This window comes from Talpa europaea (genome assembly GCF_964194135.1).
Source record: "Talpa europaea genome assembly, chromosome: 11".
Lineage (NCBI taxonomy): Eukaryota > Metazoa > Chordata > Mammalia > Eulipotyphla > Talpidae > Talpa > Talpa europaea.
In genome coordinates, this window is record NC_140078.1 from 329,546 (window position 1) to 396,880 (window position 67,335).

The 67,335-nt window shown below is 70.9% G+C and overlaps 2 protein-coding genes across 2 annotated transcripts in view; both read right to left on the minus strand.

The window, feature by feature from the left end:
* The window catches only part of NTSR1 (neurotensin receptor 1), a gene marked incomplete at both ends in the record, with an annotated part of 17,055 nt that extends 8,490 nt beyond the window's left edge, over positions 1–8,565 (minus strand). Inside the window, one exon of the mRNA XM_084246588.1 lies at positions 7,876–8,565. Within this exon, the coding sequence (XP_084102714.1) occupies positions 7,876–8,565 (690 nt within the window). The remainder of the gene's footprint in view (positions 1–7,875) is intronic.
* Positions 8,566–16,048: 7,483 nt separating this feature from the next.
* SLCO4A1 (solute carrier organic anion transporter family member 4A1) lies at positions 16,049–27,910 on the minus strand (the record flags this gene model as incomplete). The annotated part of the gene is made up of 13 exons (XM_084246589.1): positions 16,049–16,348; positions 17,707–17,855; positions 17,978–18,042; positions 18,161–18,333; positions 18,427–18,592; positions 19,155–19,350; positions 20,578–20,732; positions 21,007–21,100; positions 21,379–21,500; positions 21,777–21,867; positions 22,760–23,578; positions 26,450–26,524; positions 27,856–27,910. 13 exons carry the CDS (start codon positions 27,908–27,910, stop codon positions 16,205–16,207), a joined length of 2,304 nt encoding a protein of 767 aa, XP_084102715.1. The 3' UTR covers positions 16,049–16,204.
* Between the last annotated feature and the right edge of the window lie 39,425 nt (positions 27,911–67,335).

The window sequence follows — 67,335 nt, forward strand, 5'->3', positions numbered from 1 at the left end:
TCAAGGCCAGGACGGCCTGCGATGTGGGGCAAGCGCGTGGGAAGCCGGGCAGGTGGCTGGTGTTGGTCACGGTGCCTGGGGCCCAGACGCGGCTGCTCTGTCCTTGGCCGTCCTCGTCTGGATCAGCAGCGGGTCCCTAGAAAGGGCTGAAATCCGCCCTAAAAGCTTTCAGTTCCCCACCTGGGTGAGGTGGCCGCCAGCCGGGCCTGGGCGGCCGTCTGGACGCGTCTGGGGTGTGGCGGACCCCAGGCCGCAGGACAGGAGGGCAGGCCAGGCCCACGGTGCCAGAGACTCTCCTTGGCAGATGTGGTGGCCGGGAAGGCAGACAACTTCTCGGCCTGTCGGGAGACGCTGGCCCAGGCGTCCCTTCTGTGCCCCACGGCCCGCCCTGGGCAAGGCGGCTGACAGAGAGCTGAGCGCAGCATCTCTGCTGGGCAGAGAGGTGGAGGGGGCCGGGCGAGGGGTGAAGTCACTGCCACCCTGATGCCAAGGGCACCGGAGCCTGGGGGGCAGCCGGTCTGCCGTCCCTGGCCGTGGCAGCGCTGCCGGGGATAAAGGGCCCTCGGATATGAAGGGCAAATCGCAGAGCCGCCCTGGGTGAGGGGGCGATGCCCCTGCTCCCCGGGGCTGAGAGGCGCTGTTCCCCCGGGCTCCGCCATGCAAGTGCTGGAGGTCCTGGCCGGGAGCCGGGAAACCGGCTGCTTTGGGAAGAGGGTCCCTGCAGAGGTAACCAAGGCTCAAGATGGGCCCCTGGCGAGGCTGGCCTTGGGGAGCAGGCAGAGGGGGCCCCGTGCAGATGGCGGCAGAGATGGGGCTGTGCCCCGGGAGCTGGGAGCCAGGAGAGGCGGCAGGACCCTGTCCTCGCCAGACCCCGTCAGACCCCGCCTCGGGCTGGGGAGGGAAGTTCTGTGGCCTTTGCCACGGTGGCCCCAGGGCTCAGCGCAGTTCTGGGAGGAGCAGCCCGGCGAAGGGTGCTGGGGTCCCCCCTCGACACCCCCGTCGGCGCTGACGGGAAGCTCGCGGGCGTCTCGAGCTGAGCCCCTGATCTGACACAAGTGGGGGTATCGTAACACACGCGATGGCGTCTTTTAAACAAGCTGTCAGGAGAATGAATCACCGGGCGTGAGCCTGTCTGCGTGCCCTGCAATTACCCGCCCCTCGTCTACAGCGAGCGCCTCGCTGCTCTGGAGAAGCTTCGGCTGGGGCGCCCAAGCCCGTCGGGCTCCCGCGTCTTGCTCCTGCGCAGGCTCCAGCCTGGTGACCCCTGGAGGTGCCCGGAGGCGAGGCCCGTCCACGCTGGGCTCCGGGGCCGTGGTGCAGGCTCCCGCCTGAGGTCGGTCTGGGGGTCTCCAAGCTGCGGGTCCAGGAGGGTCCCAGCTGGAGGGCCCCTACCCCTGCATGGGGCTCGCACCCACTGAATCCCCGGAAGAGGCTGGTGAGCCTGGGCCTGGAGTCTGGGCTGGGGCAGGAGAGGGCAGGGGCTGGGAGCGGGGAGTGGGGCAGGGGCTCGCCCAGATGCGGTCTCTTCTCCCTCCCGGCGATAAATAGTGGCCCCATCCGCTTCCGCCCGGCACATCCTGCTGGGCGCAGGGCCGAACCGGGGCGCAGCCAGCAGCAGCCTCTGGTCTGGGCCCGGCAGCTCGTCCCGGACGCAGGACGCGGCCCGAGGCGTCCTCACCGCCTGGGCTGGGGCAGGGGTCCCCGCTGGAAGGACAGCCCGGCCCGCGGGCAGCCTGCACTGGCCACGCTGAGCAGGGCGCTCCCGTAGGCCGCCTGGCGCCCGGAGTCCAGGCCGCGCCGGCCTCACCAGCAAACGTGGACAAGGGCCCTGCGTGCCCTGCGGGATGCGCTGAGCCTCTAGCAACATCCGGGTAGAGTGACTGAAATTCACAATTAACTCATCTTTTAACGGACGACGAGCTAGAAATGTTCAGGCCAATGGCGTTGCTCTTGCCCAGGCTCCTGAAGCCTCCTCCGAGCAGGGACCTGCCCCTTGGTGTCTGCAATGACTGCTTCTTTGTTCTGTGACCTTGTGCAGCATTGTCTTAATGACTCCTTTGAACCAAAGTCTTTTATCATCAGCTGCCTCAGATGTTTGCTGGTTTGGAGGAGGCGGCTGGGCCTGGAGCGGCTGGGCTGGGAGCTCGGATCTCCACGGGGCCCTGTACTGTGTGTGGACGTGGGGCAAGTGCCAGCCTGTCACCCACGCTCAGCCAGCAGGAGTGGGGCCTGGGTGGAGCCGAGGAGGTGGACATCAGCACTGGGGCGGCGGGGCCTGGGGGCCCTCAGACCACTGCCCCGTGCCTCTGGGCTGCTGGGCCGGGAGAGCAGATGGAGGCCTGGGGGGGAGGCCACACCGACATTCGGGCATCAGGCAGGAGCCCGGCCAGGGAGTGAGGCCGAAGCCTGGGGCGAGGTGCTTGGATCCCCAGAGCCACAATCACACCAACAAGGTCTGCAAGCAGCCGAGTCCAGGTGCTGACCCCGAGGAGAAGCTCAGGCTTCCCACCAGCTCCCACCCAGTGGGCTCGCCTCCCCCACGGCCAGCCTGCAGCAGACTCTTCAGAGGAAGAGAACAGAACCTAGTGTCTCATCACAAGGTCCCGGGCAAAGCGTTGGTGGCTGTGCCAAGACGTGGCACACGTGACCCACTGATGAGAAAGACCCTGTGGACAGCGAGGTGGTGGGCGCTGCCCGGGAGCGAGAGCCTGGCCCTGCAAGAGAGATCAAAACCTGCCAATGAAGGAAGCCAGTGGCAGGCCGAGCGCGAGGGACCCGGGGTGGGTCCCTGGAGAGGGAGAGGCAGGCGGGGATGCGGTGAGGCGGGTGGGAAGGGGCTGAAGCCAAAGACTGTTACAGGTGGTGGCTCCTGGAGGGGGTGCAGGTTAGGATGGAGCCCCAGGGAAAATGGGAAGAGAGTATGGTGGGGGGAGATTGATAAGAAATATAAGGGACGGCAAAAGCACCCCCAGGATTCAGTGTTCGGGACTCAGCATTAGAGATTTCGGCATTTTCGGATCTTCAGCGACTCAGGGGTCAGGGACTTCTGCCCCCACGGCGCTGATCTCCCGCAAGGCTGGTGCGGCCTCTGAGGACATGGGAGGCCTCCAGCGCTCGCCTCAGAGAGGGAAAGTTCGGAGGCTTTGCAGGTGGCTGAGCGACTGAAACTGCTCCCGGTTCTGCTGCTGTCACAGCCTGGCCTGGCGGGGAAGGAGCAGGCCCGGGCCGGGGCCTCCCTGAGCTGCGAGTGGGGCCGCGGGTCGGGTCGCTCGGCCGCTGCAGCTGCTGTTTGGAGAGTCGCGTGTCTGGCGCTGCGCTGGGGCGTCTCGGCGGCTCCGGGAGTGTCTCCTGCTGCGTCTCCTGCTGTCTCATGAGGTGGATCTGGCCTGTGGTCCGGCTGCCGTGTGCTCCAGGTCAGCAGTGGTGGGAAGACCCCATCTTGGGAGCATTTGTATTCAGAACTTTAAAACACTGGACACGGCCTCAGGCGAGGTAAATGGCCTTTTTGGCCTCAGTAACTCTTTTTTCCCCTGGTTTGTTAAATAAATCCATTATTGTTGCTCTCTGAGCCTGAGTGGTCTTGCAATTCTGTGCAGGGGTGAAGAACTCAGAGGGTGACCGGTACACTATTAGGGCATGTCCTTGGCCAGTGTTAGTGCCCCTTGCTGAGGGCATGCTGTATGAACTGGCCTCGGGTTGCTCTTGAGCGCACGTGTGTGTGGATACACTTATGAACGACAGCCAAGGGCTGACAGCTGAGCGAGGCCCAGGACACACCCCAACGGTGCACATGCGGGCCTGTGGCTGGCACCCACGGCCGGCTCAGGGAGTCCTGCTGGAGAAACACAACGTTTTCCAGATGCTCGCTGTTCAGGTCGCTCAGGAAATAACCCAGAGGCACCAACAAGGGCCAGGAGGCCACGCCCGAATCTCCAGCAGCCGTGGTGTGTGTGGCCATGAGGAGACGCAGACGGCGAGTTGACCAGGGTGGTGAGAGCAGGTGCACAGGGCGGGGCTGCCCTTGCGAGATGCTGGGCGGGACACATTCTTGAAGGAAAAAGGAAGAAGCGACATGTGGCCACACAATGGGGTTTCAGAACGGAGCAGCACCCACCGTCCAGGGCTGCCCGGCTCGGCCCTCCCTCCGGCTCCACGGCCCCAGACCAGCCTCTGGGCCTCGGCCGGCTGATGCTGGGCTCGGCTCCCTTACACGTGATCTCTGAACACAGCAGACCAGATTAGAAACAGAACAAAATGTTATCTGGAAAAGCCCCAAATGCTTGGAAGGAATACAGCAGACACCCAGCTGCCATAAGGTAAAGCCTCCGGGGGAGAAGGAAATATTTTGAATTTCGAAACACGTTTCAGTTGCGGGAGGTGACCGCAGAGGGGTCAGTTTGCAGCATTAAACGTTAAACATTTGTATTAGGTCTGGAATCAGTAACTTAAGCTTTTATTTTAGGAAATCTAGGACAATAAGAACATATTAACCCCAAAGAAATGAGAATAAGAGGGGCCTTGGGCCTCCCTGGTGGCGCAGCGGGCTGAGTACAGCACTGTGAAGCTGTCCGCAGCCTCTGCAGCTCCAGTTCGATGCCCGGCCAGCCAGGGAGAATCCCACATGGCGCGCAGACCTCTTCTGCCGCGCCCGCTGCTCCCCTCAGCAGTGTGCTTTCTCAGTCTGCCTGTTCTGTTCCCCGCTCTGGCTCTGGTGGATCCTCTCACCCTCCTGCGCTTCTCACTGTACCCAGTGCTTGTATAAATAAATAAATAAATCTTTAAAAAATCAATAAATAAAAATAAATCTTAAAAAAAAAAAAACAAAACAGTGGGGCCTCCCTGGTGGCGCAAGGGGTTAAGACACCACACAATGAGGCAATCCACAGCCTCTGCAGCGCAAGTTCAATCCCCAGCCAGGGAGCTGCCCACAGACCTCTGTGGGCACAGACCACAGACCACAGCTGCAGCAGACCTCTCCTGGCTCCCCACTGCTCCCCTCGGCAGTGGTTTCCAGTGGATCCACCTGTTCTGCTCCCCACTCTGTCTCTGGTGACTCCTCTCACCCCCCACCTCTAGCCTGTACCCCAGTTCTTGTATGTATAAATAAATGAATTTTTTTAAAAAAAAGAAATGAGAATGAGAGCAGAAAAATGTGAAATTGGCAGAAGAAAGACAATAGAGAAAACCAAAGAGAGCAAAAGAGCCTCTTCAAAAACAATACGACCGTAGAGATAACGTCCAGGCACCTCAGCAGGGGCGGGAGGACACGCCCCTCCCCACTGGTCAGGAGGCCAGCATGGGGGTGCCTCACAGCCCTTGGTGGGGTGCAGAGGAAACGCCGCAGCCCCAGACCACGTTCGGCGACTGAGATAAAACAGATGAAAACAAAAAACTTACTCAGAAGGAAAGTGCAGCGCGGCCTCCACCTCCCCCCAGAGGAACAGTCTGAAGTGTTAATACAACAACCGTCACGTGCACCGGCCCGGCAGGAGCTGCTGGGGGGCCCGCACCCGAGCGAGGAAGCCACGGTCACGCCGGGGACACAGGGGTGCTTGGCCGGACCGCGCCACGGTCACGGTAAGGGAGCTCAGCACCTCTCCAGAGCCCAGAGGCTGCCCCGGGCGGCCGCGGCCCCGGCCAGTCCTCGCCTCAGTCTCATGAACGGTACGAGTCCTCGGTGCTCTCTGATATGGAAAATGGGTGCAATTCAAGTAACAAATATTAGGGGTTTGAGGTTTCCAGTCACTAAAAATGGTTTTATTAATTTGGATTTGAGGGTCCAGCGTGGCTGACCTGGTCCACGCCCGTCTGCTCCACTGCCCCAAGCTCCACCCACGTCACACCCTCCAGCCTCAGCATCGCCAGGCTGGCTTGGCTTGGGGCCCAGCTTGGGGTGCGTGGGGGCCCCGAGTGAGCCTATGGACTGGTGAAGGAGCGGCGGGGTGTCTCCGGTGCCCGCCAGGAACCCCGGCTGGCAGGACACACCAGGAAAAGGACTCCGGCCTCCTCTGACTGGGCCGGCCCCCTCCCTGGGCGCAGCAGGCCAGGCCCTCTCTGAGGATGCCCCGCAGGGGCGTCCTGCTGTGGCCTGGGCTCAGGGGGGCCTGAAGTCCCTTGCTGCACCCCCCAGGCCCCTCAGCCCTCCCAAGCCGCCCACCCCAGGGCAGCCTTTCCATCTGCAGTGAAGATGAAAGAGGCTTCGAGAGGACAAAGAGGCGAGCGGGTGTGCGGGTCTCCGGGCTGCGGGCGCACGGCGCTGGCAGGCACGGAGCCTCCCCACGGGGCGCAGCCGGGCTGGCTGGGGGTGCCGGAAGGGCCGTGGTCAGGGCAGGCCTGCGGCTGCCGGGCACCATGCCCACCTGGCCCCCGCAGGCTGGACACACTTTCCCAGCACCAGTGGCCGTGGACTTACTGCAAAATTAGCAGAACGAGGTCCGGGAGCAGAGCCCCAGTGCCCAAGGCCGCTGGCCAGGGCCCCACTGGGCACTCACGGGAGGCCCCTGGCAGGCATCTGTCAGCACCAGTGTCCGGCCACGCCCGGCTGCTGGGCTCTACTCTGACTCCCGCGCAGAGGGACGGCGCTCTGGGGACAAAGTGGTGGCACGTGGTGGCACCTCCACGGGGTCAGCAGGGGGGCGCTGGTGCGGGGAGAGGGGGCAGGGCACCTCTGCTCTGTATTCGTGTCGATGACCCCCAGACTGTGCCTGGCAGAGCCCATGGGTGGGGTGGGGTGCGGGCTGGGTCTGGGGTGCAGGGAGCGCGCCAACCCCACTGACCGTGCGCGTCATGCCTTGCACAGACCCCCAGCTGAGTTGCTCAAAGGCAGGCGCTTCTGAGCAGGGAGACTGCCCTGAGTGGGAGGTGATTTCTCTGTTTACAGCGCCCGCCGCCCGTGCCTCTGCCTCCGGCAGGAAGGCTCCCGAGAGCAGCGCTGACTCATGTCCCTGCTCCTTGCTGGGGGGGGGGTGGTTCCCCACGCGGGGGACACCTGCAGCCACAGGCTCTAAGCACGGCGTGGGGATGAGAGGTGCCCCACGGCCCCTGGGTGGGGACTCGCAGAGGGTCAGCTGCAGCTGGACGGACGTGCTGACAGCAGCTGGTCCTGGGCACTGCCCCCCTGCCCGCCTCGGCGGGGGTTCTGCTGGGAGCCGCGGGGAAGGGCTGCCGGGCAGGGTGGGCCGCTCCGGCCCCTCTCCCAGCTGTGTGCGTGGAGACGTGCCCCGCCCCGCCCCTGGCCCTCTGTCCTGGGGCCACTGTGCCACGCCAGGTGGCATCTCCAAGCCTCTTCCCGCGCCAGGTGGCCCTGCCCGCTCAGGACCCTGGCCTGGTGGTCCTGCCAGGCTGCGCGTTCCAGTCCATTCCCAGGGAGGGTGCCGCTCCGGGACCCCGGGGCCTTGCTCTGGCCCTGAGAAGCCGTTCACTGCGCACGCGTCCGCGCCCCCACACCCAGGCCCGGCAGAGGGGACATGGCACCCGGGCACCACCAGCCTCTGAGCACCGCCCGGACGGCGCCGTCTCCCCAGGCTGTGAGGCACAGCGGGACACCCCAGGGTGGCAGGCGCCACCACACAGCACCCCCCACCTAGGGAGCAGCGGACCACACCCCTGGGTGGCCGGGGTCCCAGTCCCTTGGGTGGAAGGGGGACGAGAGGGGCTGACGCGGGCAGCCCTGCGGTGAGGGGAAGGAGGCCCCTTTCCAGTTCTCCAGGAGCCAAGCCCCTCCTCCTCCCTGCACCCAGGGGTGCCCAGACTACTTTTGGGGCAAGGGATAGACAAGTGCTAAGGCTGCCTTGAGGGGGCACCAGTTGTGACCCCAGCCAGGTGACCTCTGACCCTGTCTCTTGCCGCCCCGCCCTCCCCGCCCTAGCTGCTCACCTGGAGGACGACCTTGATGGTGTGGGTGCCCACGACGGGGGTGCACACCAGGCCGCCGGGGTGCCGGCCGTCGGCGCTGCGGTTCTGCTGGCCCATGGCGAACAGCATGGGCAGGGCCAGCAGCCCAGAGGTCAGCCAGATGGCGCCGATGAACTTCTTGGTGCGGCTGCGGGACATGAGGGTCTTGGCCTTGAAGGGGTGGCAGATGGCCAGGTAGCGCTCCACGCTCAGGCTGGCCACGTTGAGGGCCGTGGCGAAGGTGCAGGCGTCCCGCAGGAAGTAGTAGCCGCGGCAGCCGGCGTCGCCGAAGGCCCAGGGGTGGTGCACCCAGATGAAGTTGTACAGCTCCACGGGCATGGCCAGCAGCAGGATGAGCAGGTCGGACGCGGCCAGGCTGCCCAGGTGGTAGTGGACGGTGCTCTGCAGGTGCTGCAGCAACTTCTTGCGGGCCAGCGTGAAGGCCGTCACCGCGTTGCCGGCTGTGCCCACCACGAAGAGCGCCAGGTACACGGCGGTCACCAGCGCCTTGGAGTAGATGTCCGTGTTCACGTCCAGGTTGCTGCTGGGCGCCTCGGCCCCGAGCTGCGAGGCGTTCCCCGAGCCGTTGCCCCGGCCCGGGGCCAGCAGCGCGGCCTCCAGCCCCGACAGCGGCCAGGCGGTGGCACGGGGCGCGGAGCTGTTGGGGCGCATGGTGGGGCGCGGGCGGGCGGCGCCCGGGGGCTCCGCCGCTGGCCCGGTGGTCGCGCCTTCAGCGCCGGCAGCCGCGAGGGTGGCGCGTCCCCGGCGGGACCGAGGGCGGCGGGAGGCGGGAGGCGGGAGGCGCGCGGGCCAGCGGGGAAGCGCCGGCCGGACCCGCCGCCCGAGCGCGCGGACGCTGGAGCTCCCGGCTCCGCGAGGGCCCCGCCTCCCCCCGCCCGCGGACCCGCGGCTGCCCGGCCCTCGGCGGGTCCCTGCGGGCTCGGGGCTCCGGCCCGGTGCCCGCGGGGCGCGCGGAGCGGGGCGCACGCACGGCTGCCCAGCGCGCTCTCCCGCCGGCCCGCCGCTCCCCGCGCTCGCGGCCACCCCCGCGCCGCGCCCCGCCGGCCGAGCCCTCCCCGCGCCGCGCCCCGACCGCGCTGCCGGCTCCGCGGAGAGGGGCGGTCGGGGAGGGCGGTCCCGGCGCTGTCCCCGCCCCCAGCCCGGCCCGAGGGTCTCCGCGCTGGGGCCCTGCGGATGCGGGGAGCGCCCCGGCCGGCGCTTGAGGAGTCTCGGACCCCCCCCCGTCACCCCAAATTCTTTAGCCTTTCGGGAAGGGGGCCCACACCCAGCATGCTGGGTGGAGAGGGGGTGCTGGGGAAGGCGGGGCTCGGCGCCTGCCTCCTGGATGCCCTCTGGGGCCCAAAGCTGGGTGCCAAAGAGTGGGTGCTAATGCTGGGGCTCTAGCCCCACAAAGTGGGGGTGAATGAAGGGACCAGAAAGGCGGGAAAAAGGAGCACCCCTCTCCGTTCAGGCTGGCTGGGTTCCTGCCCCCGCACCCTGGGGAGCCTGGCGCCGGTGGGCATGCATTGGCGCACTCCAGCCCCTATCACCACCTGGATTTGGTCATCAGAAGGCTTCCTCGGCCCCAGGCCCATCCCCGTGTGAACTGGGGTGCCCCAGCAGGCCCTGGAGTAGGCTGCGGGGTGTGGGCTATGAGGGACGGGGTGAGGCCAAGGAAGCCACCGCCACCTCCGCTGGCCCATCTCAGGGAGCAGGTGCTGCACTGGCACCCGCCTCCTGTGTCCAGTCCGAGTCTGCTGTGCAGGAGTCTTTGTAACCAGAAATGGCCCCTCAAAGGCGATCAGCGTCCCTCTGCCAGAGGCCAGCGCAAGGGGCTCAGGCCGAAGCGACCGGCCTCAGTATGTGTCCAGCATCTTCTAGGCCGCGGCGCGGCTCTCCGAGGGGCAGGCTGGGGCCCCGGGAGCAGGCTGCTCCTGGCCTCGGTGCAGCTGGCCGTCCCGTTCACGTTCGGGGGACAGGGCGGGGCACGGACGGGGCAGGTGCTGGGACAGTCCCCGGGGCGGGCACACGGGCTTGCGCCCGCCAGAGATGATCCGTGGGAGACTGGCCGTGGCCGCTGAGCTGCAGGCGCAGGACGGCCCGAGGGTTCTTGCCACGCAGGGAGGGCGCCGGACGCCTGCTCCTCGCCCCGAGGCTGCCGCTGCCCAGGGCGACGCCACCCCAGGGCCCTTCCCGCTGCTTAAGCTGCTGTTTGGTTTTCAAGCCCCTGACCTTTCGGCTAAGCTGGGCTTCTTTTCTCTCTGAGCCAGCCCAGGAGCTTAAAAAATCATAAAAGGCAACTTATGACAAATATTATCTCAAGATGTTTGCTCAACCGTGCAGACAAAAGGCCACGGGGAGGGTCTTCCGGCGCCAGGGGGCAGCTCGCCCGTCCCGGAGGAGCCGCCGCAGCCGGAGCTGCTGTCCCGCCGCCTGCCCTGCTGCTCTGGCCCGAGGCAGGAGCCTTCCAGCCAGCTGAGGCCCCTCCGAGGGCTGGCAAGGCCAAGCCCCTCTGGCTGTCTGTGGGTGACCAGACGGTGGCCTTGTCCAGCTTGGGGGCAGCAGAGCTCGGGCGGCACGTGTCACACACACCATGTGCCATCCTGAGGGGTCTTGAAACAGAGCCCCACGTCCAAGTGCAGTGCTGGGGTGCTGGGGTGCTGGGGTGCCGTGCTCACAGGCTGCCGGCTGGCCCTAGGGTCGGTGCTGGGCAGTGGAACCCCAACCCAGCCAGCCCCGCCCACGTCCAGCCCGCCCCCTGCCCCCCGGGGCTCCCGGCCCTGACCAGGGCTCCTGACCCCCGTGGCCTGGGCTGCTGGAGCCGTGAGGGCCGTGGCCGCCTGAGAGCTGTGCTCCCGCGGGCTGCAGGGTGCCGGGCTGGGGAGGAGACGGGCCAGCCCTGGGCCCACCCCGCCCTGCCCAGGTGCTGGGGCCAGGTCCCTAGCGGGGGAGCATCCGTGCCTGGGCTGAGGGTGCCGGGCGGGACTCGGGCCCAGGGCGCCCTTCGGGGCGGGGCTCCGCGGTGGAGCGTGGGCAGGAGGGATGGTGGTCAGGGTCAGCTCAGACACTTGGACCCCGCCCTGCCCCGGGTGGGGGCGATGGGGTTAGTAGGGAGACCCCTGGCTGTCCCCGGGGCCCCACTCCTGAGCTGGGCCTGTGCCTGCAGTGCTGCTTCTCATGTCCCCCCAGGTTCTCCCGGCCCCCAGTTCCGGCAGGCAGGGGCCCTGCGCCTCCGGCAACTGACGCGGCAGGAGCTGGCCAGAGCCTCCGACCCCGCTCGTGAGGCCAGCGCCGTGCCCAGGCCGGGCGCGTCCTGCAGCTCTGACGCGGCCATGGCTGACCCCCGGGCCCCGCGCATCCATCACCCACCAGCGCCCTCTCCCCGGCCAGGCCCGGCCTCTCTCCACCAGCCGGGAAGCAACTGCCCCGGGCGCCGCGAGCCCCCCACTTCTTAAGCTTCCCGGAGTCGTCAGCTCAGTCCCCCGGGAGGCAGACGCCTGGCGTGTGGTCCTGAGATGGGGCCGGGAGCCGGTGGGCAGTCAGGGTGACGGGAAGAGGCAGGAGGGAGAGGTGGGGCTGGCGGGGGCTGGGGCCGGCGGCGCTTGCCAGGACGCTGGCTGCCGGGGGCACCTCCCCACAGGCCTGGTCCCACCGGGCCTCTTGCCCTCCAAAGTCGGCCCCCCTGCGCAGGGGGATGGCTGCAGGACACGGTCTCGCCGAGGTCACGCCTGCCGCTCCTTCCCGGCCCAGCTTCTCTCGGCCGGTCCTCTGCACACCCTTCTAGCCCGGCCGGGCAGACCCGCCGCAGAGAGGGCGGGAGGGGCTTCCCCCACCCCTCCCCGCGCAGGGCATGCCCGCCACCTCGCGGGAAAGGCCAGGGCAGGCCCAGGCCCCCGCACCTCGGCCACCGAGCCTTGGCCACCGTGCCCGGAGGGACAAGCCGGCGGAGCCTCGGGGCCTGCCCGCCCGTGAGCTGCCCTGGCCCTGGCACTGGTGCTGTGGGGCTGAGCGGGGACGCGCCTGCTTTGTTCTGGGCCCTCCACGCGCGCCTCCACCGCTGCGCCCCTCCCCTGTGTGCCCACGAGCCGCAGCCGGAGCAGGGCCTTGCCCGCGGGTGGGCGCCGCGGTGGAGCCGGCCTGCAGATTCCGTCCTCCTTTTAGGAAGGGCCGAGGCTGCTGCGTGCAGCCAAATGAAAAATCTTGCTGTCGACATCCTCACCGGCCCGGATCCCGGCGTCTGGCGGCGGCAATCTTTTTCAAATGCCACTTTTGTTTAACCGGCGCGTCTCTGGAGGCCGTCTGCCGCCTCGCTCCTCGTTGCAGGCCAAACAGCGCACTCGGCCCTCGGCAGCTGGCACCTGCCCAGGCGGGGACATCTGTCCACTCTGCTTATCCAGACCCAAGGCACCCACTGCCCCAGCGGCTGCTGGCTCAGAGGTCCTGTGCCTGGGGAGGACTGGCCTTCTCCTCCCCAACCCCAGGGCTCCACGGCCCCTGCCCTGTAGCCTGGCACTGCCTGGCCTGCTTGCTGGGAGGGGCAGCCCCGCTGGCTGGTTGCTCAGCTGGGTCCAGGGCGAGCTGGGGATGGACAGAAGTAGGGGCCCTGGTGATGCCGCTGTCCCCTGGATCCTGCTGTGCCTGAAGCCTGATCTGCCCTTGTACCGGCTTTTCCTCCAGCCGGTTTGACTTGAGCGTCCACCCGCCTTCAAGCCTGGGGATGGTGGGCACGTGTGTGCCGGGGAAACGCTGCCCGAGGTGGGTGCTGGGTCCTTCGAGTCCTTTCTGCACAGAGGCAGAGGGACCCTGCGGGTTCGCTCTCCTGTAACTGGCTGGGAGTGAGGACAACCCCACGCACGAGAAGTCCTCATTGTCTGGGGACCCCGGGCCAGGGCGTGAGGAAGCGCCCCGACACTTGGCTGGGGGGGCAGTGGCTGGCACTCTCGTGGCAGCGGTGACGAGCCCCTGCCGGCCGGTCTTGGCCTGACGTGCCCACAGCCAGCGATTCGGAAACGGCTTCTTGAGAAAACGCAATCTTCGGGGCCTCGGGCTGCTGCTGTGGGAAGGCGCCGGCCCGCAGGAAGATGGCCATGAGGCCTGTGTCCCGGGTGGACCACGTTGCCTCCCCCTTTGGAGCAGCCTGGGACGGCGGGCCAGGGAGTGGTCGCCCCTGCCCCAGCCGTGAGGGTCAGGCCGCAGGTGGCCGGTGGGTGGCCCTCCCCGTCCTGTGCCCGCCACACCCCCTGTGCGCTCAGGCTGTCGTGGCGCGCTGCTGCCCAGAGCTGACCGCAGGGCCCCTGGGAGCCCCAGGCCAGAGGCATTATGGGAGGCGCAGCTGTGCTCAGGACGCCGCAGCCCGGCCCATCCAGCCGCGGCCGAGCTGGCCCTTGAAAAGCCCTCACGCGGGGCGCCGCCCCCACTACCCCAGCGCCCACAGCTCTCTCCCAGGGCCCGTCACATGGCTGGCTTGGGCGCCCCGGGAGCCTGGGGGGTCACGGCCCCACTCCCGAGCCAGACCCGTCCTTCCTCTGGGGAGGCCCCGCCCTCGCTGGCTCTGATGGCACTCGCGCCTCCTGGGGCGGCCCCGCGGCCCCTCTCTGGGTCAGGGTGGCCCTTGGCTCCCAGGGCCGGCTGGCAGGTCCTTCTGGGATGGCCGGGGGTCAGTGGGCAGGCGACTTTCTTTGTCTGGAAGGTCTTTCCTTCTGCAGAGGGAGGGCGCCTGTGCCCGGGCTTCGCAGCCTGGCAGCAGCGGGAATGGACAGAGTCAGCGCCGGGCGAGGTGTGGGCAGTGCTGCTCCTGCCCTGGCCTCGGCCTCCGGGCCCTCCCATCACCCGACGCGGGGCGCTGGCCCGTTCTGGGCACCTCCACCTGCAGACACGCCCCCCCTCCCGCAACTGGGCAACTGGCTGGGGTTGTCCGAGGAGCCTTGGAAAAAGGGGGGGCGGGGTGGGGGCGCGGGTGGGGGTCAGGGCCATGGTGGGCGGGGCCTCGGAGGGGGCAGGGGGCAGGCACTGGGCAGGGCGGCCCTCAGCTGGGGACTGGGGCCAGCGGCCGCAGCAGCCGGACACCCGCCTCCAGCCGCAGCGCTGGGCGACCCGGGCCTCACTCCAGTCTCGGGAGGGCTCCGGGGCGGGTGGGGGGCCGGGGCAGGGACAAGTGGGGACTCACTGCCGTGAGTCTACCTGGCCGCAACCGGAAGGAAAAGGGCAGACCGTCCCACGGCTTATTTTGTGGGGTCGGATGAACCAGGCACCAGACGACACAGGCCTCAAGCCCTCGGCGTCGGCAAGTGAGCCCAGCCCTGCACAGCGCCGGCCGGTGGGCTTGTCCTGGGCCCGCACCCCACAGCCCCGACGTGTCCCCTGGCGGCGCAGCCGGCTGTGGGCCCCTGCGCAGAGGCGTCCGCCAGTCCTGCGGGTCCATCGGGCCGGGTGCGGCTCGGGGCTTGGGGGACGGGCACAGGCTGACCCGGCACGCGGCGGGGAAGGACGCGCCGAACGGGGGACACAGGCCGGAGCGGCGGGAGTCCTCCTGGGCCGGTCTGTGCTGCCTCCTGGTGCCCACTGGCCGCAACTGCAGCTCCTTAGGCCGGCTCCCGCCAGGGCCCAGAGCGGCTGCTGGGCTGCGGCTCTCACTGCGAGGCCCGGGGCGCCCTCCAGGTCTGGACGCAGTTTCAGAAAACCAGCAGCACTTTCACTGAAGCGACCCAGATGTCCATTTGGGGGTACGTGTGGTCTGCTAGAGGGGCTGGGGTGGGCCCTGCAGGGGGGTGCTCAGGCCCCAGGTGAGAGGCAGAGGTGCCGAGGGGGCCCTGCCTGAGGCAGGAGGCCGCCACCCAGCACCCGTGGGGGGCAGCTTCACGGAGACCCCGGTCAGATGCCGCTGAGCCCGAAACCCGCGTTCCTGCAGCCGCCACCCCCCGCTTCCTCCCGACCTGCTCCACGCATTGCTGCCTCCAGGAAACCCGCTGGGCAAGGCCGAGGCTCACCCTCCCAGAGACCAGGTCGACCGACCGGCTTCTCCCTCTCAAGGAGCCCAGTAGCCAGAGGGGCCGCGGACAGCCCGGCCTGGGCTCTGGGGAGGGAGCACCCCAAAGGCGGACTCTGGGCGGGTTCCACAGGCTTCGGAGACAGAGGGCTGGAGGCTGCGGGGGGGCAGTGAGGTGGCCAGTGGGGGACCGCGGGAGGTCCCCAGGCCCTGAGGGGGCTGAGCCCAGAAGGGAGGAACGATTTGAGGGGAGTCTTGGGTGGAGCTGATGGGAGCAAGTCCGAGCGCTGCGCTGCGTCAGCCTGGGGACCGCTGGCCCGACGCTGCCCGGCCTCCCGGGCCTGGCCACGGGGGCCCTGAGCTCCGTGGAAGCAGGTGGTTGCACCAAACATTTTTGCGCAACAAAACAGGTGAAAGTTTAAAGCGGAGGGTGAGGCCGGGGGTTGCTGCAGAGAAGCAGCGACGACCAGCAAACGCGGTTCCTGACCCTGCGGGCTCCGTGCAGAGGGGCCGGGTGCCGTCGGGGCCCCACCCTGCGCGTGGGCCCCGGAGCCTGTGCACGCCGCCCGCAGCACCGGCACTCGCCTGCTCAGGCTGACAGAGGGGAGGCACGGGGGTCCGGTGAGCAGCTGGGGCCCCCGGGAGCAGGGGCTGCGCCCTCCTGCATCCTTCGCCTCCCCCCGTGCCTCAGTGGCCGTGGCCCCCAGCGTGGTCACGTGAAGCCACCATGTGCCCCCCGCGGTCAGGCATGTTCCTGGGGGGACTCCTCACTGTAGTTTGGTGGTGGGGTGGGTGTGGTGAGGCAGTGCACACCACCAGGGGCCCCCGCCCAGCCTGGCTGCCACTGCTCACCCCAGGGCTGCCCATAGCTTTGGGGCGGGAGCTCGCAAAGGCCCCGCCAGCCCGACGTCACGAGCCACAGAAACAAAGCAGACCAGGCGGAGACGAGGGCTTTAGAAACTAAAATATATTCACATGGCTCATTCCAGCTGAGGACACCTACAAGCAGACGCCCCAAGGCTGAGGCCCCCTGCGGGCCGCGGCCCTCGCCCTCCCACGCAGGCGGGCACCAGGGACGCGCTGTGCAGAGCCAGCCCCACCGCGCGGCAGCTCTGTCCCTTTGCAGTGGGCCGAGGCCCGCAGCAATGCAGGCTGACTGCAGGGAGCCGGCCCAGGGGGCGCTGAAGCCGGGTCAGGGCCGGGTGGGTGCAGGGCTCGCAGGCCCGGTCAACACGTGCACCTGCCGGCCCCCCGAGAGTCAACCCATCCAGGGAGAAGCTGAGTGCGCCCTGGGGGTGTGGGTGCTGGCTTGCAGCGTGGCACAGCTCAGACGTTGCTCTGGAGCTGGAGACCCGCGGGGCTGTTGGGGGCGGCGGCCCGGCAGGGCAGGGAGGCCTCCGGGCCATCTGGACAGCCGGGCGGCGACCTGTACAGGAAGCAGGCGGCGGCGAAGAAGAGGAGGCCCAGGACCTGCGGAGAGAGGGGCCTGCTGGGCTTTCTCGGGGGTCCCCAGGCCCCTGTCGGTGAGGAGACCACACACCTGCACCCCAGCCCTGGCGCCGACCCTGCTCTTGCTAGCGAGGGGGAGAAAAAGGACTTGACTGAAAGCAGAGGCAGCGATGAGGTGGGGCCATCCGGACTGCACGGGGCCCCCAAAGACAGGCCCAAGCCTGAAAGCTGCGAGGGGCCTTTATCTGCAGAAGTCACCAGGGGCCTTGAGTCCTTCTGGGTCAGGGTGGGCCCAAGTCCAATGACCGGGGCCCTCCAAGGAGGGAAGTCTGGCTCTGGAAACAGGGTGGGCGCCGAGGAGGCCGCGGGGTGCGGCTCTCGGCCGGGAGCCTGAGAAGGTGCAGGCTCTGTGAAGCCGCCGCGTGGCGGCCTCGTCCCGGCCTGTGCCGGGGCCTGGCTCAGGGTGGCGCCCCCGCCGGCCTCAGGGCCGGCCCAGGACACACGAGGGCCCGAGGAGGAGTGGATGCCGGCCCTGCGCACACATCCCGCCCGCCAGCGCCGGCTGCAGCGCAAATGCCGTCCTGGGACGCAGGGCAGTGAGGCCCGAGGCTGTGTCCACATGGCCCGGAGCTCACGCCCAAGGGGACGCAGCGGAGGGCGAGCTGTCGGGCCCCGCACACCGCACGCGCGAAGCAGGCTCAGCACTGGCGGTCGTGGGGTGGGGACCGGCCTGGCGGCGGCCCCGGGCTCAGGCGGTCTGGCAGACAGCCCGGGAGCCCCTGCAGGCCCTGCCCACCGCGGTTCCCACCGCTCTGCGGGATAAGCCCAGGGCCCAGCCTGCTCCCGGGGGCCCCTCCTCCTGCAAGGTTCCGGGGTGCACAGGGTTCAGGCTCCAAGAAATCAGGAAGCTCCAGATCATCCTGGAGCTTGTTTGGAAGGCTTTGCGCCGTCTCCTCCCATGGGGGGGTGTGACTGGAAACGCTGCTCCCCGTGGAGGGCAGCTGAGCACAGCCGGGAGCTCCTCCCAGCAGCCTGAGCAGGAGGACGGTCCAGGGCGGGGGACCCTCCTACCATGGCCTGGCCCGGAAGGCACAGGGCAGCTGGGAGGGGAGCGGTGGGGCGAGGGGAAGGCCCTGCAGGCAGGAGGAGGGGCCAGGACAGACCCAGGACCCCACCACCCCGGCAGCCTCCCAGCCCCCTGCAGGCGGAGGGGCAGGGAGGAGCTGGCTGCAGGGAGCTGCCGATGCCAGGGCGTGGGTGCAGCTGTGCAGGTCCTGGGGCTGCCTTGGCCTCCAGCGAATAGAGAAAATTCTTATCTTTCGGGGATAGCCTTGGGGCTCCCTTCTTCCTGTGCACCCCAAGATGCGATCCCCACTCACCTTGTATGCCAGCCCAGCCACCAGCATGGCCCGGCTCATGGCCGCGTTCTGGAAGGCCAGGCAGGAGCCCTGCCGGTCGCACTGGTGCTGCCAGAGCAGGCAGGCCCGGTCGATCACCCAGCCGAAGGCGACGGGTCCCGGGATGCTTCCTGGGGAGGGAGGGACACACTCAGACCCACAGGCCGCGGGCAGCCGGAGCCCGTGTCTCAGGCAGCCGGGCCCTCAGACTTCAGCAGGCGGGGAGGGAGCCCCAGTAGACGCCCCACAGCACCTAGTGCTCGGACCACGATCCACTGCACTCCCAGGGCCAGGGACCGCTGCGGGCCGCAGACGCACCTGCAGGGAGAGGGCGGTGTCGGTGGGGCTGGGCGGGGCTCCTGGGCCAGACCCCAGGTCCTCTGCGCCCACCGCGGCCACAGGGAAGGCTCTGGGCCGGAGCCCAGCCCCGGCCTACCGCAGGGTGGCGGTCAGCGCTGGGACGCTGCCAAGGAACGTGAAGAGGATCAGCAGGACCATGAAGGCCAGGAGGAGGGGCTTTCCCGGGCAGGCGGAGGCGCACTTCCCCGCGGTGGCATTGCCAAGGCCGGAGGAGAGGTTCTGGGGGACACAGCGGCAGCCCAGGTACACCTGCGGGCGATGACAGTCCGTCTGCGGCTGCACCCGGGCCGGGCCAGGCTGGGCCGCGGGCGCGGGGCGGCGGGGCTGTGGGGCCACACTCACCTTCTGGCCTCCGGGGCTGCTGGCGGTCGCCCCCGGGCAGCCCGCATGGCAGGGCGAGTAGTAGGTGAGGCCGTCGGAGCCGCACACGGGGCTGTAGAGCTCAGGCGGGCAGCGGCAGGCGGCGTTGCAGGCGGCCGTCAGCTCCGGGTGTCCACTGGGCAGGGGCCTGCGGGAGGGCGGCGGGTGGGCGGGCGGAGGCCGGTGCCAAGTCCCGTGGTGGAGGTGACCACCCAGGCCACTCACGGCCCCGCCATGCCCGCTCGCCACGCCCACCCCGTGGGCTCATGCTTTCCCGGGCGCAAATGCCAACACACGGGGAGCAGCGGGCACGCACCTGCACCCACGAGGCTTGACTCACAGTCCCCCCGGGGTTGCCGCCGGTGGTATCACTCGGCTCCCCACTCCCCCCCGCCCCCCGGGCCCTGTCCCGCTCCACAGGGAGCCCAGGCTGTTGGTCCTGCCAGGGCGGGGCCCCCAGCCACCACTGGGCCTCCCACTGGCCCCTCTCCCTTGAGGCTGCGGCCTGCCGGGGACGGCTGCACGAGGACCCTGGAGGGACATCAGCAGTGGCTGGGGGCAGATGGCTGCTGGAGCCTTGGGTCACAGCGATGCTGTGAGCCGGGCAGTGCCGAGCAGGGGGTCCAGGTCTCCTGCTGTTTACTCGAGGGAATGCGGGGCCCTCCCAGCCCCTTCAAACAGTGCCCACCCCAAGGGCCAGCCGGCCTCACCTGCCGCCGTAGCTGGCCGTCACGCCCGCCACGGGCACGTTGGGGCAGTGTGTGAAGAAGACCAGGGTGGCCAGCAGACTGGCCAGGGTGCCCAGCAGGCAGAGCTTGACCGTGCCCGAGCCACGAAGCTTGAGCTTGTTCACCAGGATGCCGCCCAGGAGGGTGCCGCCGCCGCCCGCGGGCACCACCATATACCCTGCAGGAGCCTCAGGGAGGTGCGGGCTCAGGGAGGGCGTAGGACTGGGACATCCTCTGCACTTGGGGGGCTCCATTTGGCAGAGGGGCAAGCTCAGGTGCAGGAAGTAGGCCCGTCTGACAGGCAGGGCGGGCTCTGCTGGGGTGAGCCGGCCTGTTGGGTGCAGCCCCCTGGGAGTGCGGGCAGGGCGCTGGGGAGCCAGGCGGGGTGGGGGACAGACACAGGGGTGGGTGGACTGAGAGGACGGGGCCGCCTTCCATGCGCGGCCAGGATGGGCTGGCCTGAGACTCCTGGGCTGTCCCAGGGATGGGGTGCAGATGGGCTGGGGGTCCCCAGGGGCAGCCCCAGTGCCTCTGGGGCTCAGCGTCTCCCAGCCACGCCCGAAGCCAGCCCGCGGGGCGGCAGGTCCCAGGCGTTGGGGGGCGGCGCTGCGGGTGGGGGTCCGGTCTGTGGAATCACCGGGGAGGGGAGGCTGGGCCAGGGGGCGGGGTGCGCGGGGCGGCCCACCGCGCTCTCCCCCCATGCCCAGCGCCCGTGCCGGAAGCGGCCCGTCCCTGCCCGACCCGCGTGACCCCGCCCGGCGGAGCCCTGCCCTGCGCCCCTGCAACGCGCCCTGCCCGGGACGCCCCGTGGGCACCGGCAGGTCCGAGTGCGAAGAGGACCTCGTCCGCTCCGGGGGTCCAGCTGCCCTGGCCCCACCTCCGGAGCCCTGGGCCCTGCGGGACCGCCGGGGGCTTCCCACCAGGAGGGCACGGCCCCGGGGTCCTGGGTACAACCAGTCAGCAGGCAGCTGGCTGTGCCAGGCCCTGGGCGCCGCACAGCAGCCCCGCCCCCCACAGACAGCCCCGCCCCTGCCCAGACAGCCCCGCCCCGCCCACAGACAGCCCCGCCCCGCCCCCGCCCCAGACAGCCCCGCCCCCAGACAGCCCCGCCCCGCCCCAGACAGCCCCGCCCCGCCCCGCCCCAGATAGCCCCGCCCCCGAAGCCCCGCTCCGCCCCCGAAGCCCCGCCCCGCCCCCGAAGCCCGCCCCGCCCCCAGACGGCCCCGCCCCGCCCCCAGACGGCCCCGCCCCGCCCACAGACAGCCCCGCCCCGCCCCGCCCACAGACGGCCCCGCCCCCGCCGCCCCCCCACGCCCAGCCCGCGCTGAGGGCGGCGGGCGCGAGCCGGGTCTGGGGGTCCCGCCGTCCGAGAGCGACGCAGCCCCTGGCCCGGCCCTTTCCTCACCGAACAAGGAGGCGGCCTGCGGGGCGCTCAGGCCGAGCTGCGACTCCAGGAACTTGGGCCCGAACGTGGACATGCCGGCGACCAGCGTGGCCTCGGCGGCCGCGGCCAGGCAGAGCAGCACGAACGCGGGGTTCCGCAGCAGGAGCCAGGCGGCGCTGCGCGGGGGGCCGGTCAGGGCCGCGGGGCGCCGGGGCGGGGGGCCGGGGCCGCCCGCCCCCCCCCCCGCCACGCCGCAGCCCCCCCGCCACGCTCCGCGCTCCCGGGGGGCGCCGCAGAGGGGGCAGCCCCCGCCTCCGGCCTGCGGGGCCCTCTTCCGGGCCTCTCGGGAGCGGGAGAGCCCGTGTGGGGGCCCCCGGGGATCCCCCACCCCCCACCTCCCCTCCAGGGGTCAGGGCCCAGGGCCTGGGGGGGGGCCGTGCTGCCACTTACACTGGCAGCTCCCGCACGGCGCTCCTGAAGCCGGGGCTGCCGGCCGGCCCGCGGCCGCTGGCCTGTAGCTGACGAGCCTCGTGGCGCTGGGAGCCTGGGAGCGCCAGGAAGGGGGGCGTCAGGAGCCGGTGGGCCCGCCGCAGGGACAGCAACAGGCTGGACAGAGCCCTCGGCGCAGCTGGGGCCGAGGCCAGGCTGCCGGGGGGTGGAGACGGCCTCGCCTCCGGCCCGAGGAGGGCGCTGCACAGCTGCTGGGCCCCCGCAGGATGCAGGGCCCAGCAGGGAAGGTGGGGTGGCAGGGCCAGTGCTGGAGCCGGCCCAGCAGACGCTGGCCCCGGGCGGAGGGGCAGGGAGAGGGTCGGCGGGGCCCACCTGGCAGCTGCCGCGGGGAGCCCAGGAGGGGGATGGCCACAAGGAAGGCGGCAGCCCCAGCGCCCAGGAAGCCGACCCACCAGGCACCGACCCAGAGCGGGCTTTCAGAGGTCAGCTCCGTCCTGCGGGGAGAGGCCTTTGGGTCAGTGCTCACCCTGGTGCCCACCCAGGGGCCCCTCTGCTGGCGGGTCCAGGGGCTCAAGCTGAGGGGCTGCTGGCGAGGCCCCTGGTCGGGCCTGAGTGCGGGAGTCCCGGAAGAGCAGGAGGCCCAGCCTGGGCAGCGGGGAGGTTGGCCCTGACCCCAGCTCCCCCTCCAGGCTAGCCCTGGACATCCCCCGGCTGGGCCCGCATGCCCGGGCCGCATCCCCAGCCCAGCGTGGGGGGCCGTGGGCACTCACCGGCGGCCCAGGTCTGTGTACACGTCCAGCAGGGCGCCTCCGATCAGGTAGCCGGCGGCAGGGCCCAGGATGGCCGCAGTGTAGAAGGTGGCTGCAGGGCGAGCAGAGAGCTGGGCCAGCACCCTGGGGTCACCAGGCTGACCGAACCCCACCCAGCCCACACTTCTGCACTCACCCCACCCACCCAGGCCCTCTGCAGTCGAGTGGCCTCCACGGTGCCTGCTGAGGGTCAGTGTGCTGCTGAGCCTGTCCAGACGCCCCCCAAGCCATTGCAGGTGCCCTAGGACGCTGCCCCTTGAAAGAGCTAGCCCTGAGGCCCCCCTCAAGGGGGGCACCCCACGACACGCCAGGAGGAGGCGGGGCCGCAGGCGCAGGGAGGCCAGGGGAATGCCAAGGCCCCAGTCCCAGGCCCTGGCAACCGCCCGGTGACTTGGATGTGGGAGTCTGGGTGGGGGTTAGGGGTCAGCCGTAAGCTGTGACCTGGCCACTGGAGAGCCAGGCAGCTTGATGGCACCTGAGCGCCGTCCAGGAGGGGGATGCGCAGGAAGGTCAGGGAGTGAAACCTCAGAATGCCAGGCGAGCCCTGACATTTCGAGGGAGAGGCCCCTGCTGTGGGCAGGGCCCCACGGTGGACGCGTCCCTGGCTCAATAGATAGGAGGGGGGTGCCCAGGGCCTCGGGTCTGTCGGGACTGGGCCTGGCCCTCTCCACCTCCCTCCCTTCCCCACCCCGGGGCCACCAGCTTGAGCAGGTCAGGTGCCAGGGTGGCCTTGGGATTATCCCTGTGCCTGTCACTCGTGGCCCCAAGTGATAGGGGCTCGTGGCAGGGCAGGCCGGCCGCACCCTGGCCACTTGCTGTGGTCTGCGCCTTGCCAGGTGGGCGCTGCCAGCCCGCCAGGGGCTGCAGGCAGACGGAGACCCTCGGGATCACCTGCCTCCTGGCCGGGAGCACCCCCTGCCGCCCCCACCTGCGCCGCCGCTCACCGATGTAGACGGGAGAGAGGCTGGGCTGGACGTTCTCATCCAGGTAGGTGACGCCCAGCGTGTAGAGGGGCGTGGCGCCGGCGCCCTGCAGGAGCTGGCCCAGCACGAAGACCAGCTGGTACCCCGGCAGGCCCGGGGCGCCGGCCCCACAGGCCCAGCTGCGGTTGGCCCAGCAGGTCCCGGCCGCCTGGCCACCCGGCACCTCATAGGGGCCCGCGGCAAAGTGGGGCAGCGCAAACAGCAGGGCGCCGGCGCCCATGAGCAGCACCCCCCCCCCCAGCCAGCGGGGCTTGTGGCCGCGCCCCCCGAGGTGGCTGACCACCGGCAGGCACAGGCAGGCGGCCGCGTCGTAGGCGCTGGCGATGAGGCCGCTCTGGGTGCTGGGCAGGTCAAAGCGCCGCTCGAGCGAGGTGACCACGGTGCTGACCAGGCCGTTGACCGTCATGCCTTGCAGGAAGGACGCCCCACAGAGGATGCCCAGGATGCCCCCCGGGGTGTTGAGCGCCCGCAGGCAGGCGGGGGCGGGGGCGCACCGGCCGCTCGGGGAGCTCCCGGGCCTCACCGCCACCCACCGGGCCTCCCGGGCCCCCCGCCAGCCACGCCGCACAGGCCGCGGCTCACACAACTGGCCGCGGGCACCCAGGGGGCCGCCGGGGGCGGGGGGCGGGCCGCCGGGGCTCGGGGGCGGGTGGAGGGACGGTCCCCGGCCGGGGCGGGCTGGCGCAGCCGGGGCGGCGGGGGGCCGGGCCCCTACGGGGTGCTGGGGCATCTCAGCGGAGGCAACGGCGATGGTCGTGCCAGCGGTGCCGCGGGTCAGCTCTGTGAGGAGAAGCTCCGGTGAGTGGCCGCACCGTCGCCCACGCATACACCGTGCTGCCCGCTGCCCCCCGCCCAGGGCCCGGACCCCCACTCGGCACCCGGCACGCCTCGGGCTGGCACTGGGGCTGGCGGCCAGAAGAGCCGCCGAGGGAGGCCAGGCGCGCAGGGCAGGGCTGGGCGGCGCGGTCCCGGGGCCACACGCCCGCCCGCCCCGGCTGACCTGGCCGGGCCTCCCGCTGCGGCCTCCGCCTGCACAGTGCCCCAGCCGCGTGCTCCGGCGTGGAGGCCTCTGGCTGTGCTGGCCCCCGGGGTCTGGGGCAGCTGCATGCGCCGCGGGTCGGTTTCTCCAGGTGCTCACGCGAGCCTCACTCTGCAGTGTGGACAACAGGAGAGGCGCCTGCTGCCCGCTGCCCTGCCGCCTGGCCCCCCGCACCCCACACTCGAGAGGGGCACTCACAGCCCCTCAGATGCCGGAGCCCAGGCCTTGCCCACTCTGCCCCTAAAGAGAGGGGGGCGCTGCCTCTCCGCCAGAAGTGAGCCCGCAGCTTGGCCAGGTGCCCGCACGCCACAGTGTGCCCTGCGGCTCCGGCCAGGCCCCTGGCCCCCAGGAGGACGTTGGCTCCCCAACCTCTGGGTGTCCGGAGACCTGCCCACGCGAGGAGGGCCCCTGGCCGCCGGGCGTGTCCTGTAGGAGGGAGAAGGCTAGACGGGCACCCCCATGGGGCCCAAGCCAGCCCTGGAAGGCCCCCGAGAACTACGCCCGGCCGTGTAGGAGCAGAGGGTTGTGGGGTTCAGGGGGGCCCTGGGTAGCCTCACCAGGGCCCCCTTCCCACGGGGCCACACAGGAGTTTCCCCCGCGGCGGAGACGCTCAGGTATCGGGAGGCGGGTGTCAGGAGGGGGCGCGGGCTGCGCAGACAGGCCAAGGGCGCCCCCTCTGCAGGCGGCGGGCGTGGGGCGTGGGCAGGCCTGGCTCTGCGGCCTCTGCATGTCCCGCGGGCCCGTGGGTGCTTCCCACACAGGGTGGGCGGCGCTGCTAATCCATCGCCCCCACCTCCAGGCCCGGTCTCTGGGGCCTCCTTCCCGAATGTTCTCCTTGTCAGCTCCTCCCGGGACGCGGGCGGGAAGCCAAAGGCAGCCTGACAGGGGCTCTTGGCGGGAAAACGGGGCCACGCAGGGGAGCACCCCACAGCGCACACAGGCCCAGGGGCCCACCCCTGTCAGGTGGAGGCCGCAGGAGCCCCAGCGCCCCGGCTCAGCGCAGGGACGCACCGTGTGCGGTCAAGGAGGCCAGTCCCCCCTCCGCAGCTGGCCTGGCCGGTCAGCTGGGCCTGAGCAGGGAGGTCAGGCGGTCAGGTCCGCCCACCCTTCCTCCCCCACCCCCACTCCCTTTGCCCCCGGGCTGTCCGAGGGGGCTGGGGCAGCACCTGCTCAGCCACACAGGTGGGGAAGACCCGATGCTGGAGGGCTGGCCTGGCTGGCTCCGGCCCAGTCTGTGGGCTCCCTCCCTACAGGGCAGTCTGGCCCAGACAGTGCCCCCTCAAGGAAGGCTTGAGTGAGGGGTGCAGTCTGGTCCCTGCCTAGGTAGGGGGGCAATAGGGCTGCCCAGGGCCCATTCCTGACACCCCCAAACAGGGAACTGGGAAGAACGTGGGTCTCCCTTCTCCCTGCTCTCTGCTTCACCCAAGTCCTGGCCACACTTGGCCGCTCGCCCACACCCAGCCAGCACCTGGCCTCCTGCACTCTGGCCACTTGGCGCGCTGCCCCTCGAGCCCCCCGAGGCTACTCTCCCCCCCGAGGGTGAGCACAGGCCTTGCGCTTCTTGGAAATGAAGTTCAAGCTGTTTATGGAGCGGGCTGTGGGCGCGGCAGGACCGGGCAGCCAGCACACCTGAGTTTGCATACCTGGTGGGCGCAGGTGAGCCACAGGAGCTGGCTGCTTTGCATCAGGACAAGGAAGGACTGTCAGGGACACGCCTCTGGGGGTGCCGTGCCCCACCCTGTCTCCAGGCCCGAGGCAGAGGAGCGGGCGGGAGGGCACAGCCTCCTGCTCTCACGCACAGCCCGTGCACTGGGCACCCCCACCCGGGTCTCCCTGGGCTGCGGCTTCCACTGTAATGGGGTGTGATGTCACGCGAGGAGGCAGAGGACCCTGAGGTGAAGGAGCAGCCCCCTCCTTGGAGTGGCCTCCTGGGAGGAACGTGCCGGGGGAGGGGCGGTTCTGGCCTGTGGTGCTGGCGAGGGGACAGGCAGGCCCAAAAAGCCGGGCGGGACCAGGGTGCACCTGGAGCCCAGCTGACCCAAACCTCCTCTGTGGCTGGGGTCCCGCAGTGCCCCCAAGACTGGTGAGACAAGAAAGCCATGGAGAAGAGGCGGCCGTGGGGTGAAGGGGCTGGTTCAGAGCCGGCCTGTGAGGAAGGGCTGGGGGGAGGCTCTGGCAGGGCCTGGGACTCAGGGTGCCATCGGGCAGGCTGTGGCCAGCAAGCACCGCCCTGTGCCTGGTCCTCGGCGGCCCCGGGCCTCCCCTGGCCACAGCGCAGTGCGTGATGCTGGCTCGAGGCCGCAGTCTGTGAGGACTCTGTGGGTCTGGAAGTGCGGCCCGAGGGCCAGAGGGTGTCGGGGGGCCGTGAGGGGCAGGGGAGAGCGGGGCCTGGAGCTGGCAGGGAAGCCCCAAAACCAGCCCATGGGGGCACAGTGGCATCTAGCCTGCTCCGGCCAGTCCGGCCCCTCCCGCTCCTGCAGGTCCTGGCCCACGACAGCCCAGTACCCAGAGGTGTGAGCTGTGCCCGCGCGGCCCTGGGGTCCCCCCAGCCCCGGGCCAGATGCAGCGCTGGGCCGGGGGCCCCGAGGCGTCACGAGTCCCAGGGCACCCACCTCCCGAAGCAGACACGGGCTCTTCCACGGCCACGCTGGTCAGGGCTTTGTGGTCTCTGTCCACGCCCGTGGTCTCTGGACACAGCGAGGGGGAAGTTCGGGTGGCCTGGCCCCTCGGGGCTGGCTGTGCCGCTGCCTCCCACACAGGACACCGGGGCAGGGTCTGCTCCGGGGCTGCCCCAGAACAGGGGGCTCAGGAAGTGACGCCGCGCGCAGGGCCGGCTCCCTGCCCGTCCTCCAAGCTGCGACGTGGGCCGGCACGCTGGAGGCTTCCAGGTCGCCAGGGACCGGAGCCGCTGCCGGGCATTCACCTGGACCTCACGACGAGCTGAGGAAGGCGGTGGCGGAAGGCAGCGCGGACTGGAAGCGAGCGTCGAGGGGCAGACCCGCGGGCCTGGCACTACGCGGGAGCTCGCTCGGCCTCTGCTCGTCCTGCCCAGCCTCCCAGGGCCCCCCAGCCGGCGCTGCGGGGGGCTCAGCCTGGACCTGCCCTGCACCTGCTTCGGGGCTACACCCAGGACAGAGCCACGGGGGCGGGGGGGGCAGCCTGCAAAGGCTCTTTCCGGGCGGGGGTAGGAAGCCAGGAACCAGGAGAGGGGGGCACGGTTCCGTGGCGCCCCCCCACCCCCGCGGCACCAGGAAGGCCTGGCTGAGCAGCGCATTCCCCAGCCTCCGCCTTCACCTCCACCTCCGGGGCGTCTGCTGGGGCGTCTGCCTGCCCCGCAGCCTGGGCTCTATGCCTCCCCCAAGGCGCAGCATCAGAGCGATGGCCTGGCCGGCCACTCCCGCCCTGTGACCCCGGGGAAGTCACTCACCCTCAGGGCCTGGGTCACCCAGCTGTGAAGGGGGTTAAAACCCTGGGGGCTCACTCAGAGCCAGGCGCAGCCCACCCTGGACAGCCCGCCTGGCTGTGACCCGGGAGGCACCCTCTGCAGGGCCGGCCCCGCCTGCAGATCCAAAGCTCAGGCCCCGGCCCAGCCCCCTCCCCGCGGGCCCGGAGGCATCGGAGCTCGGGGAGCGGAGGCGCCCGCGCGGGGGCCCGGCGCTCCGGTGGAAAACTACTGCGCCCGCCGTCCTGCGCCCCCGCCCGCGCCGCCCCGCGGGGACTCCCTGCCCGCCGCCCCAGCCCTGTCCTCCCGCGGCGGGGGCGCAGGCCTCCCGGGGGCCGAGAGCGGAGGGGCTGCCTCTCGCTCCGAGGACCGCAGGGCGCTGTGCGCGGGGGCGCCGGTCCCGTCAGCGCGCACTGGGGGTGCCGGGCGCGGGTCCGACCTCCCGCCCCGCCGCGCGCGCCCGCCGCGCCCCCATCCGGGGGCCCCAGCCTGGGGTCGCCGGCACCTGCCGCGCTCCTGGTCAGCGGGGGCAGCGCCCCCGGCCCGACCTCGCGGCCGCGCGGCCCCAGCACTCACCGTCCGCGGGCGCAGCGCCGCGCTCCCCCCTCGGCTCGGCCCGCGCCTCGTTCATCCCGCCGGAGCGGGCGGGGTTCGGGGCGGGCCGGGCCGCACCCCCTGGCCAATGGCCGCGGCCTCAACCACCCTCTGGAGTGAGCTGCGGGGCGGGGGAGAGGCGGCTGGGAGGGCGGCCCCGGGGGCTCCGCAGCCCCCCCAGAGCACTGCACGGAACGGAGAGCCGCTGAGGTCCGCGCCAGGCCGCCAGGCCGCGGAGCTCGTGAGGTGTCCTGCGAGGGGAGGCAGAGACCCTCCCCTGGGGCCGGCAGGTGGAGCCGGACACGTTCTCCGCAGAGGCCGCCACGGAGCGCCCTGAGAGGGGCCCGGGGGCTCAGGCCTTGGGCAGAGGAAGACGAGTGTGGATTCCAGGGAGTGCCGAGTCCTGGGGCGACGTGAGGGCCCCCATCCCACCCTCAGGAATAGCAGATGAGGGCGGGTGGGGGCCCCCAGGATAAGTGGCGGCGCCCCCGGCCTGCGCCTGGCCGCGGGGCCGCCGGACTCTCTTGGCAGCTCTGCATCCGCGTCTGCGGAGCGCGCGGGCGTGGGGCGTGGGGCGTGGGGCGATGGTGCGCGCCCGCCCGAGGCTTGGCACCGCCCAGGCCTGCCCAGCGCCGGCTCTGCTGCTCTGGGCGTGGGACGGGTCAGCGGGTCCCTCCGGCAGAGGCCTCACCTGCCAGCAGCTCCGAGCGCCCATCACTGGGTCTCGGCGTCAGCCCGGAACACGGCCGCCCAGGCCAGGTCGCACGGACACGGCTGCCCCCTGCCCGCCCACCGCGCGCCGCGGGGTCTCGTTCGTCTCCGGTAACTGCCGCGGCCCGGGAGACCGCGCTGACCGAGGGCGTCTACCGAAGGTTCGCGAGCCCAACATCCCAATCATCCAAGTTATTTGCAGCCTGTTTGGGCCCTTCCTCGGGGGGGCTGCGCTGCGGAGCGCAGCAGATCTCACGCCCCGCAAGCCCCTCGTCCAAAGCCCAAGGACGGAGGAGGCAGGCCCTGGCCCCTGCCAGGCCCGGCCCTGCCCTGGGCTGGAGCCCACACCCCTGCCTCCCGCCAGGGACTCCCCTCCCAGGTGCGCCCTCTGCCACCCCCACGGCGCCCACAACCTCCACCCAGGGCCTCTGCCCAGTGTCCACCTTCCTCCTCTGCGGACTGTGCAGACCTTGACCTTGAGCCTGCTCCTCCAGGAAGCCCTCCAGGCCCACCTCCCCTCCTCCACCCCGGCTCTCTTTACCATTTGTGGGGCTGGGCCTTGTCCCCAGCCCCCCCGCAGGCTGCGCGGCTTGGAGAGCCTTCAAGCAAGCTGGACATCCGGTGTCCACCCCCAGGCCCCGCGGGAGGTGTCGATGAAGGGGAGGAGGGCCCAACCGCAAGGATCGCCTCAGTTTTCCCAGCCCGGGCGGACGTCCAGGAGCGCACAGTGGCTCTGGGGTGCCCCCTCTGCTCAGAATGGGCTTTCCAGGGTCCCGGAACTGACCCTGGGGTGCAGCCTGGCAGGGCAGGGTGGTCGGTGGCCTGGCTCTGCGGCCCACCCTCCTGCACCCACCACCTGCCGTCCGAGAGGCAGCGTAGCGGGTGCCCTGGACAACTGGGCTCCACTGGCGACGGGGTTCAGCAGCCTGGGAGCCCCCAGGAGAGCCCCAGACCCCCCTCCCGGCCAGAGACCGACCGGGGTTTGCTCTCAGCTTGGGGGTCTGCAAGAGGTGGCAGCTGTGGGGGGGACGGGCCCCGGGAGGACCGCTGCTGGGGGTCTTTGTCGTGCCCACGTCTGCGGCCAGAGGTCAGTGCCCGCGGGGCATGGGCAGCGGCAGAGAAGGCCACGCCCCAGGTGGGCGCCGGGCCCTGCTCCTCGGGCAGGCTCAGTGTGGCCGGCCGAGAAGGGCACACACGGGCCCCGGAAAGGGGCTGCTGTCCTGGGGGCTGGGACCCCACGGCCGTGGGCCTGTCCAGCCTGTGTCCCGACTGGCCCCTGGAGCCCCGGACAAGGGGAAAGGCCCGGGGTGGGACGGCGACTCAAGGCCCCGCCCCCCTGAGGCTCCGTCCAGCCCGGGAACGGCCCTGGCCACAGCCCGTCCCCAAATGCCCACATTCGGTCTTGTCGGGGCCGCGGGCCCTCTCCCCCCTGCCTGGAGCGGCCTCCCCCTGGGGCCCACCGGCCCCGGCCCTGAGGTCCGAGGGCCCCAAGGTCTGAGGCCACTGGCCATCTCCTTACGGTGCCGGCACCCTGGGTGGTCTCTGCGCCCAGCTGGGCACCCACACACAGCCCCCAGGGCCCCCCGAGCTGGCCGCTGGGCAGCCCCAGCCTCATCCTCAGGCGGCCGCCCTGGGAGGGAAGGTGGGCTCAGCCCCCTCCTGGCTCCCTGGAGCCTGCGCCCGTGAACCGTGGCCTGCACCACGCCGGGGCGCCCGCTGGCTCTGCTCACTGTCGGGGGAGCAGCCGGCTGCTAGGCCTCTTGCTCCTCACCCCCGGGCCCCCTCAGGCCACCCCGGCCCTCCCCCAGGCGCCCCACCCCTGGCACAAGGCGGTGTGGGGGCGGGGCACAGCTCGGGCCGACACAGCACTGGCCTGGCTCCGCTCCGAGCCTGAAGCCGGGCCTGAGAAGGATGCACGTCCACAGCTGCGCCCTTGCCTGGGCCGCCGGCCGCGGGTGGACGCCCCCTGGAATGCCGGCGCCCGAGCGGAGCCGGGCGGGGCTCTGGCCATGGCCTCACACCGGGCGGAGGAGCGGGGCTGTGGCGGGGGGCAGCTTCCAGCGCCGTGACGTGCTGCCGGGCCTCCGCCAGGGAAATGGAAAAACCCCAAGCACCAGGGCCAGTTCCCCGCCGCAAGTGGCTGGAGGTGAAGTTTCCTTCCGTCTGGGCCACACCCAGCGATAGACGCTTCCTGGGGGCTCTTGTTGCTTTGTAGGCCAGTTATGAAGGTGACATGGAGGAGGGGATGGTGATGGTGATGGTGGTGATGGTGATGATGGTGATGGTGGTGGTGATGGTGGTGGTGATGGTGATGGTAGTGGTGGTGATGGTGGTGATGGTGATGGTGATGGTGGTGATGGTGATGGTGGTGATGGTGGTGATGGTGGTGATGATGGTGATGGTGATGGTGGTGGTGATGGTGATGGTGATGGTGGTGATGGTGATGGTGGTGATGGTGATGGTGGTGATGGTGATGGTGGTGATGGTGATGGTGCTGATGGTGATGGTGATGGTGATGGTGCTGATGGTGATGGTGATGGTGATGGTGCTGATGGTGATGGTGATGGTGATGGTGCTGATGGTGATTGCCGCGGACCAGCACAGCAGTAGACGATGAGGCCACCTCAGGGTTGAGAGAAGCGTGCAGGGTGGTCAGGGCGTCGGCGAAAGAAATGACACACAGACACACTTCAAAAGTGAAAATCTGAGTGTAATTTTCTTTAAGTTTGTGACCAGTATATATATGTTTTCCAAAAGCACAGGAATGAATATCAAAGAAATTAGCTTGCTCATGGGCTCAGTCTATCACCATCAGGGAGGTGATCTACATAACAAACAATGACCATTATAGAAGAAAGGAGGAAGTTTAGAAAGACAGATAAGGGATTAAAGTTTTGGGATAAGATTTTTTAGCATTCTTGTAGTGGTTCTTGGTGGTCGTTATCTATTGATAAGCTTCTACCTTTTCAGGGAGCTTCAAAGGCTGTTCTCTCCCTGCCTGGGCACCAGCCGGATCTAGGGACCGTGGCGAAAGCCATTCCTAAAGATCACTGCGGGGAGAGGTGCAGCAGGTAGGGTTTTGCTGTTCTCCCCCTGCGCGCTGGTTGCCCAGCCGGACCTAGGGACGGTTAGCCCTAAAGGTCACTGCAGGGGGAGGTGCAGCAGTGATGGTGGTGATGGTGATGGTGGTGATGGTGGTGATGGTGATGGTGGTGATGGTGATGGTGGTGATGGTGATGGTGGTGATGGTGATGGTGGTGATGGTGGTGATGGTGATGGTGGTGATGGTGATGGTGATGGTGACGATGGTGATGGTGATGGTGGTGATGATGGTGATGGTGATGGTGGTGATGGTGATGGTGGTGGTGGTGGTGGTGATGGTGATGGTGATGGTGATGGTGGTGATGGTGATGGTGGTGATGGTGATGGTGGTGATGGTGGTGATGGTGGTGATGGTGATGGTGATGGTGGTGATGGTGATGATGGTGATGGTGGTGATGGTGATGGTGGTGATGGTGGTGATGGTGGTGATGGTGATGGTGATGGTGGTGATGGTGATGGTGGTGATGGTGATGGTGGTGATGGTGATGGTGATGGTGGTGATGGTGATGATGGTGATGGTGGTGATGGTGATGGTGGTGATGGTGATGGTGGTGATGGTGGTGGTAAAGGTGATGGTGATGGTGGAGGTGATGGTGGTGGTGGTCGTGATGACACTGATGTATGGATGTCTCCATCTCCCTCATGCCAACTCTCCTAGCAGCATGTGGTGAAGGGTTGACCTTGACCTGTAGCGGCCTCAAGAGGCCTGACCACACCGTGATGGACTTGAAGCAGGTTTTGGGGCCGTGGAGCAGGGCTGGGGAGTGCAGACGAGCAGGCCATCAGGCAGGGTGGTGTGGGTGGGAGGGCGGAGCAGTGCTGCAGAGGGGCAGCATCTTGGAGGTGGGTGCCCCACTGGCTCCTGGAACTCATGTAGTGGGGGGGGGTCTGAGGTGGACCCACAGCTCTGGTCTTGCAGGACAGCCAGGCGGGGAGATAGGCTGGGACATCAGCTATGGCAATTAGGGGGCATTTGTCTGAGATCAAGGCCAGGGGCTGTCTGGGGGTGGGGGCGGGGCCTGGCAGGGGGACATGGGGAGTGCAGCCCAGGGGGGCTGCTTCTCCTGCCTGTCTGGCTAGGTCGTGAAAGATCACCGGGCTGTGGGCACGCAGGGCGCTGCCAGACCTCTGCTAGCCCTGAGAGGCCCGTGTCCCCAAGCCTGGGACTTGCAGCTGAAGGGGGCGGGGTACCCCAGGTCTGGCTTTCCTTTCGTCTGTTTGTTCTGTCTTGGTCAGGGCTGCACTGACTTTTAAGTATGGGGATGAAAATGGGAATTTTGTGTGCACAGCCCCATGGGGTCCCTGGCATGGTGGCATCAGGAGGGCCTGGCTGGTCCCCATCACTGCCACCAGGGTGGTGCTCCAGCCTGCCCCTGTCCCAGATGGTGGCCTGGCTGTGCTCCCTCGAGTCACGGGACTCTGGCCTGTCCGCTCCGTGTCCCCCAGCCTCTGGCGTCCCCTGGGAGGCGGGAATGGCTTCTAAGGAGACTGGCTCCTAGCCGGTGTGCCCCCTGCTGCCGGAGGCTTGCACAGGCTGGGCCCCAAGATGGCTACAGAGTCCTGTGCCCCCACCCCCCTGTGAGTGCCACCCCACACACGGCTCTTTCTGGGAAGCTGGTGGTTTGCCTGGCACTTCCCCTGTTGATAGTGAGGGACTTCTTGGGACAACAATGGAGCTTCCCTTAAAATACCCAAAGTTGGGCTGGGCGGGGGGTGGAGGGGTTGCTGAGGCCAGGTGTGTCTCTGAGGGGCCAGCAGTGCTGCCCCCAGGGCAGTTCTGGATCAGGCTTCACTGGAGGCCCTTGTGGCTGCCAGAGGGGGGTATTGAGGGGAGCCTGGTGCCCTGGAGGGTGCTAGGTGCCCCAGGGGCGCGAGTCCTGACTTATGCCCTGGGCTGGAAAGTCTCTGGGCACAGGTCCCTAGCAGGCCCACCTGCCCTCTGTCCTGTTCTCCGTCCGCGCCCTCCAGGGTGGCTGGGCAGAGCCTCCACCACTGCGCTGGCCTCTAGGCGTGGAGAGCCTGTGGACCTGGCCACCTGCTGGCCCATCAGACACTCCATGGGAACTGTGGCCTTGGGGGGCGCCAGCCTCCAGCTTCCCAGGAGCCCCGCACATGACCAGGGACACACACGGTTAGAACGCACCCCGCCGGCCGCTGACTGGCTCTGGAGGCTTCCAGGGTGCCCCCACGCCCGCCCCGGCGGCTGAGTCACTGACTCTGGCACTGTTTCTGCGCGAGCTGCTGCCTGGCACGTGCTTCCTGGACACCGAGAGGAAAGTTTTAGCTTCGGAAAGTTACCAGGCAGGAAGTGGGGGAGCTTCTGCCCCGGGTGCTTGGAGAAATTCCCCGGTGGGTTCGGCAGCGGAGGGGCCGCAGGCCCGGAGCTCTCTGTCCCGAGCCTTCCTGCTCTGGCAGCCGGAAAGCCTCCGCCGCGCTGCAGGGCGCCGAGCCCAGGTGCGGTTCCTGGGTCACTTGGCAACCAGCATCCCCCCCTCCTGCCCCCGCGGGCGAGGCCCCGCCTGCTCCGTGAGCCAAGCACAGTGACCCCTGAGGGAGTGACGGACCCGGTCCTGGCCGCGAAGGGCTTCCGCCGGGTCTCCTCTGCGCCAGGGCCCGTGCCCACCCACGTCCCAGCTCACTTCCTCCCTGCGTGTGGCCTGGGTGTCAGCTCCTCCCAGCCTCAGTTTCCCATCTTAAAACCTCTTCAAGTTTCCAGTTCTGTCATAAAACACAGGTTCTGGGCGGCAGAACGCCCTACAGCGGGGCCCCTCCTGCGGGTACCCCCCTCCTGCCAGCCCCGGCTCCTTGCTCCCCACCTTCCCTCCTGTGGGTCCCCCAACCCCCTGCCGACCCCCTCCTGCGGCCCCACGCCCCCTGCTGTGCCCCCTCCTGGCCTTGTAGCTGTGGGACCCAGCCCCTCTGGGCAGTGCCTCCTGCGGCCAGGAAAGGGCAGCAGTGTCCAGGCTGAGCCTGGGTGCGGAGAGGTACAGAGGGCAGGGTTTGCGGTCATTGCGCACCCACCAGGGAGTTTCCTGGGCACCTGCTGAGGCATCTCTGGGTGGGAGTGGGCGTCTGGGATCAGCAGCGGCCCCAAGCCCTGCCGCCCCTGCCCAGGAGAAGCCAGCATGGACCCAGGGCGCAGAGACCCGGGGTCTGGCCCCTGGACACAGTCTGCAGCAGACCTCACTGTCCCGCCGGGCTGTGGTCCTCAGAACTGCCTCCTCACCTGACCCACGTCAGCAAGGTCCCTCTGGACAGTGTCCCGGGCCGACCCTGGCCTCTCTCCACCACCCGCCCCTCGTGCCGAAGGCTGTCCGGCCAGGCGCCGCTGATCTGCGCTGGGCTTGGGGATGCCGCCTCGCACACCAGCCGCCGTCCTGGCGCTCCCAGCCACCCTGGGCCTGCCCAGCCCTGACACAGCCCAGAGCCCCGTGCGAGGAATGTCCAGACCCTGGTCGAGCTGAGGATGCGTGGCCTGGGTGGACAGGCAGAGGACCCGGGCCTGGAGCTGAGTGCTGGCTTCAAAGCCCAGCTCTGCCACTAACTAGTCTCGAACTAACTAGTCTCAGACTAGTCCTGGGCTCTGGACCAAGCTTGGCTGGCAGATCCGCGGTGACTTTACCCCTGGTTGGCGCCCGCGCGGGCCCCACCGGCGTCAGGCCGAGCAGCTGGGACCCGGGACGCCAGCCGGGCCCTTGCTTGGCTCGAGGCCCCGGGAAGGCTGGTTTCCCGGCACCAGCCACAGAGTGGGGGGCTCGCTCCTCCGATCGGCCCAGGCTCCCCCTGGGGCAGCCTCCCCCCTCTGGCGCCTCCCGGGTCGGCCGCACGCAGGGCCCGAGGGCCCAGATGCTGGGCTTGGGTCTCCTCCGGGCGCTGCCCACCCGGGTGAGGCTGAGCGTCCGCGGCGCAGGGGGCCCACTTCGCCCATCGTGTGTCTGGAGGGACACAGGGCGCGTCCCCATCCAGCCGCTGCGGACAACACCCTGGGAGGCTGCGGGCCTGCGCGGGGGAGACCAGGGCGGACACGCTGGGCCGGCACCGCTGGGCTGCGATTCTGCACCCCGCACGGCCCCACCCCCAGCCCAGGCCCCGGCCCCGCCCCACGCCCGGCCCCGCCCCACCCCCGGGCCCCACCCCGGGCCCCGCCCCACGCCCGGCCCCGCCCCACGCCCGGCCCGCCCCACCCCACCCCGGGCCCCGCCCCACCCCGGGCCCCGCCCCACCCCGGGCCCCGCCCCACCCCACCCCACCCCTGGGACCCGCTGCACCCCCAGGCTCCGCCCCACGCCCGGCCCCGCCCCACCCCTGGGCCCCGCCCCACGCCCGGCCCTCCCCCGCCCCCGGGCCCGCCCCGCCCCCGGGCCCCGCCCCCGCCCCGCCCCCCGCGCGCCTGCGCCGGTGATTCTGTGGCGGGGGCCGCGGGCGGGGGCGGGGGCCGCGGGCGGGGGGCGGGGGCCGCGGGCGGGGGGCGGGGGCCGCGGGCGGGGGCGGGGGCCGCGGGCGGGGGCGGGGGCCGCGGGCGGGGGGCGGGGGCCGCGGGCGGGGGGCGGGGGCCGCGGGCGGGGGCGGGGGCCGCGGGCGGGGGCGGGGGCCGCGGGCGGGGGCCGCGGGCGGGGGCGGGGTGCGGGCCCCGCACAGACGCGGTGTACCGGCGCGGGGGGCGCTCAGGCTGTGCCCCCGCGTCCCACCCGCGTCCCCGGGCCCTGCGGGGGCCGCCGCTGGCGCTCAGCCCCCGCCCCGCTTCGCCTCCTGGGCATGACCCTGAAGGCGGGGGTCCTCCCCGCGCCCCCGCGCCCCCGCGCCCCCGCGCCCCGCGCCCCGCGCCCCCGCGCCCCCGCGCCCCGCGCCCCCGCGCCCCCGCGGGGGGCCCGAGCAGCAGCGCCCGTGAGGCCCACGTGGGCGCAGGGGCCGCAGGGGTCCCGCAGGCCCGGCGCGTCGGGCAGGGCTGGCGGCCCCGGCCCCGGCTCGGCCGCCCCGCCCGCGCTCCCTGGGCTCCCGCGGCTTTCCCGGAACGCCCGGCTCAGCGCGGCCGGTGCCGGGAAGGCCGCCGCGGCCGCGGAGCCGGGCTGGGCTGCTCGGCGCGGGCGCGGGGCGCGGGGCGCTGGCGCGGGGCGCGGGGCGCGGGGCGCGGGGCGCGGGGCGCGGGGCGCGGGGCGCGGGGCGCGGGGCGCGGGGCGCGGGGCGCGGGGCGCGGGGCGCGGGCGGGACCGGCTCCCGCAGCAGCCGGGCGCCTCCCCCCGCGCCTGCCCCCGCGCCCGCCGCCGCAGTGCCCGCGGGGTGGGTGGGCCCGGCCGCCCGGCCTGACCGTCCCGCGGGGCGTTCCCGGAGCAGAGGCCCGGCCGCTCGCCCGCCCGCAGGCCCCGCCCCTGCCCGTCCCGAGGGGCCGGGCCCAGCGCAGCCTGGAGCCGAGGAAGAGCTGCCGCCCGCCCGCCCGGGCCGGCCAGCGCCGCGCGGTCCCGCGGGACCCTCTGGGGCCTGTCCCTTCTCCCGCCACCGCCCCCCACGGCAGCAGCCCCCCCGCCCGGCCCTGCGCGCCAGGCGCTCCACCACACCCACCTCCCGGCCTGGCGGCGGGGGCTCTGCCCAAGGGAGCGGGCGCCCTGCCAGCCGGCCCTGCCCGCTCCCCTCCAGCCCCCGCCACACCCCTGCCCCTGCGGCTGAGCTCTGCCTCCCAGCTGGTCTCAACCCTCCCTCCCTGCTGGCTAAGGGGGGCCTCCTGCAGCAGCCCCCTGGCTAGGCCGGGCTCTCCATCTGAGGGGCGCGCCAGCCTGGGCAGTGAGCCTTGTGGGAATGGGGTCTTCCCCCAACCGGGGGCCACATGCGCAGCCAGCAGGCCCCCCAGCAGGCCCAGAGTCACCACATGCCTGGGGGGGGTTCTTGGCGGATGACAGCAGGACTTAGGGTGCCCTTCACCCTGAGATTGGACTGCACCCTGATCTGACCCTGGCCGGTGCCCCAATGATCTGGGGGCCTATGGGGTGGATGCCCCGAACCCCCAGCCCTCATCTGTCAGGAGCCTGCCCAGGAGGAGCATGGCAGAGCTCTGGGGTGTGGGCCAGGCCTCTGTACCCCCTGGTGGGGAGGTACTGATCAGCCAGGGGACCCCAGCAATGGAGCGGGGGTGGGGCACCCCTAAAACACACTTGAAATCTCAGCAGTGCCTCACCCGCAAGGCCTGGTCCAGGCTGTCAGGGGAGCCCTGAGCTGCTTCCGGCCTGTCCCCTGGCCCCAGGGTGGGGGGGGCACTGCCCCTCCCCACGGCCAAGCCCCACCCCATTTCCCAGGGCCTCTGGGTGCCTCATCCCTGCACTGCAGTCCGCACAGCCCTTGGATCCTGAAGAGCTCTGCTCCGGGCAGGTGGGGGTTCACCTCCACTGTGGGGAGCCAGTGTCTCCCCTTGTCCCCGGCCAGCGTCACCCCACCTCCCCCCCCGATAGTCTCCACAGTAGGTCCCGCACCCCTGCAGCACCCCACCACCCCGTCCACCCGCGTCTCCACCTGGGGTTCAGGGTCGCTGCCCTGCCCACCACTGGCGGTGGCCCGGCCTCCTCCTGGACGTGCCCTCTTCCCCCGTTCAAGGCCCGTGCTTCGGCCGCTCTCCTCAGGAGTCTCCCAGCCGAGTCTCCTTTTCCGCCCCTGAAACACACTTGAAATCCGAGCAGCTCTGCTTCACGGGCAGCTGCGCAGAGGTAGCGGGTCCCACGCGCCGGCCCCGCGGCCCACCAGCCCCTTCTGCCCCAGCTGCCTGCCGCCCCAGCTGAGGCCGCTCCTGCCCTGCGGGCGTCGCCCTGCCCTGGATGGCACGGGTCTGAGGCGCCCGCACGGGGCCTTTGGACGGTGCCTCTGCTTGGGTTGCCTGCGAGGCAGGGGCTGTGCGTCCCCCACCACGGGAGAGCCCCGGGCCCCAGCCTGGGCTGCACATAGCCAGGCCTCCAGGGGCCAGACCTGCCACCTGAGCAAGGGTCAGCTGCGGACTCGCCCCAGAAGCCAGGCCAGGCTCTCAGGACTGGCCCCGTTGGGGCAACGTGACTGGCCGGCGGCCAGCAGCCTCACCCAAACACAGGCACTGGACAAAGCAGGCCCCCGCCACGTCCCCTGCGGCCCGGAGGGGAGACCTAGGCTGCTTCCCCATCGGGGGCCCCAGGGCCCCCCAGGACTGCGCTGTGGGTCACGGAGGAGGGCACTGTGCAAGCCTCTTTGCAGGTGTTGGAGACCCCTACTGAGCGTGGCTTCGGAGCAGGGCACGGTGGCGTCTCACCCGGCGTCGCTTCCAGGCAAGAGACGAAAGCACACCTGGCTGTTCAGGCACGGCGGCCGCCCCACCCGCACGGCCAGCGGCCACCCACCACGACGCCAGGGTCTAGTCTGCAGCGCGGGCGGGCAGCGGGAGGGCCGTGCAGTCCGCCAGGCCCATGTGTGGTGATGCCAGTCCCCCTGGTGGCCGTGACACCCCCTCTCCGGAAGTCAGTGGCCCCACATGCGGGCCGGCACCCCAGGGGCTGCCAGGTGCCAGCTCCAGACCTCAAGGGGCCTCCAGGCCCCACGCAGCCTGGGGAGGCGTTGGTCACCCCAGAGGGTGACACGCCGGGCCAGCGGCCACTGCGTGGGGGGCTTTGAATTAGAAGCTGCTGCAGGAGGCCGCCCCCCCCAACCTCCCCCTGCAGCAGCCAGCTGTGGGGCGATGCCCCTTCCTCGGGAGGAGGTGGGCAGAGCCCGGGCCCCGGAAGGGAGGCTGCGCGTGGGGCTCAGGCAGGCTGGGGGTCCCTTGCCGCGCCCACCCCACCCCAGGCCGGCCCGCCCGCCGCTGAGTGAAACTGCTGATGAGCAGCTCCGGTGACCGCGGCTCTCAGGCGAGTGCTTGGCTGGACCCCAGCCCAGGGCTTCCCAGCCCCGGGGACGGGTCCTGGGGGAGCGGCAGGGCCGCCGTCGCCCGCGCCTACCCGCTGCTGGGGCTATTTTTATACTCTGCTCCCTGAGGGAGCCCTGGGCGGGCCTGTCCGCCCTGTCTGTCCGTCCGCCCCCAACCCAGCGCCTCTCTGCTGCCGAGCCCGGCGCGGCTTCCCTCTGGCACCGGCAGACGGGCTGCGCCCGGCATTCCACCCGCCTGCGGCCACCCATGAACACACAAGGAGCCCCTTCCCCGCACCCCCAACGGGACGGGGCTTCAGGGTCCGCAGTGGCCCCTTCCAGATGCCCGCGGCCTGCCGCCCCCACCCCGCGTTCCTGCTGCTGTTCTCGCGGCTCCAAGGGCACCGGGTCCTTCCAGCCCCCACGGGCCTACGGAGGTGGTTCTGGAAGGACCCGGGCGTGAGGCTGGGATCTTGGCCTCCCGCCCGGCCTACCCCGCTGCCCCGGACCGGGTCTGCCCTCAGCGCTCGGGGCCCGGGGCCTCCCGGGGCCGTGGACAGCCCTGGTCTCGCGTCTGGAGCTGAGACGCCACGGGAGGCAGCTGGGGGGGACAAGGGAGAGCGGGCGAGGGGCGGCGTCTCCCAAAGGTGCTGTGGGCCCAACGTGGGCCTCCCTTGTGCTCCCAAACCAGTCCTGTGGGACCCCAGGTGCTGCCCCAAGGGACGCCCCGGGACGCCCGCTTCAGTGCCCCCTGCCCCGCGGGAGAGCAGGCTCCTGACCCAGGTGCCTCAACTGTCCCCGGCCGCCGCCTCTGCCCCGGGGCCGCCGGGGGCGCGGCCGAATCCAGATGATCTGAGAAGGCAGCAGCGATGCGTCGCCGACGGCCTGTGGCCTGCCCACGCCAGTGAGCGACCGAGCGGCGGAGGACGGACAGGAAGCCTGCAGCAGAGCCCAGGCAGGCGCCGCACAGGGGTGGGCGGGCGGGTGGACGCCACCGAGGGCCACCGAGGGCCACGCTCAGGTGGGACGGCACCCCCACAGATCCTCGGGGCCCTAGAGGAAGGGGTGTGGGCGCTGGGGACGGAGACCTGGGGATGCGTTGCCGGTCTGGCCGTGGGGCGTCCTTGACCCGCTGCCCCGGGGCTGTCCCGGGAGCCACGGGGCCCGCGTGGGGGCTGAACGAGCTGTGGCTGGCCGAGGTGCCTGGGCAGCCCCCTGCTCAGCAGGGTGGGAACGGCGGCCCCTCCCCCAACGCTGTCCCCAGAGCCCGCGCGCGGGGTGGCGTGGGCTTCCGCTCCTGAGATCACGGCCACCCTCCCAAGGGGCGAGGGCTGGTGCAGAGAGGAGCCCCCGCGTCCTGCTGCCCTGGGCTGCTGGCTGGAGCCTGGCCGCCGCCTCTCGCCCCGCGGCTGCTGAGTCATCCCCAGTGTACCCCCCCGCCCCCCCATCCCTGGCTCCGCTGGCCGCCATCCGCTAGGGCCACGGTGAAGGTCGCCCATCTCCAGCACCAGGCCCGCGCTGCCCGCTGCCGGGGCCACAGCACGTGCCAGGCCAGCGCCGGTGGTGTGAGGGGCCTCCGGCCTCAGCTGCAGGGGGTGGTGCTGGGGCGCCCAGCCAGCAGGTGTGTCCCCGGTGCAGCTTCTGGACGAGTCCTCCTGGGCCTGAGCCAGTGGGCGCTGGGGCTGCGCCCCGCAGCCCTGAATGCGGCCTTTGTCAGGGCGGGGGTGGGGGCGCCTAGCAGGGAGGGGAGGCATCTGCCGGGCCCGTGCGAAATCCTGGGGGGCTGCGGGCATGCAGGCAGGGCCGGCCTGGGGCGGGGGCCTTGGCTGGGAGCCTGAGCTTGGACGGACGCCCTGCGGCGGGTTTGACTCTCAAACCGTTGAGAAAAGTAGAAAATAAACCCCCTCCCGCGCCGCCCGGCACTGACCGCTCAGCTTTTCCAAAGCCTTCAGAGGGGCCTTCGGGCATGGGCACCTCAAGGGGCCCGCACACCCCGAAATCTCTGCAGCTGCTGCGGGGGCGGGGGAGGCGTGCAGGCCCCCTTCCACCAGAGCTCCCTCCTCCGGGGGCAGGGACGAGGGCGGCCCGGGCGGGGCCGCATCCCGCAGGCCCAGGGCACCGGGGTCGGGCCCGGCTTCCCCTGCGCGAGTGGGACGCGCCACCACCTGGGTGCACTGCCAGCCCCCAGGGCAGGGCCACGTGGCACTTGCTCGAGGTCACTGCCCCTGCGCGCCTGCCTTCCTGGAAGGCCCTTCCCCACGGCCCCAGGCAGACCCTGCCTCTGGCCCGCTCCCCCACCGCCAGCGTCCCCACCGCCCTGCACGTTAGCTGCACCCCTGGGAGGGTGGCCCAAGAGGGGCCCGGCTGCCCCGGTCCCTGAGTGCCGGCTGGAGGCCCCCCGCGGCCAAGCCAGGGCATCCGGGCCCCTGAGAGCCTCACCCCGGGCAGAGGCGCCCCTGGCTTCCCGGCTGAGATAAGCCCCAGCCCCAGGGAGAAGTGTCTTCTCGAAACCAGTCCTGACCCCACTCGCCCCCGCCCCAGGCCCCGATGGTGCCAAGGTGTTGAGCGGTTGCTTGGGGGGAGGCTTGTTCTGGGGAAAGCCGCCAAGGCCTTTGTTCTGCGCACTGGCTCTGCTCCAAGTCACGCCCCCAGGGGCCAGCCCAGCGCCAAGCCTGAGCGTGGCTGCCAGAGCTTCCTGCTGCTGCGCAGGAGGTCAGGGCCCTGCCAAGCTGCCTTTTTGGGGTGTGATCCCCACTCAGCCCCTCGGTCCCGCTGCCGCCTGCCTCTTGCCAGGACGCCCCGCGGGAGCTGTCCACAAGCAGGGTGCTGAAGAGGCGCGCGGCGGGCGCTACGGCTCTGCTACACGCTGGCCCACACTCGCCCACACTCGCCGCGCACGCCCCCGCATCGCCCCCACGGCACGCCCCCCACGTGCGTGCTGAGGGCCCCGCCGGCCAGGCCTGAGACAGGAGGCCCAACCCTTCCCGACCGAGCTGTCGCAGGACCCATCCTGAGCCCTGTCCCAAGCTCTGTCCCGAGCCCCCCGACCCGACCCCCACAGAGGCCTCCCGCCCCCAGCTCTTGTTTCCGGGCAGTGGCCATGAGAGGTAGCTGTGGCCTTCCAGGAGCGGCCACTCTCGGGTGACCGGCTCACCAAGGGCGCCCCCAACGGGACAGGAGGCAGGACAGGGAGACAGACTAGACACACGCTGGGGCCACCCCCGCATCCTTGTTCTGGGAATTAGAGCAACTCGCGAGGAGCAGCGGCCCCTCAGACCCCTTCCCCCTGAGGAGGCCAGCGGGGATCCGCGCCCTCACTGGACACCTGCCTGCCCCCAGCTCCCCCTCTGCCCCAGGAGGACTCTGCGGGGGGTGGGGGCAGGAAGTGCCAGGTGGGGCCCGTGAGCTGGGGAGGGGGCTGCTGTCAACCCCCTCCCGAGAGGCCCCTGCCCTTCACCCCAAGAGCCGTGGAGGGGCCACCCCACAATGCAGTGGCCCCACACGGCGGCCGCCCAGAGGTCAAGCAAATGTCAGAGCCACGTCCGCCAGGGACCCGGGAGCCGGGGGAGCAGACGTGTGGGGAGTGTGTGGCTTCAGCGACGGCCAGGCCCCTCCGCGCTGGCATCCTGCGCCTGCCCGGTGGACGCCCGCTCCGACGGCCGGTGCTGCTGCGGAGCCTTCAGCCACACGTGCCGGGGGTGAGGCGCTCCGCTCGGCGCGCAGGCCAGCTGGGCCAGGACAGCCCTCCAGGAGGCAGGGCGTGGAGGGCATGCTCGGCTCTGCCCACAGTGGCCCTGGGCCCTCAGCGGCCCGTCTGTGGCTTGAAAGCTGCCGTGGCCAGGGGTGGGGCGGGGCGGGGCACCCTCGGGGGCTGCCCACTGCTGAGCGCAAAAATCAAGGTCAACCTCTGCCGCTGCAGCCTCCAGCACCGTGGACTTGGCTGGCGTCTCGCTGATGGTGAGCCCGCCGGGAAGGGGCAGGGGTTCCTGAGCCCCGGATGACCAGGTGTCTGTCCCCGGGGGCTCGTCGCCGAGGGCGGCCTCTCGGCCGGTCACCCTTTTTTTCGCAGGTGGAGCTGGGGCCGCACCCGGCAGCCCCGGACCCTTCCTGCCCTGTGCGTTGGGACCCTCCGAGGCCAGGCGGCTGGAGGGGCCAGACCCAGAACCCGGGTCAGGCAGGCGTCCCATCTGGCGGGCCAGGGCCTGACTGGACTGCAGCTCCCATGCACATGGAGCCTCCCAGGGCGTCTTCCGTCCCTCAGCTGCAACTTCCCGGCCACTGTGGGGTGGGGCGGCCGGGGTCCGATCCACTGAAGGACCCGCTTTTCCTCCAGGCGGGCGGAAGTGGCCGACTGCACTCACCTGAGGATGAGAGGGTGGCCGGGAGACCTGCTGCTGGCACCGAGAGCTCCTCCGCAGGGGTGGGGGGGGCAGGCCGGGCAGGGCTTAGGACAGCTGGCCCTGCCGTCACCTGAGGCCCCAGCTCTTCCCACGCGGCTGCCGCGCACAGGAGTCCAGCACCAGGTGGACAGGCACCATCCCTGCTGCTCCAGGTGGACGCTGGGGCTCACTCCTGCGCCTCAGGCCCCTAGTAGGGGCTGCTGTGACCCCGCTGGAGCCCCGGGCCCACTGTTGCTCACCCAGGAGGGTTGGGGCAGGTGCCACCAGGTGCCGCCAGGCCATGGAGGGCCCCGCTGGTCCAGGATGTTCCCGGCTGTGGGGCCTCAGTGGGGGCAGAGCAGCTTCAGGGTCCCTGCCGCGTAGCACCCCAAAGCCAAGAGGAGGGCAGTAGCCTGGACCTGGAAGGCCTTCCACGTCACGACCCGCCCCTCCAGCTGGCTCTGGGGCAAGGGAGGAGAGGCCAGACCCCGAGCTGGACTCTGCAGCGGCTGCAGACACCTGGCTACCGTCGGCCGTCCCGGGGCGGTGGTGTCAGCTGGACGTGCGGGCAGTGCGGCAGGGCCCCGCCGCCATGGGGACTGGACGCTGCAGGGGCCTCCTGGGCCAAGCCGCTCGGCAGCAGGCAGGCGGGGGTCCAGTTCCGGGAGGGCTGAGGGCAGCCAGGGCCGCTGTCCTGGAAGGTGAGTGCCCAGTGACCTGGTGAGGACGTGGAGTGGACCCAAAGGGTGACCTCGAGGAGCCCGGGCCGGGTTCTGGGGTGCCAGGAGCCCCCTGTGGGTCCCACGGCTTGTGGCGGGCAGCGCTTTCGTGGCGCTGACGGTGCTGGTCAGCCTCCGCGGGGCCTGGGGCCCGTGTCCTCCGGCAGACGGCGGCGCGGTCAATGCGCAGCTACAGCTGGTTGAAGGGGACCAAATCCATCCAACAGTTGATTTGGTTCCATTTTACCAGCTTTAGCAAAGCATTTGGGTCCTGGGTCCGCAGGAGACAGCAGCGACGTCCTCGGAGGCAGCTCCCCGGTGGGGCGGGCGGGGCCGAGGCGCCACATGTCCCTGATGCTGGTGCACACACACATGCACACCCTGGCACACACGCATGCACGCACACGCAGCCCCTCCTGCACCCCAGGACTCACCTGCGGTCCGGGTGTTCGGCTGAGCCCTCCCCGGCACTGCCCCCACGGCCTCCCTGGCCGTCCCCGCCTGACTGCCCCGGGCCTGCACCCGCCCCTCAGCCCCGGGCACCCAGGGCCTGGCCCTCGGGGCCCCATCTAAGGCAGCAGACCTGGCGGTCAGGGCTCGCGCAGGGGGTCCCAGCTGGCTGGCGGGAGGAAGGCGCCTCTGCCTCCCTTCTGGCTCCTGGGAGGACCGGGGTATTCCAGCCGGGGCCTGTGTGGCCGTGAGAGGGGAAGCTGCCCCCGGGGCCCTCTCCCCACCTGCCGGGCTCAGGAGCGAGCCGGGGGTCAGCATGAGCACCGGGCCAGGCCGGCTGGGCGAAATGGGGTTGGGGGAGACATTTCCTTTAAGAAAATTCATTTCCTGCTGCCCAGTCCTTCAGAAGGGACGGCCGGTGGGGAGTGGCCTGGGCAGTGCTGGGGCAGGACGTCCCTCTAGGGGTGCGGATAGGCCTGAGCAGCTGGGGGTGAGCCCGCCCCTCGCCCTCACCTCGAGGCTCATCCCTGCTGCCCCACCCGCTGCCTCCCTCTGGGCCTGCCCGGTCCCATCCGAGCTCGCTGCCCACGCCGGGGCTGCTCAGGGTGAGGAGCAGGAGGCCCTGACCGCGGCCCGGCCTGCAGGGCCCTCCGCAGGACAGAGCTGGGCTCTGCGCAGGGCCCACCCGGGGCCAGCTGCTTACAGCCCTCCGCTGACTCGGGGAGCAGAGGGTGCGCTACCCGGAGCCCCCAGCGGCCCCCCAGCATTTGCGCCACGTTGAGACTCTATGGAGGCGCTGACCAGGGCTGGGAGTGCGCAGGTGGACAGTCACCCCAGATCCCTCCCTCCCAATCCCAGCGCAGGGCACGTGCTCGCCCTGCCCCTCAATTTCAGGCTGAGATCCCCAAGCAGAGGCCCCCCTGTCAGAGCCCATCTCTGGCCTGATCACCGCTGCGGGCCGGGCTGCCCCGCGCCGCTGGGGACACCTGGTCCACGGGGACACCTGGTCCACCTCAGGCTGCGAGGAGCCTGGGTGTTAGTATGAGAGTTTGGCCCCCGCCGCCCCCGGGGCCCACTGGGTAACCCCTTGGCCCCCCAATTCTTATGTGTTTTTTTCTTTTCTCCGAAAAATCTAGTGTCCCGAGGGCCCTGGGGCCTCCTGAACAGCCCATGGCTCAAAGGCCAAGAGCTGGGGAGCCCCCCTTCCTGGGACCCCCCCCTTGTGTTCTTAGCCACGCACCCCCCTGCGTGACCTGGGGCTGGGCCGCACTGGGGCAGCCCAGCCCCTCACGTGAGCCCCGGGGGACTCTGGCTGCTGGTCCAGGAGGCAGCAGAGGGCCCTGCCCTGAGGCCCCAAGGCCCCGAGGGAGCAGGCAGTGTCCCCGGGAGACCAGCCTGGACTCGGCGTCCCACTCTGCACCCCGAGAGTGGTGGGTGAGACCTGCCTGGGGACCTGCCACTGGTCAGGCAGCAGGCCGGTGCCCAAGCAGGGGCCGGGGGGCTTCCAGGGAGGCCCCCACGCCGTTCTCATTTTCCCAGGGCGCCCAGAGGACCAGGCTGCAGCAAACAGCTTGTGCGTGTTCTGAACCAAACAGTTAAACAGGTTTAAACAGCTGCTGATGGAGTCGCCCACATAGGACGTCCACTTAGTGCTTTTAGGCAGCACCCGGTGCCGGTGTGGAGAGTCGCCACCCAGAGGTGCAGCCGCCGTGACAGAGGGGGCGGGCGTGTCCGGCTGCCTACGATCCCTTAGATGCCTGGGGCAGGGGGCCTGCCCGCCGCCCGAGCCTCGGCCCGCAGGTCCCTCCGCACCTGGCCAGGCCGAGCCAGCCGGGGGCCGCAGACCCCAGGCCCTCCGGGCAGGCCCCGCTCGTGCAGCGGCTGACTTGTGCTGGCGCACCGCCCAGCGCTGGGCCCCGGGGCTCCCGGGCTCTCTGGGCCTCCGCTCCCCCACGGGGTCAGCAGTCCTGGCTCGCGAGGGCACCGTGGCCGGCTTTCCTCTCACGAGGGCAGCGGCGGCCGTGCCCTGGCCGTGCCGGCCTAGGCCCCGGGGGCAGTGGAATAGCGTCCACTCCGGGCAGGAGCCCCGCACGCCCCCACCCTGGGCAGGCGTCCTGACCCCGCCAGGGCCTCAGCCAGAGCCCCCAGTGAGGATGCCAGGCAGCCCCAGCCAAGCACAGGGCCCAGGGCGGACGCCAGCAGGCCCCGCCGACCAGCCACCACCCGGGCCCCACAGGAGGGCCGCCCACCCCACTCTGGGGCACCTTGTGTTTTTGCTCTGGTGCTTTTAAAATTTAAGCATCAATAACCCAGTAGCAACATTACCTATTAGCACTCAGAATCACCACGGAATTAATTTTTAATTCCAGATTTTGGTTAATTATTAAAATAAATAGCAGAGAATTACGATGAGCCCCAGGAGCCTGCAGCCCGGTCAGGTCTGCGCTGAGGAGCTCCGGGCTCTGCTGGGGTGTCAGGGACCCGGGGACCCCGAGAGACCCACACTCACAGGCAGAGGAACGTCCGCCCCCGACGCAGCCAGCCGGCTCCGTGGCTCCTCTGTCTACTCAGAAACCGCACATGATTTCTCAACACTGATAAAAGTTTAATACGGAGTTGCCTGGGTTTTTAATAAACTTGTCAACCAGAGGCAGGACAAATTGCCGGTCGTCCTAGAGATACACCCTGCCTCGAACGGACCCGAGCGCGGGCGGAGGGCGCACCTGTCCTGCTGTCCTTTGCAAAACCTGCGCGGGTCTCTGGTATTCTTATCTGAGAGGCAGGCCAGGGCGCGGGGGGATAGCAGAGGGGCAGAGGCGCCTGGCCGGCCCCGGGGCAGGGAGGGAGAGCAGCACCAAGCACTGTGGGGACCCCTTGGAGGGGGCGCCAGCGGGGAGCTCCAGGGTGGAAGGTCTACCCTGCTTGACGGCCAGCAGGACCCAGGCCCAGCTGCACGCAGACCCCGTGTCTGGCCCAACTCTGCTGGGCTCCCACCCCACGTGCGGAAACCCCAGGCTCCCTGGGGAGGGGCTCAGCTGCTGGCCCGGGATGTGGGAGTCCAGTGGCTGGGTGGCCAGGCCAGATGGGGGGAAGGGCAGCGCCCACAGGCCAGTGGGCAGACCCCCTCCCATATCCCGACAGCACGCAGCCGGCTGGGGCCTTGGCCCTTGGGTGTGCACGGCCCTGCCCTTGGCAGTGGACAACAGGCCTCGGGCATGACGCCCCGCAGCAGTGGGAGGGGGGGCAGAGCCCGAGGGCCCAGGGCCTCACCAGTCTGTCCTTCCGCCCGTCCGCTGTCCCTGCAGCTGTGCCTGCGGGCACTCCGCAGCCGGTGGGTGCGGGGCCACCCCGAGGCTGCCCGGCTGAGTCTCCTGAGCTCAGCCCAGCAGGACAGCTGAGAATGCGGCTATTTATACCCCCGCCGGGGCAGCCGGGGACGGAGACACACAGCCACCTGGCCATATCTGGGCATGACCCTGGCCTACGGCCTGCCAGGAGGACGCGGCCAGCACGCAGCTGTCCTAGGTGCCCTTCAACCCCAGAAAGCGCCCACCAAGCCCCAGAGCAGGCTCTAGGGACAGCGGCCTCTCCCCTCCCTGCAATGGTGGGGCCGTGGTACCCACCGCAGGCACAGGCATGTGCGCGGGCATGCAAGCGCACACCTCACATGTCTGCTCCCGCCAGCTCAGCCGGGGCTGCCCCAGCCAGAGCTCTGGCCCACGGGGCCCCGACCCTTGGCCCCTGGGCCCCGGGCGACCTGCCCACCTGCCAGACACAGGCTTCCTCCCCCGCCCGGCTGGAAGGACATGGAGGCCCGAGCCCTGGACCCCAGTGCGTGTGCACTGGGCAGCTCCTCACAGGACCCGGCTGGCCAGAGGTCTCCTGGTCTCCCATCCCAGGGAGGAGGGGCCCAGCTTGACGCCCCAGGGGCAGGACCCCCACCCCGAGTCCCGCCTAAGAGGCAGCTGCTACGGGGAGGTGACTCGCCTTGCCCTTGAGATGCCAGCCTGCCTGCTGCCCAAGCTGTGCAGCCACAGCCCCTCCCATTGCCTGCCAAGTCTGCCCAGGGCCAGCGGCCAGGAGCTCTGGGCACTCGGGCTGTCCCCACTGGGCACCCATGAACACCGGCCAGGGCAGCCCCTGCTCCGGCCGGCCGGGCTCTGGAACGCAGGGCCAGCAGCCCAGCCCAGGATGCGGCCAGGCCGGAGGCCTGACTACATTGTGGGTCCCCGGTCCCCAGCATCCTGCCACCTCTTCCTGGCCAGGAGCCCACGGCTGCGGGGCCAGGGGAGGTGGCTGAGGCAGGTCCCCCAGAACCACCTGTTCTTGGTGCCCTCCCAGGGCTGCACTGGCCCAGAGCCTGGCCACCCAGGAGCATGGACACTCGGCAGAGGCCGCAGGAAGGGCTCTGCCACTGGATGTACCAGCCAGCTGAGAGAGCACAAGCCCTCCTAGAAGGGGGGTCTTGGACGCCTGGACCCGCCCACCCTACTCCCGCGTCCCCCTCAGGCAGGGCCAGGCACTATGGCCACGCTCCCTGGACGGGCTGTGGCAGCCAACCCCGTCCCGCAGCCCGCAAGTCACCCCAGCAGCCGCCACTGGTCCACATGTCATGGTGCACGAGAGGCCGGCACTTAGGAGCTAGCTAGCGCGCCCCTCTCCCTGCTCTCCCCGGGCCTCCAGATTCGAGGTCCCTTGGGTTGGGGTCGTGAGCCCCTCTTTGGAAGGGGGTCACCACGGCCTCGGCCACCTGGCTAGAGCAGTAAGGACAGCGGCCGGCAGCGTGCACTGCCCACCCCGCCGCAGAGCCAGGTCCTGCCCCCTGACCTCGCTCGGGGCTGAGCCGGCCCCTGGGGAGCAGCAGCTTCTGTGAGCCCAGAGAGCTGAACCGATTTGGCCTCTGGGGTCACAGCCCGCACTGGAGCGCCCGTCCAGCAGCGGGCCGGCCCTGCCGTCCTATGCTGTGGGCAGCAGTGTCCAGAGTGCTCTGCGAGGCCAGGGGCCTCCCACGGTGCTGCTGCAGGACAGCGCAGAGAAAGGGGGGCGCTGGCCCGCTCCCCACCAGCAGGCCCACCGGGGCCAGGGCCTGGCCAACCCCGAAAGGGGTGGCTCCCTTTCCTGCTTCAAGACTTCTGGAGGCCATGCCGTCCCCGCCCGAGCACACGGCCCGCCCCCGTCCCCACCCTGAGGCGGCCACGCTGGCCCCGAAGGCTCTGCCCCCTGCAGAGCCCAGATGTGGCTCCTGCATGGGACCCTGACCGGGTCGTGTGCCCAGGCAGCCGGACGCTGGGCACGGGCAATGCGGGCAAGCGGTGTTGGCCCAGCTGCTCAGGACACTGGAGCTGACCGCACGCCAGCCCTGCGAGCCGCCCTGAGAAGCCCCAGACACTGCTCGTCAAACTTCCTTCCAGAGCGCCGGTGCTGCTAGTCAGACACCACATCCTGCAATAAAGCCATAATGCAGCGCCGGCAGGGGAAGGGGCCGTGTGTCTGCGGCCGGTGCCCGGCTGCTGCCCTCCCTGCAGCCGGAGCAGGAAGCCAGCGGGGCGGAGGTGACCTTCCTGGGGACGCAGGGCACTGGCCTGAGGACAAGCCCACCTCCACATGCCGGCCCTGCGCAGCGGGGGCCGAGGCGACCGTGAGCAGGGCCAGGTGCCGGCCCTCCGCACCCACCCCCCGGGACACCGTGCGTCTTCCAGGGCTCTCGGCAGGGCCAGGTGGCCGGGCTGACCCCAGAACCAACGTCTCCAGCATCTGGACTGGGGACTGCCCCACCAACCCCCCGCCACCCAGAGTCCTGCCGAGCCCAGCTGTGGGCGGGGCCTACGGGCACAGGCCCTGGAGGAGCCAGGAGGACACTGGAGCCGCTGAGGCCCTGGAGGACATGCCCTGGGCAGGGTTCCGGCCTCTCCGAGCTGCAAATGCCCCGACTGAGAGCCAGAAGCCAGAGGAGGGCGGGTGCCCCACCCAGGCCCAGGCCCACCCTTCGCCCTGCCTGAGTGGACGGCCATGGAGAGAGGCCCACGGGCCCCACTGCTCTGCCCCACTTCTGGGCGGCTCTGGGTCAGCCCCGTGCCCCAGCACAGCTCCTGGCAGGACTCAGCAGGCTGGGAACACCTGGCAGCCTCAACCAGGGGCTGCAGCTGGACAGCAGCGTGGAGAGCCGCATGGGGCCGCCGGCTCCTGCCGTCTCGGCTGGCACCCTCGGGAGCCAGGGCCCTGGAGTCTGGGCTTGGTCTCCCAGAGGCAGGTGAGCCTGGGTGCCGTGGGCACCTCGTCCCCAGGGTGCTGCCCTCGGCCTGACCCTAGCCTGGCCCTTCCCCCTCAAAAGGCCTCTCCACATGGCCACAGCTCCCTCCCCCTCCTAGTCCCGTGCACCGTCCGTCCCTAGGGGCTCCAGGCTCCTCGCCAGCCACTCGCAGCTCCTGCCCCACCACACAGCCCTTGCTGCTGGGAACGGCCTTCCCAGGGCCACAGGACGTGGAGGCCCCGGGCGGCCACGCAGCCCCGGCCGCCAGCCCGCTGGGCCCCGCCTGCCACAGGGCCTCTGCCGCAGTCAGCACGTTGAATATTTAATGCCTGGCGAACGCTTCCACCTGCTGACACAGGCAAAGTGACAGAACAATACCGGCAGGGGACAAGGCCGCCCACCGACACCCGGCGGCCGCCCGCCCACCCGCCCCGCCTGCCGCCGCCGCGCGCCGAGAGTCCCGGCCTGAGACACGTACTTCTTTACATTCCACAGCTTGGCGGGACATGCGGCGTATAAAGAAGTACGGCCCCCAGGCAGGGGTCGCTGCGCAGGTGGCGCTGGCCCCTCTGGCCGCACGCTCCCCCCACGTGGCCTCGCAGGGCCGCCCTGCCCGCTCCGCGCCTCCGCCTGTGGGCAGATGAGAAAGGCCAGGCTGCCCCGCCCCGGCTTGCCCAGAGGGCTGTGCCCCCGCAGGCAGGTGCACCCCCGTGAGCTCCCCTTTGTGCCCCGAGAGCTCAGGCAGAGCCCAGCGCCCCCACACAACCCGCCCAACGCCCTCCCGAGGACCAGACTGCACAGGGGCGCCCCGAAGCCTGAGGCGGGGCGGGCCTTACCTGGGCAGCTGGGCAGTTCCTGGCAGGCCCAGGTCCTTGTGCCTCCGGGAGCCCCTGCCCGGGCCGGACTCCAAGCTTCCTCCTCTGGCGATGACCGCGAGGAAGGCTGGGCAGGTGCAGCCTGTGTCCCCACAGGCAGCCGGGAGCTCCGGGGTGGCTGGGGCCTCGGCCTCCAGATGGCCACGGGGTGGAAGAGGCTGGTGCTGGCCGTGGCTCCCTCTGACTGCCCTGGCCGATGCCTCCTCCTGTCCTCAGCCTCCCCCTCCGCGCCTGGTTGTGTCCAGCTCCACGTGGTCCGTCTGTGAAAGTGCTGGGTGCGAGGGGCTCACGCGGGCACCGGGGTGGCCCTGTGCCCTGCAGGGTGCCGCTGCGGGCACCCAGGGTGGTAGCCTCTGGCTCGTTGTGGCTGGGCCGGCCCCTACCCGGCCTGATCAATACCAATTTACAGTGAAACGCAGGGTCCGCCTTCCTGTTAATGAATTTCCCTGGTGCTCACCAGCGGCTGATGACCGCGTTAAAGAGGGTTTAAAACTTAGCAAGTGGCGAACTAAGCGCTCTTGGGCACTTAATTGCATGGCGTGTTCCCACCACGTTTCAAGATCTCCCTGCGGTGGAGGACAGGCAACTCCGCCCGCCGCCCGCCGCCCGCCGCCCGCCACCCGCCCGCCCGACGCGAGGCCGGGTCTGACCCCATCTGGGGTCCGAGGCTCCCAGCAGCCAGCTGAGCTGGGTCGAGGGGAGGGGCCCATGGGCGCCACAGCAGCTGGGCCAAGCCGGGCGGGCTGGGGAGCCTGCCGGCGCGGTGGTCAGAAGGAGGTGGCGGAGGGAGAGAGCAGGGGATCCGGGGTGCCCAGGCCAGGGAGGGGTGGGGACGGGGCCAGAGGCCCGGCCTGAACATGTCCCTCCGTCAGCAGGGCGAGGCGGTGGCCTGCCCGCCCCTCCCCAGCAGCCTGCCTGTCCCGGCTGGAGAAGGCCCTGGGGTGTCGGGCTGGGTCCCCAGGACAGAGCAGGGGCTCTGCAGAGCCCGCAGTGTGGGGTCCGGTCCTGAGTGGGGCTGCTGCTTGGCTGTGCCACACTTACACGGCCTGGGGGCTCTGGGAGACACTCCAGGAGGAGCCCCCAGGAGGAGCCCCGGCCATCCCCGCGGCTGCCGCAGCTCATCATCCTGGAGCCAAGGATGGAAAAGGGCGTCGGAGCCCTCGGCCCCCCTCGCCTGGGGAAGGGGCCTGAAGCCCCCGCGTCCTCGGGACACCTTCCTGAGGCTGGGCGTCCAGTTCCCACATCCTCTGACAGGAGATTGAGGGCGGGAGACAGGCCTGGCGCAGGGGCTGGCAGGGGCTGGACAGGGACTGGGGCTGTGTGCGGCCAGGGGCAGAGGCCGGGCGGGAGCTGGGTCTGGGCCGGGTCTGGGACTGGGCTGGGGTAGGGGCTGAGGCTGGACTGGGTAGGTGTTGGCAGAGGCCTGGGGCTGGGCAGGGACTGGGGCTGGGCAGGGGTTGAGGCTGGGCTGGGGCCGGGCAGGGGCTGGGGCTGGGCAGGGACTGGGGCTGGGCAGGGGTTGAAGCTGGGCTGGCCTGGGCTGGGCTGGGGCTGGGCTGGGGCTGGGGCTGGGGCTGGGGCTGGGGCTGGGGCTGGGGCTGGGGCCGGGCAGGGCAGGGGCAGAGCCGGGCAGGGGCAGAGCCCTCCCTGGCGCACCCGCGGCCTGTCCCCAGGAGGCTCCCGGAGGACCTGGAGACGCTGGGCCCGAGGGGCAGGGGAGCCGGGGTCCGGCCGGGGCCAGGCGGGGCTGGTGCTCACCAGTGACGCCTCTTTCCAAAAGTTCCCAGCCTGGGCGGAGAAGGAGCGACCCGACCTGCCGCCTGCGGGCCCTGCGCTCTGGACCCGCCTCCCCCGCGGCGGCCACGCGCTCCAGGCCACGGCGCCCCGGGGGCCCCTCCGGGCTCTGCCCACGTGCCCCCGCCTGGCGTGCAGCGGGGGCGCCTCCCCCCCCCCACCCCCGGCCGAAGGGCAGCCGCCCGGCCCGGCCCGGCCCCCGCCCCCGCCCCAGCCCCCGCCCCGGCGCCCCCGCCCCAGCGCCCCCGCCCCGCCCGCGCCCCCGGCCCGCGCCCCCGCCGAGGCCGCAAGTCGCGGCGAGCCCCCCGCCGCGCGCCGACCCCGTCCCGCGCCCCCCGCGCCCGCCCGGCGCCGCCTGCAAAGTTGGTGCCGCGCGCCCGGGCGCGCCCCCCGGCCACGCTGGCTGCCGGCGCCGCAGCTCTCCAAATGCGGCGATGCCGCGCGCCCCGAGAAACTCCGGGCGCCCCGCGGCGCGCGAGGGCCGGGCCCCCGCCGGCGGGCGCACCCCTCCGCGCGGCCGCAAGTTTCGGGGCTGCCGGGCCGGCCGCGGGACTCACCCGAGCCCTCGGCCGGGCTGGCGACCGCGGCGGCGGGGAGCGCGCGGCTCCCCGGGCGGCGCCGGCTCGTCCTCCGCGCGAGCCGCGGCGATGCGGGGGGCGGGGGCCGAGCTCCCTCTGCGGCGCGCCGGGCGGCGGCGGGGAGGAGACGCCCGCGCCCCGCTCGCACCCCGGCCGCCCGCGCCTGCGGCGGGCCGGGCCGGGCCGGGCCGGGCCGGGGCCGGAGCCGCCGCCGGGGCCGGCGCGGGAGCAGAGGCGGGCGCGGGGCGCGGGCGCCGCGGAGTTGGGGAGCCGCCCGCGCCTCGAGCCCCCGCCGACCCCGGGCCGCGTCCGCAGCCGCCCGCACCCGCGGGTCAGCGCCAGGTAGAGGTCACCGCGGAACAAAGGGGCGGGCCCGGCGCACGCGGCCGCCCACACCGGCGGGGGAGGGGAGGCCGGGCGCTCACCTTGGCTCCGCGGCCAGGCATCCCAGGCACGCGCCGGCCGGTGCCCCGCGCGCGCTCCTGCCCATATTTAGGCAGGCAGGGGAAAAAATAGCCCGGCCGGCCACGCTGCGGCCACCGCGGCCGGAGGGCCAGCGCCACTGACGCCCCGGCCCGGCCCGGCCGCCCCCTCCCGCGGCCCCGCGGGGTCCCCTCTCCGGCCCCCGCTATTTTTAGCCCGGCCGGCCCAGAGCGCCCACTGCCGCCGGCTGCGCCGCCAGGTCCGGGCCCGGGGCGCCTGTCTGGGAGGGACGCTGCCCGTCCCCCCCGCCGGCCTCAGGGCCGCGCCCCGAACCCCGCGGGTCCCACCAAGTGCCCCACAGCCTTGGGCGTTGGCTCAGAAGCAGGGTCCAGGGCAGTGGGGAGCTGGCCCCAGCAGCGCCGGCCACAGGTCACCTTGATGGTGAGCGGGGCGCCCGCAGTGGCCGCCTCTGCCGGCCTGTGCCCACATGGGGTCCACACGGGCGCCGGGCTGTGCCCACCGCAGGCCCAGCACCGAGGCTGATGTCCCCACGGTGCCACCGCAGGCCCCTCGGAGCTAAGGGTTCCCCATGGAGCTAAGGGGGGCCCCCCTCACTGAGGGCCAGCGTGGGGCCCACACCGGTGGGGCAGTTGACGTCACACAGTTCCGACCCTCTGCTCCAAAGGCCGCCCCCCAGCCACCCACCTAGAGGCCCTGCCCCCCGCCCCAAGACCCCGGCCGGGCCCAGCACTCGAGGACTCGGGGTGCACTGGAGAAGCTTGGTGGCTCCCCAGGGTCTGGCCCACCCCTCACGGAGCAGCCCGGGGAGGGGGGGGTGGACAACGGGTGGTCACACCACCTGACAGACTTGTGGTCGCGGGGGCCCTGCAGCAGTCCCGGAGAGAGGCAGCAGTGGACACCTGAGTAGCCGCAAGGCCAGGAGACGCCCGGCTCCTGCCCCCGGCCGGGCCGGGCCCTGCTTTCACCCCTTGGGGGCTTCCGCTGGGAGCACTGCATGCCCGCCGCAGGCCCCTGTCTCTCTGCCCCCGTGACCTGGTCTCTGCCCCGTCCCCTTGGCCTCTGGCCCTGCTCCTGTGCTCCTGTGTCCTGTCCTCATCCCCGTCCCCTACCCCCCTGCCGCCGCCTGTGCTCCTGGCCCCTGCTCACCCCCTCCTCTCCTCTCCGCGCTCCCTCGCCGGGCAGGGGCTGGAAATGGGGGGACATCAGAGGTTGGGCAGGGTCAGGGCAGCCAGGGCCCCTTGGCCAGGCTTGGGGGTGGCCTGTGGCTGACCTGCTCCCGTGAATGATGCTCCGAGGCATGAGGTGGGGAGGGGCGGGGTGTGGGGGTGGGGGAGTGGGGAAGGGGTGGGGTGCAGGGGTGGGGGGTTCTGTCCCATTCTGGGATTGAATGTGGGGGAGAGGGAAAGCAGGAGGCTCAATGGCTGGCCAGCGGTGGGGGGCCCGGGCAGCTGGGGCCGCGGCTGGGGGTGGGGTGTCTGGAACCCCGGGGCTCTGTGTTGAGCTGAGCCGGGGAAGCTCTGGGTAGCTGAGTCGGGGGTTCTGTTTGGAGGCAAGAGGGGGTCAGGGAAGTGCCCCTGGAAACCAGGTCACACTCCAAGGAGGGCCCCCCCATGCCTGCCCAGGCCACCTCCCCGGAGCACTGGTTCCCATCAGCGGTGGCTGAAGCCCCAAAGCTGCATCGTGGGGTCACCACGCCCACCCCACACCTGGAGCCCCAGTGACCAGTGACACGGAGGCCCAGCAGCCGCGCGGCTCCCTCCAGAGCACTCTTGCCTGGGGTCAGCCCCGCCACTGTCACCCAGCCCGGACTCGGGACCTCAGAAGGCGCCCCCACCCTGCTGGCACCCTCACCCCTGCCAGAACCCCCTGCATCCCTCTCTTGGCCGAGGACCGAGCTCCTTCTGTGGGGCTGAGGCCCTGGCACTGGGGCTGCAGCAGGGCCCCTCACTTCTAATGCACCACGTCAGGCGCCTGGCGGGGCTCTCCCCACCTGCCCGTCGCCCCACCCCGACCACCTGCTGGACGGGGTGGGGATCCTGTTGGGCCACTGCAGCCCCGGTGTGCCTGGGCAGCAAGCCCCCAGGACTCCGCGCTCAGCCCCCAGCAGGGCCTGGATGTGCCCCATGCTCCTTCAGGAGCTCCCCCCAGGCCCCGCAGCCACTGGGCACCCAGAGAGCGAGGCCTGCAGGCCAAGGGGTGGACGGGCCGCCGCATCCAGCCACAGGGAGTGGCCCTGCCCGCTGAGTCTGGACGTCAGGCCAGGCCCAGCAGCCTTGCTAGATGCCCCACCGTGGCACGGGGAGCGGGGCTGCAGCTGAGGGCCCCTTGAAGCCGCCACCGCCAGGACGCCGCGTCCCACGAGACCCTGCTGGGTTCCCTGTTCCCCACGAGCCTTTAAACAAAACAGGGACAGCCCAGGGTTTCTGTTTTTTAATTTGCTTATGCTTTGAGACAACAACCAGGGCCTGCGTGGACAGAAGCCGCTGTGGGGCAGCCACGGGCAGGGCGGGTGGAGGGAGCCTGCAGCCAGCGGGCGCCCAGGGACACCGCTCTCTGTGGGGAAACGTGGCTCCCAGCCTGGGAGTCGCCCCCCACCCCCACCCCGCACCAGCCCGGGGTGCCAAGGCGTGGCTAGGGCGGGGCTCTGCGTCGGCTCCGTGCTTGAGGCCATGATGGCCGCAGGGCTGTGCCTGAAACTGGCCTGCCTCGCCACCCTGGGGGACCTGGTGCTGCTCAGAGGGCCTGTACCCCACGCGGCCCGCCCGGCAGACGAGCAGAGCAGCCAGGAGCTGGGGCGGGCTGCAGAGGCCGCTCCTCCGGGTGACACTGCCCGAGCAGAGCAAGGCGTGGGGTGGGGTCACCCTGAGTGCCCCACAGGCAGGGGAACGCACCTCAGGAAAGAGAAAAGGCGGGTCCACAGAGAATTGGGGGCTGGACAGGTCAGAGGACCGAGGCCCACAAGGCCTGCGCCGCCCACAGGCAGCCCTTAGCTAGGTGGGTTGGCGGGGAGCGGGGGACGCTGCCAGGGTGACCCGCCCTGAGGGCTTCAGGGCCCCCCCGCCGTGCTGTCTGGGCTGCTGCTTCGCGTCCCCTGTGGGGACAGAATCGTCCCTCCCCGAAGAGGTCACCCTGGCGCCCAGGACCGTGGCTGTCACCGTCCCCGGCACAGTGCCTGGTGCTCGGGGACTTGAGGCGCGGGGGGACGCTGGACAGCCAGGGCCGGCGACCCTATCACGCCGCTCCAGGAGGCGGCGGGGGAGGACCAAGCAGAGGTCTGGGAAGAGGCGGGAAGAGGCCATTTGGCCATGGGGGACCCCTCCCCGCCGCCCCCCAGTTCCCGCACCCCCTCCACCTCGTCCCGGCCCCCATAACCCTGCCCCCAGGGCCCCACTCCTTGACCCCACCCCACGGCCCGTGGGGTGGGGTCAGGGCGAGGGCTGCGGGTCACTGGCGAGGGCGGGGGTGTGGGCGGGGCCGGCCCCTGTGGCGGGGTCTGCCGGGATGACCTCGGCGGTGACCTTGGCCTGCTCTGCGGCAGTGGGCGGCTCCGGCGGGAGCTGCGCTATTGCCCAGTCAGTAGAATCCGATTATGTCATTGCAGAGATGGTCGGATGCCAGGAAACACGGATTTCCTCCCGCTGGCCCTGGCCGCCCCGCCCTGCGCTGCCCCTTCGCGCTGCCTCCCCCCGGGCACCCACGGAGCGCGGGCTGGCGGGCGCCTGCGGGCTCCGGAGGGCGGTCCCATCCCAGATGCCAAGGTGCGCACGGGGCGCCCCGGCCAGGGGCAGCACCCCTGGAGCCCGGCCCCTCCCAGAAGCAGCACCAGCCCCCCTGAAATGGGTCCTCTGCGCCCCCTTGGCAGGAGTGACGCTCACGCGTCGGGGACATTGCTGAGCCCACACTGGGCGCACGCGGAGCTGAGCGGGCGGGGGGCTCGGCCCCCTCCAGACAGGTGGTCACCCCAGGCCCAGCGACGGCAGGGTCACGGGGCGGAGAGGGGACAGAAGGCCCCTGGAGCAGGGCCCCTCGACCCGGGCTGGGCCTGGAAGCTGGACCTCAGTGGGCCCCGGCGGGCAGGGGGCCCGGACGCCCCACCAGGCCGCTTTGGGAAGCTGCCATCAGCGGGCGGGGCTCCCGGCCGCACCTGCCCAGACCAAGAATAGCCTTTCCCCCGAAGCTGGCCGTGGGGGTATTGGGGAGCTCTCACCTTCCTTCCAGGTGGGGTGGAGGGTCCAGGGGTGCCGACCCAGACCCACCTCTGCCCTGCTGACCAGGGCAGCCGCCTCGACGCCCTGCCGGCTGGACTCGCTCCCGCCTGCGTCACCCCCGCTCTGGCGACCAGCCCCAGCTGCGTCCTCCTCGGCCCGAGCCCCGCGGCCCCAAGCCAGCTCCCTGGGTCCGCCGTGGCCCAGCATCTTCACTGCGCGTCGTGACCTGGGCTGGGCTTCTGCCCGGAGAGGGGCCTGGGCCAAGGCCCCCCAGGCAGGTCCTGAGGGGCCTCGGACCGGCCCCTGCCCCCAGGTGGGCTCCAGGCGGGCCGCCCGCGGCTCCCAGAGAGGGCCTAGGGCTGAGCCCGCACCGCGCACTGGCGGGCGGCCGGGCGAACAGGATCTCGGGGCAGGCAGCTGATTTCCGGTGCCCCTCAGCCCAGAAAGCCGGGCACGGGGCGCAGGGTTCTGATGCGTGCGCAGCGCAGCGCGGGCGCCGGAGGCCGGGGGTGGCCCCGCATCACCGCTCCGGGCAGCCCCCTGCTCGGCGGCGCCGAGGGCCTGGCGGAAGTCACGGGCCTCCCGGAGCTGGGGGCGGGCTGGTCCCGGGCGGGCCAAGCTCACAGGGGCTGGCCTGGACCTCGCGAGGGCATTTCTGGGGCAAGGTCTGCCCAGAGCCGGCGTGGCCTCCCGTCCGCCAGCGGCAAGCCCTCTGCAGCTGCGCTTCGGGTGGGAGGCTCAGGGCCGGGCTGCGGGGTGGAGGAGCAAGCAGGGGCCGAGTCCACTTTCCTGGCAGGGACCCCGTGGTGCCCCATCCCAGCCAGGCCTGGGAGACCCCCCACGCGCTCACCCGCTCACCCTCAGCTCAAAGAGCAGAGCCCCAGCCCCACCCCAGGCCGGGAAGCGAGGCCGCCCAGGCCGCCCCGCTCCTCTGGGGTCCAGCAGGCGGATCCCAACCCGACCCTCCTCCCTGTCGGCTCGGCTCTCCCAGCGTCCCCCTCGCAGGCACGGCGCTGGGTCTGGACCAGCCCCCCGAGGGGCCCTCGTCAGCGCCCCCCCGGGCCCCCTGCAGAGACTCTGCTCTAGGGTCTGGCGTGGCCGAGGGCCTGGGGGAAAACGTGCGGGCCCCAGGGCCATGGCTCAGCCCGCAGCACCGCTCGGGGTGGCCCCCACGGCGCTGGGATGTGGGGTGCCAGCTGCCATGGGGAGGCTGCCTGGTGGAGCCCTCACCCCGAGCCCTGGCCCCGGGGCTGCCCCGCGCGTCCCCTGCGAGTACTCAGGGCATCGTGCTGACGAACGAGGGTCTGAGCAGCGGGGCCGGCTGCTTTGCAGAGATGCTGCTGAGGGGAGAGGCAGGGGCCGGGCCGGGATACCCCGGGCCCTTCGACCCAACCCCCGGAGAATGAAACCCGATTACGAAAGGCCCAGGGCCCAGCAGACCCCGGCCGGGCGACAAGCAGGCCCACGGCGCCAGGGCCCCAGGATCCCTCACGCTGGAGGGCGCAGGCCGGCCGGATGGGTGGGGGACTCCCCTAGCACCGTGCCTGGCCCCGCAGATGGCCCTGTTCCCTCCAGGGGACCGGAGCACCCCAGGGACCCCACCCCCACTAGCACCCTGGGGCCCACGAGGTCCTCTCACACACAAGGGCCTCCGCCAGCCTGGGTGGAGGGGTGACGGGACCCCCCAGTGCAGGCGGGGCCACCTCGGGACTGTTGATGAGGCCCCGGGGCGTCACCCTTCCCGGAGAGGAGGCAGTTACACTCGCTCGAGACCCAGCTGCCAGGCCTGGGGGCTGGGTGGTTCTCAGGCCCAGTGATGTCCGCGGACCCTCACACGCGGGCAACCAGCCCCGGCAGCTGCCCTGCTTCTGTGGGTGCGGGGCGATCCTGGGGGAGAGCTGGAGCGGGTCAGGGCAGCAGGAGGCTGGGGACGGCAGGGGCCCCGGGAGAGGCCCCAGGAGGGCTGAGTCCAGCCAGGCCCCCCACCTCGGAAGAGGCAGGTCTAGGGGTTCCCAGAGCCACCGTCCACATGCCCATGGCCGCAGCTGGAGTGCCACCTTGGTCACCCCACGGAAACCCCACAGGCAGGGCCACCCCCCTCAGGACAGTGGGGAGACTGAGGCACAGACTTGAGGGCCGGAATTCAGTGCGGACCTGGCTCATGCCCCGCCGTGGCCCAGTTGGGGCTGGATGCGGAGGCCCCAGTGTGGTCGGGAAGCGGAGTCCCCGAATGCCCCTTCCTGCTGCGGTCCAGCCCCACCTGCCCACCCTCCGGGCGATGGCCCCCAGAGAAACCAAGGCTGCGGCCACCAGCAGGCACGTCCAGCACACAGGCCACGAGGCTTGCCTGCCAGATCCGCCTCCCCCAGCTTCAGGCCAGCCGCCGGCTCCTGCCCTCCTGCACCTGACCGGGCACAGCGCCGCCCGCTGCATGCCCTCCGGGCCGCAGAGCCCCACCAGAGCCCCACCAGGCAGCTCCCCTCCTCCCACAGCTGCTCCTGCAGTGTTCACCCTCCTCAACTGTGGCCACAACACACTGCCCGGGCACCTCCAGACCCACAGGTCCCCGCTCTGGCTGCGCAGAAGCCGCGCCCCCAGCAGAGTGACCTCCAGGTGTGGACAATGGCCTTTGCCACAGGAGGCTCTGGCTGCCGCTGAGACACCCACCCTACTTCTCCCTCTGGGCTCTCCCCCAGCACAGCCGAGTGGCTGCCGTGTGGCCAACGTTGCTCCAGCCCTGGCACCTCCAGACCCCCAGTGGGTCACTTTCAGGGAGGGGCAGCACGAGCACCCACCGGCGACCATGCACACTCCCGAGGGAGCCGTGGCAGAAGGCACCCAGCGGGTGTCACCCTGACAAGGTAGTCTGGGGAGACTTCTCGGAGGAGGTGTCCAGAAGCCGCAGGTGCCCAGCCTCGTGCACAGAGGGGCAGGGATTGGGGTGCAGCGCTGTCACGGCTCGGGAGGGGGCCTGGGCCCTGCCCTGGGGCTTCACTGGGGGTCTGGTGGAAGCTCGCGTTTTCTCCCCACACCGCCCATGGATTCCCACAAGTCTCGGGGCTCTCTCTGGCCATCATCACCCTGCCCGGCGCTGGGGCCCGGCCCCACCCAGGCAGGCCTGAGCTCAGAGTTATATTAGGGGTAGCAGCAGGTGGTGGGGAGGGCTCCGTAACCAGATAAGACCACGGGACGCAGTTGTTGGGCAGCCGGATTTATCCTGCCCGGGTCAGCTGCCGGACTCCAGTTACAGAACCTGGCCGGCCAGCCAGCGCGGGCGCCAGGGCCCGGCAGCTGCAGGGTGGCGGGGCGGGGCTTCCCCAGGAGTGCGCTCACCGCACAGGGAGCCAGTGGACAGCATGCGGGGGCACCAGGGAGGAAGGCGCCACAGACCGGCACCCTTGGGTACCCACCACATTCACATTTGGATCAGAGGGATGCATGCCCGCCAGCCAGGCACAGTGGCCACAGCACGTCAGCCCGTGCACAGAGGGGCTCATGGGGCCACGCCTGGGGGAGTGGGGCGCTGGGGCTGAGGGGTAGGGCTGCCGCCATGTCCCCCAGACATCATCGGCGTCTGCAAGAGCAGGTCTCCCGGCCTCTGTTCTCAAGGCCAGCACCACCCTGCGGCCAGTGTGACCTGGAGCCCGGGCTCGCTGCTCAGCCATTCTGGGGGGTCCTCAGCTGCTGTCCCACTGTGCCAGGTCTGGCCATCCTGGCCAGCAGCAGGAGCTGCAGCAGCCGAGGGCAAGGCCAGCATCCTCTCATGGGCCACCCGGAAGGCCAGGGGACCACACCCTCCACCGGAAGGTCAGGGGCCTGCTGTGCCCATGGGCTGCCTCCCCTCCCCCCAAGGTGGAGCTGGCCGCCCCAAGCACATCCTGGGGGTCATGGGGCCATGGGCAGACTCCTGGAGTTCTGGCAACATGTCAGGGTGGGGACAGGGTTTGGACAGGGCTGGACAGGGAGGGGCAGGGACCAGCAAAGGGGACTCATGGGCCTGCCCATCTATGAGGGACCAGGAGGGGCGGGCAGTGCAGCCCAGGCCACTCACTCGGAGACCCCCAGGAAGCTGAGTCCCCTGGCCTTTGGGGTTGACCGGGTGCCCACCAGGGTAGGACCTGGGCAGCACTGACCAGCCTCTCTGGGTTTTGTCTGGGAGGCAGAGAGGCCGGCGGTGTGTGACCACTCAGGCAGCCGGGGTCTCAGGACACTGCCATGTGGGTGCCAGAACCCCATTGGCACGCGGTTCACAGTCCACCAGGTGGCTCCTGCGGGCCCCCAGGGCGTGCAAGGGGTGGGCGCTGGGGCCTCGGAGGCGCGGGGACTCGGAGCTGGGTCAGCCAGACGCAGGCAGGCCCGCTCACCCCAGGAGACCAGGGCGCTGAGGGAAGGCCGGCCCTCCCGGCGCCATGCCCGGGCCGGGGCAGCGCGGACACCCCACACACGCGGCTCACGGCGGGCACCTGTGCCCACTCGCTCCCGCGCACCAGCAGACGCTCGGCCCTGGGGCTTCGTCGCGGGCTTGGGCCAGGACGCGTGGCGCTGGGACGCCCCCTGGTGGGGAGACCCGCCCGCCTGGGCAGCGGCACCGGCTCCCTGCGTCTGCGTGGAGTGGGGGGTGCGTCGGAGCAGCAGCGCCACCTGGGTGTGCGTTGGCGTCAAGCGCCGAGGAGGACCGGCCACTGTTTCCTGAACGCTGGATTGGAAAAGAAACGGCCTCTTTGCAGGCCGGGCCCGCCCCACTCACACTGACCCCGCGCCCTGGGGGCCCTGGCGCCCAAACTGCAGGGAGGCCGCACCCAGGCCCCCTCCCCAAGGTGGCCCTGCCCCTGCAGGCCAGACCCTGGAGCCCTGCGCCGAGGCAGACACCCCAGCCAGGACAGGCCTGGGCCAAGGGCAGGGGCTGCCCCACCCGCCCCCCCCAACCCGCAGGAGTGTGGGCTTGGAGGCTGCCAGGAGGGAGAGGCCGTTCGGCCAAGGGGCCCTCCCTCCTCCCGGAGCGCTCAGTGCACCTGCGAGGGGAGCCCAGCTGGAGCCCCCCCCAACCCCGAGGATTTGCCTGGTGTCCCTGGGGCCTGGAGCTGGGTCCAGCCTGCACCCACTCAGCCCCTGAGGGCAGGACCGCTGGCCTCGGGTGGGACAGAGCCCGGCCTCAAACACCTGCCTCCAAGCCCTCCTGCAGGGCAGAGGCCGCCCACCCCTGGGCCTTGCACCAAGGGCGGTGGGGTCAGCCTTGCCTTACCCCATCCCCATGGGGAGAAAAGAGTGGCCTCGTAAATCCCTTCCGGAGCCCAGGCAACCCTCACACCCCGCAGGACTGGGAGCCCAGCGGAGAGCCCAGCTGGCCAGGGCACCTGGCAGGCCCTCCTGGCACCCCCCCCCAAAGTGCAGGAACCTCGGGGGCAGGCAGCAGGGGGGCAGGAGCAGCCCTCCGCAGTCCCCCATGAGGGTGGGGTCGGGACCCTCAGGCCAGCGCCGGCAAGGCAGGCTTCCTGGAGGTGGCAGCACCTGGCACAGCCGGGCCATTAGCACGGAAGCCACAGCTCCCTGGGGCACAGACACCCCCCGGACTTCCCGCAGGGGCCCGGAAGGCTCTGAGGACGGGCACCAAAGTCCACCATAGCTGGGCCCCCTCCGGCTCTGTCCTGCCCCTCTCTCCTCCCCGGCCACCCCCCAGGCAGATGCCTGTCTGCCCTTCCCTCTGCTCGTCCCAGCTCCTGTCCATGTGCGCTTTGGGCCAGAAGACAGCCTGTCCATCCACCAGCACGGCAGGTGTGCCCTCTCGCCCACTCAGTCCCCAGGCTAGGGAGGGTCGGGCAGGAGGGTGCTCCCCAGCGTCCCTCCACTGAAGGCCGGCCGGGAGCAGCCAGCAGAGGGCACTGTCTGCCCAGGTTGGCAAGGCCATCTGGCCCCCTAATCGCTGTGCCACCAGGCCTGGGAGGCACAGGGGTCCTGCGCAGGCGGCGGCACCCACCACCCACACCCAGCTCCCGAGGGACTCCAGCGCCAGGGATCGAGGCCCCTGCAGTCCCTGCTTTGGGGGGACACCCAGGCGCCCAGGGGTGATGACCCTAACACAGCACTTGGCCCATCCACCCTCCAGCCGCCCAGCGAGGAGGGGTTGCGATGGGGCCGCCTGCCAGCCTGGATGCATTGAGCGGCCGTCCGGGGCCCGGGCAGGGTCTGGGCCCCCCACCATGCGTAAGCGGGGGCTGCCTCCTCGGGAGGGCGCGGCACCTTCACAGGGCGCCCCCACCCTGTAAAATGGGGCCCTGCAGCCGTGTCCGTTCCCTGGCATCCCCGCACCCGTCCTGGGACTCAGTTTCCCCAGGGCGGTGGCTGGTGGGCTGGTGCCTGGTGACCGGGCTGCCCAGCGAGGCGCTGTGGGGAGGCCGGGAATGCCAGGAGCTGTGAGTCACCCAGTGAGGCCACGCCTCCAGGCGCCCCAACCGCCCAGGCGAGCCCCCAGCCCTGGCGCTGCCAAAGGTCAGGCTCTCGCCGGTGGCCACGCCCGCTGGGCACAGGCACCAGGTTCAAGGTCCAGAGCAGCCTGTGTGCCCCGGGGCGGCCCTGGGGGGGTGACCCCGGGACGAGGGGACGCCCTCCAGCGGTGCAGACCAGAGGAGGCACGGGCATGAGGCTGAAAGCCTGGGGGCGGGGCAGCTGCAGCTCCTGGCATTTCTGGCAGGGCCCTGGCGCCTGCTCGCCTCCGCCCAGAGCCCCACAGATCAGCACGCTGGGCAGGGGGCGGGAGAGCCCCGGGGCAAGAAGACGGCACCTTGCCTTGCCGCGGGGAGGGCACACCGGCGGCTCCGACCCCTGGGACAACCTGCCGGGCCCCGTGTGCAGAAGACGGGGCTGGGGCTGGGCGGGGGGCAGAGCCCCTGCCCCTCCTCTGCAGGCTCCGTGCCCTCACTGTGACGTGCAGGCCGCGGCGGTTAGTCCCCGCGGAGCCAAGTTCTGTGCTTGGGGCACCGGGGTGACGCCCGCAGGGCATGCTCTGGATCCACACCCCCTGGTGAGAGGTCCCCGCCCTGGTCTGCCCCCAGGAAGAAGGGGTGGCGTTGCCCCTCACGTCCAAAGCCGCCCCTGGACTTCCCAGTTTCTCGGTCTCCCTCTGGATGCTGGCGCTCCAGGGCGAGGGAACTGAGCCGGGTGGGGCCTCCACAGGTGCCGCCACAGCCGTGGCTCAGTGCAGGCGGCACCCCCCACCCCAGCCAGAGCCGGTGGGCACAGGAATTTGGGGCCGCGGGCTGTGCACCTCCAGAACATCCTGGACGCAGGCCGCAGCCCCTGACAGACGCAGAAGCTGAGGCTCGGCCTCTCGGCAGCAGGGGGGATGCCCAGGCCCCCGCGTCCAGGCGGAACGCCCTCCCTGCCAACAGTGGGCAGTCCGGTCTTTCGGGGGACAGCCCCAAAGGGCCCAGCAGGGAACCGTGGGACATTAGGGAACAGGGCGGTCTGTGGCTGCCAAGAGCACAGCTGTTGTGAAAGAGCAACTCAAGCCGCCCAGAAGGTGCCCGATGTGGCCACACCGGACGTGATCATACTTTCCAGAGAAAGGAAATTGCACGTTTATAGGAAATTGCCCCGTTTTCAAACTGCGGTGGGCAACTGGCTGCCTGTTTGCAGCCTTTGACGTCAGTGTCCTCAGAAGGAAGGGGCCCGGGCGGCACCCCACAGGTGCTGGGGTTGGGGTGCCCCTTTCGGCCCTCCTCCCGTGGGGGTGCACACACTGCCTGTGCCCGCGTCCCCCGTGTCCCTCCGCGTCCCCCCACCCCGGCACCACCCACGCTCAGGCCTGGGAATGTTGTTTGTGGCCTCAGGCCTGGGCCGAGGCCGACTTGGCAAAGGCCTCAGGAGGGCAGCTTGCTCTTCCCAGCACACCCAGCTGCAGCCGGCTCGGCGGAGACTGCGGCACCTGGAGGGGGCACGGCCGTGTGCCCAGCGCCCTGCAGGCCCCGGCGCCCTGGACTCACTGGAGTGGCCACCAGGTGCGGCTGCCCCGGCTCAGCCGCGTCAGGCCCGGGGGAAGCACAGGGAAGGCGGGGCTGGGGCGTGGGTGGTCCCGGGCGCGGAGCAGGAGGATCTCGGGCCACAGACG